This window comes from Salvia miltiorrhiza, chromosome 8, assembly GCF_028751815.1.
Source record: "Salvia miltiorrhiza cultivar Shanhuang (shh) chromosome 8, IMPLAD_Smil_shh, whole genome shotgun sequence".
NCBI lineage: Eukaryota > Viridiplantae > Streptophyta > Magnoliopsida > Lamiales > Lamiaceae > Salvia > Salvia miltiorrhiza.
In genome coordinates this window covers 27,615,190-27,685,888 of record NC_080394.1, presented here as the reverse complement: position 1 = coordinate 27,685,888, position 70,699 = coordinate 27,615,190, and the positions used below count along the sequence as shown (strand labels likewise).

Here is a 70,699-nt window from a genome sequence, read left to right as displayed (position 1 = left end):
GGGAGCTGTGGGGTTTGAACCCTGGACCTCACTGTTCGGAGACAGGAGTTCGCACCGTTTGGTGTCCCCTTTGGGACGACAGGGAATCTCATGTTAATATTTTTGGATGGAAATTTGCATGTGAAATGGCAGGGAATCTCATGTTACTCCCTTCGTCCACAAAAAGATGTCCTAAGGGAGGGTGACATAGGTTTTAAGAAAACTTGTGTTGTTTATTTAGTTAGTGGATAAAGTGGCCCACAAATTAAGTTAGTGAATAGGGGCCCACAAGTTAGTAAGTTGAGAAAGGGACCCACAAATTATTACTAAAAATATATTAGGACATCTTTTTATGAACAGACCAAAATAACCAATTAGGACATCTTTTCGTGGACAATGGGAGTAATAAATTTGGATGGACATTTGCATATAAAATGGCAGGAAAATTGTGATAGACTACCACGTGAAGAGTGTTAGAGACTCTTTATATTGACAAGTTGAAATGAAAATTCACGCAAATTACATAAGGCGAAATTACACATAAAATTCAAATTACACAAGGTAAAATTACATTAATTTATATTCCTTAAGACGAGTTGCATAAATTAACTACGAAACTGAAATAACATAGTACAATATTACACAAACTAAAATTACATAAATTATAATTACATAATTCAAAACTACTTAAATCAAACTTACATAAACTAATTTATTCACTTCGGAAATAAAATTGCAATGAGGTGTCTTTTCATCTCTTCCTCTTCTTGAGATAAATGATCATTCGCCAACAATGCGACCAACATTTTATTTTCCATCCTCAGAGAATTCATTTTAGCAGTCATTAACTCGTTTTCATGATCTGTACTAAGTCTTATTGCACGAATTTCTTCATACATTTCATTAGATTCAGAAGTTGTTGTCTTACCCTGTCCTTTCCTTTTAGCTTTGTCTCTACCTATAGGACGAGTCATAGTAGAACCGCCAATAGTTGGAGTTTTTAGATTGGAGGGGATAAATCATAAAGTAATCATCATCTTCAGAAGTCTTAGATCTTTTTGTACTGTCACCACTTTCTTGATCATCACCCACTTCATTGATCGCTAAGTTCCACTTCGGATGTTTAGTCATAACATCATTGAAAACAACAAAGTCTTGAAATTTGCTGCCACATGCTTTATAAATTGAGTGAGCTTCCATCTCTATATCTTCCTGGCTCATTCCACTCCTTTTTCTAGCATTTGCTTCTTTGCAAGCAGCAATCCACTTATTTGCATTTTCATTAAGTTGTTTAAAACGACCTTTCATTGATTCGATATTCATTGATATAAATAAATAAAAATACATAACTTGATAATTCTAAAAAAATGAAATTCGGTTCTAATTCAAAGTAAAATATCATTACTTTTTGAAGGTAATATTATTGTTTATAAATATAAATTAATTTATGTATTACGGCTTTAAATTATCACAATTTGCTTATTTTAAATGTAATTTTCACATATTATATACCAAAATAAAGTTCATTTCATGAGCTTTTATTCAAGATGTACATTACATATTTTATTTAACAAATAATTATTTGAAAATGAAAAAAAATGCATTTTATCTATAAAATAATATATATATATATATATATATATATATTTAAGTAATATAATCAACAACAAATTAATTCGGCAGTTCTAACTTTTTTCCTTACTTATCGGCAGCTTTTCTATTTTTTAGTGAAGTGATTGAATTTGAATTTTATTTTTTTTAACTACTCATTTGTAGGAATTGGTCGGCAGTTTTATAGTTAACGATTTTAACATAATTAATTTTCTCAATTCCAAAATTACCCTTCAAATTAAATTTATTGACATTTACTTTGCTTTATATATATATAAAGATATATATGAAACACCAGTTTTCTTTCCCGGCAAATTTTATCTCTCCTTATGCTACATATCTTTTTTCTCATTTTCTCTCTCTTACTTCTATCACACAATCACACGTTTGTTGTCGCTCCATTCTTAAATAAAATTTCTCTCTCTTCTATTATCTTTTTCATACTTTTATGATTTTGTAAAAACCTTCGAATTTGATTTATGCAAATATATTCGATATGTATCTTAAATGAAAGATCATGGCAAGATCTTTAATTTGGTGTGTTGGGAAATAGAAGAAATATCCTAACTAGGCTGTCTATTCGGGACGGGTCGGATACCCTACCCGAATTTTGCGGGTACCCGACCCCGATTTTTCTAGCAATCAAGTACCCGATCCCGACCCGCTGTCTACAGTCGGGTACCCTAATACCCGACGCGGGTATTAGGGTACCCGCATATACCCGAAAATCTGGGATCAACTATGAGCATCCTGGGAATCAGATCTCTTGCGCAAGCAGATAAATGGCTGGCAAGAGTGTGTGTACCTTCCATTAGCAATTTAGCATTAAGTGCATCACGATATGTGAAAGTCTTCCTTCCATTTACAACTATTTGCTAATGCTCTCCATATGATTCAATCTAGGTTCTGTGGAATACCTATGAATTAATTATTGAATTGACCAACTAATAATTTTGTAGAACATTATAAAGATTCAGAAAGAATTGCCACAGAGAAGTGCATAAACAATTACACCACAGCTCCATACGTCCACCTCAGGCCCCGCATATAATTTACTTGAAACACATATCAGACTCTTTGAATTGCTCATTTCTTAAACACTCAAAATCTCGGGGCTCAGGGGCTGGGCGACTGCAACTGATCAGCTGGTCCAGTGGCGCTGGGTGGGGTGACGGGACTCGACGGCGACAGATAGGGAACTAAGGCATATGGATTGAATTTGAGAATTAACACTTGGATTTTGGGGGAAGTCGGTTGAACCGAAATTGGGGAATGGGAATCCACTTTAGAATGATAATTTGCATAATTTAATAAATATATATGTATATAATATTAAATAAATAAATTACTAAAAAATCGGGTATTCGGGTATACCCGCATACCCGACGGGTATACCCGGTACCCGACATTTTCACCAACTTAATACTCGACCCCGTCCCGAACTCCCGATTTTATCGGGTAACGGGTACCCGATACCCGCTCGGGTGGCGGGTCGGGTCGGGTATACCCGCTTCCCGAATTGACACCCCTAATCCTAACCTTGTTTTGATTATCCCAAAATCCTTAGATTTTTTTCTAGACTAGACTCTTTTCGAACTCAAGTGTTTCATATATATATATATATATATATATATATATATATGAAACACCGGTTTTCTTTCCCGACTAAAAAAATGTGAACTGAAGCTTTGAAGACTGACCAACTGATGTTCACCTGAAGTTATTGCTACAATAAATGAAGGACTAGTACTGGAATGTACAAGCAATCTTTAGTCGAAACATTCTCTGAAGACTTGTTTAAGGATCAGAAGAATACAGCGGACTAAAGCTACAAAAAGACGGACTGAAGATGCATTCAAGTACACATAACTTAGACGAATAAAGACAAAGGATATCTTCTGGTACACGCAGCATTAAATGCAAAGGACAATGCATTACATGCTGAAATAGAAAATTTATTAAAGGGCAAAGGTGCAGATTGGTCCCTAAAGTCGACCCCCTAGAGCATTTACCCCCCCCCCATACTCGGTCAAGGTGTGTTGACCTCCCTGAACTCCCAAGAAAAAGGTGCAACTAAACCCACGAACCAAACGGCCGATAAACACCATTTCTTCCAGCTTTTCTGGCATAACTGGAGCAGATCTGCAGCGGCGGCGGCGTTCGAATTTTTTGGCGTGGTAATTAATCAAACACCTTTCCCCAAACTTGATCCCTGCTCTAATAGCTTCCCCCCCATTCGTCTCTGTGGTTTCCATGTCCTCGCCCTTGATTTCATTGGAAATATCGACCCTGATTCTCTCACTAATGAGTGTTACTGCCTTGCCGTTGCTATTGTGGCACACTGCCCTTCCCCGAATCATGCATTGCAGCTCTTGAAGGAGTTGATCTCTTCTCGTCCCTTGATGTGTCGAGAGATTTTTTATGGCTTAGTGGGTGCCCGCGAGAGGCTGAGCATTTCGAGCATGATTGTATTCGAATGCCGCCGCTGCTGTAGATCTGCTCTGATTACGTCGTGCATTTGGTTGGGGTGGGGCGCTCGTCGGAGGAGAAGCGGCGCTGGCAAGATTTCCCATTTCGACAGATGAATGTCGCCGGAAAATTGATGGAATCCAACAGGAGAAGATGACCATAAAATTAGAAAAAAAATGTTTAACGGTGTTAAACTGCCGTTAAACACGAGGGGTAAAATGCACCTTTTTATCGGGAGTTCAGGGAGGTCAACGCGCCTTGACCGAATATGGGGGGGTAAACGCTCTAGGGGGTCGAGTTCAGAGACCAATCTGCACATTCGCCCTTTATTGAAAAGAAAAAAGAGAAAAGAAAAACGAGCATTAAATACTGGGATATGGCAAATCGTCCTTCACCGAGCAGAGTTACTTCATCTATGTTACTTTACACTGTAACACCATCTCCCATGCCTGAAGACCATACCCATTTCAGTGAAAAGGGAGATAGATGACGAAGACCCTGAGCACAGATCAAATCAAGTCTTAACGGCAGTATTTGAAGAATGATCTCCTCCAACAGATCAATTCTACATCCCCAGCCTATAAATAGAGCTCAAGGAACAACCTTCAACCTCACTGATTCAAAGACTTACGTTGAAGCTCTGCTAAAATATCGAATCAGCCACTTACTTAGCAATCAAACTTGAATCGAATAAGAGAGTAAACACAGTTGTAAAAATTAGCTCACCTGATTTATAAACCCTATATTAGATGTGTCTAGGCAATCATATTCATACATCCTTAGCCTAGTCCTTTGATTACTCAATAACCTGTTCACAATAATCATAGTTGGAAGATTTTCAAATCACTTTTCAACCAAGTGAAAAGAGCGTTTGAGTGTTAGAGTTCTAGACAGTTGTCTGAACTTGAAGAGTTCTCAGCCCCCGCAAGCTAGACGAATGAAGTCTTAGCAAATCTGCAAGATTGAGAAAAGAGAAGATAAATCCAACCCAATGTGTTGGTACTGAAACAATTGTTTCAATTGATAGGTTTGATGTGCACCCGTAAGCACAAGCGTAATTGATTGTCAGTGTGATCTACTGACCGTGGACGTAGGAAAAGATTTTCCGAACCACGTTAAATTATCTGTGTCATTTACTTCTTTCAGTATTTCATATTCTATTTGTGCGCAAAGTTTCTATATTGAAACTGTTAACTTGAAAAGAGAAACCTTAAAATTGACAATCTGATTCACTAAAGGCTATTTACTTTAAATCGTTTCCGCTCACCAAGTGTTATCAGTCTAACTGACAAACCTTTGGGTAGTCAGTAAGATTTATAGCACTCACCCTGTTTTTCAACTGATTAGACTGGAGCCTTAACTGAACTATCAGTTTGTCGACTTGTTCTTCATACTGAAGTTTTCACTGAAACATTATCAGTATCAGTCTACACCTTCTTTCAACTGATATTGCTTCACACTGATCATATCACACTACTGACTTTAGTCAACAAAAGAAGTTTTATTTCAAAAATAGCCTACTAGTGTATCCCCCTCATACACTAGTTCATTGATCCTCCGGGACCCAACATGGTGTAAAAATCATTAAATATGAATTTGAAACAAATAAGTTATTAAAATTTAAAATTTTTGCAATGCACAAAAATATTTTTATATTTCATATTTATATAAAATTATATCAACTCAATTATCATATTTATAAAATATAATAAAAAATTAATTTTAACTAAATATATTTAAGTTGAATATTGAAAAAATAAAAAATAATAAGAAAGATTCACAATAATAAAAATTGATATTATAAAAAGGTAAAAAAGATATAAGTTTAAACAATGAAAATGACAATAAAAAATTAAATAGAAAATAAATGAAAAATAGATTTATTCAAAATGAGAGAGAATATATGTTTTAAAATTTTGATCTTTAAATAAATGTAACTTTTGCAATTTAAATAAAATATTTACATAAAATATATCAAATTAAAGCTCTTATTGTGATCTTTAATTTGACACACATATTAAATATTTTATAATTAGTCGAATTTCATCATTTTAAAATGAAATAAAACAAAAAAAAAGAAAAAAAAGAAAAAAATATAATTTACAAATAAACCTTCAATTTAAAAGAAATTCGTTCAATATAAAAGTCAAACATTTGGAGCATATTATAAAAATATTTACCCACTAAAACACGGATATATAGTGGACATATTCAGTTTAATAAAGGGGTAATGACACCAAATCCCATTAACTTTGGCCCGATTTTAAGATTTTCCACGAACTTCAATTTTTACCTTCAATTCCCTGAATTTAAACGCTTGTTCAAATTTTCCACACTTTTCATCTCCGGTGAGTACCGAATTGACATGGCACCTATGTGGTAATATCAGACTTATATGGCACCTACTTGGACTCAAATTTGACACTTGCAAAATAATAAACAAAAAAAAATAAAAAATTCCATCACCACCACCACCTATACCTATGCTCCACCGCCCACTTCACCACCTACCTCAGCTCCACCGCCGTCAACATCACCTCCATCAACGCCGTCGTCGTCGCCGCTGTCAACCACTTCACCACTGGTGCAGTTCGCACCAAAAAGGAGCACCATTGGAGAAGAGGTGGTGAACTCTGTGTAAATTTCGGAGATGGAGAAAAACCCTGGAGCTTCAGCCGCCCCAGCTCCGACGGGGTATCGCCTCACCTACTGTCAGTGGCAACTTCATCAACCACCTCAAAAGCTCAAGTTCCAATAAATTCATCCCTTGGAATAGGCATTTTTAAAAAGGGTTAATTTTTCGATTTTCAGATCAGAGTGATGTGCTGAATGGGGCCTTCGATTGGGGCCATCGAGTTCCAGAAACCTCATTTCTGCCTGCCATTAGGGCGTGAAGGGGCAGTTGGTTGTGGTCTCCGCAAACCGCCGCTGCTACTGTGCTTAACTTTCGGCGAGCTCGACTAAATCAAGAAGGGCGGCGAAGTCTGTGTTGCTCATCATTTGCTCCGATTCGCGGTAAGCGGCAGCAACAACTGTGCCTCGTCTTTACGCAACAACAACAGTTCAGTCACGTGTGCGGCGGTGACTGGCGGAAGGAAGGGTGTTAGTCGCGGCGGCGACCGTGTAGGAAGTCAGGGATTGAGAGAGAAAGTGGAGAGAGAGATAAAACACAGGACTAAACGACGTCGTTTTATCTCAACAAAACGACGTCGTTTTATTCATCGTCCGGGAATTCCACGTCATATTTCCGACAACTTAAAAAGTACCATGTCAGCTTGTAATTTGAGAATTTTTGAAAAGTGTGGGAAAATTGAACAAGTGTTTAAATTCAGGGAATTGAAGGTAAAAATTGAAGTTCATGGAAAAGCTTGAAATCGGGCCAAAGTTCATGGGTTTTGGTGTAATTAACCCTTTAATAAATTACTAGACAAAAAATAATATGAACTAATTCAGTTTATATTTTTATTATACTTTAACTTTATATGAAAATACTCTATAAAATATGACAAACTTCGTAAATATTGCGAAACGTACACAGTTTACCATATATTTTACTATAAGGACCTGTTTGTTTGGCATGGATTCTGTCCTAAGAAAGTAATCTGATTCCAAAATATTAAATTCCTTTGTTTGATTAAGTTTTTGTCAGACAAGGAAAGTAATAAGAATCATGAAAACAAGGAAAGTAGTGCAACTTTCCAGGATTCTTAGAGCATCCACGATGGGGGTGACCTGATAGAGGGGGGATCACATTGGGTCAAAGAGGCTGCAATGGGGTGACTTGATAGCTGACTTGATCTTTTTAGTTTTGATTTTTGTATTTTTCATTTAATTTTAATTGCACACATTTAAATAACACAATTTACTTCAAATTAAACTTCATTAATTTTTAAAATCCTAAAAATTACATTAAAAAAAACCTAAAGACACAATTTCAAATTACTTAATTAAAACCTAAGAACATAATTAAAATCTATCTAGTTTCCGCCGCCCCTTCGTCGAGTTAGGATCTCCGCCACCCGTTGCTTGTGCCATTCTAGCTGCTCCGGAGTCATGTCGGAAGTCTTCATGAATAAGATCTAATCGTCGTGGATCTCCTTCTTCAGATCGTTCTTCTTGGCGTACTCGCCGATCATTTTTTCCAACTTGTCGTCCGATCTATCCAACCTCTCTGTGTATTGCGGTGGAGGCTCCGAGCTTTGCGACGCCTTTCCCTCGCCGCTCTCGCCGCCGCCTTCGCCGCTTTGTTTCCAATTGGCCGAGAAGATGTGATCTCCTCGCCCGACGCCGAGGTGGTGAAGTCGCCCGTCTCCGACATCTTCGTCCTCTTGGAGGAATGGACGTCGCCCTCAAGGTACATGGACTTGAACCTTCGGTTGATTCGGAGCGTCCTCCATGCATTCCAGTAGTTGAAGGGGCCAGAAGTGGGGCTCCTACCTTGGAAGATGACTTGGGCCTTCTATTGGAGCATGTCGTCGGAATGGCAGGAAGGCCACTTCGCGCAAACCTTCACCCAAACATTCTCCCACAACTTCACCTCCGCAGTCACTCGGGCAAAGTGTCCCTTTATTTGGCGGGGTTTGAAGGCGACGCCGAGGATGGAGTTCACCCGCTCTAGAATTCGGCCCCAATAGGCCTCTCCATTTTGATCGACACCCCAGACGACATCGTTGGTCTCCTTTGCCCAAACACGGACAATAAGGTCCGTCTCCTAGAGGGTGTAGGAGTGCCGAACAGCTCTTCCTTTCTCCGGCATAGAAGCCAATGCCTTATCTTTGAAGGCCATAGCCTTCCGCCGTCCTCCTTTCTTGGGCTTCGACGCACTGTGGGCGGGCGGTGGCTCCTCTTCGCTGCTTGGACGAGGTTCCTCCTCCAAGTTGATGCCCACCAAATCGTGATGATAATTGTCTCCGCTAGAGAGGTCGGGAACCCAATTTGAGTCGTACCAATTGAGATTGTGTGGATCCATATTATTTTTGAGAAAATTTGATAGAGTAGATAGAAGAAAATTGGAGAAGATAGGAGAAGATGTGTGAAGAAGAAGAAGATAGGAGTATTTAAAGAAGAGAGAAAGAAAAAAAAATAAAAAAAAAGGAAAATGAAGGAACGTTCAAATGACCGATTTTCAAAAAAAAAAATATTTTTTTTACAAACAGTCAAATGATCGATTTTCAAATTTTCATTTTTTTAAAAAAAATAGACGCGTGCTCAGCACGCGCCTTCTCCAACGGGCATCAGGTCAGCCCAGATAGATCGGGGCACCCTCGAGGCAGGTGACGCTGCAGTGGGTGATCCGATAGCTGGGTGACTCGAGTCCCCCTCTATCGGATCCCGACTGTGGATGCTCTTATTCCTGACTTTTCTTAGGTATTCTTTTTCCTCATTGTCAGGATTCTTACTTACATATATATTCAATATTATTTGTATTATTTTATAAAATACAAATTACTTATTATTATTATTATTGATTAATTCGTTCATGAATTATTTTAAGAAAATCATAATTTAATTCTTAGATATTATAATTATTATTATTAGGGTTAATTCTCTCTAAATCCTTAAACTATAGTTATTTTCCGTTTTTTCCCTCAATCTTTGAACTTCCCACAGAAAATCATCAACTTTCAATTTTTCCTAATTATCCCATGTCGGGTTTTCCGGCCAAATCTGGTGTCGAAATTTTCCTATGTGGCGTTATTCTTGCCAAATCACCGTATACGTGGCATATCACCCCCCACCCCCACCCTCACACGTCACTCTCTCTCTCTCTCTCTCTCTCTCTCTCTCTCTCTTTCCCCTCTGCCCCCCGTCTGGCTCTCCCCCTCCCTCAACTCTCCGGCGGAGCAGCTGAAGACCAGCCGCTGCCCAGACCTCACAGAACTCCCTCTCCTCCGACTCCGACGAGGAGCCGCCATCGACCACCGCTGTCCCTCCTTGGCAACGGCGAAGAGCACCGCCACCGCCTCCCTCCGTCTCTCAATCAAACTCCCGGCGACAGCAACCATGGCCGCCGCCGTCCCCCAGACCAGCCCTCAACAAAACTCAGCCCATCTCTCTCTCGGAAACTTTCGGTGAGCAGCCTTGATAGCCGCCACCAAACTCTCTAGACCTCAAAATTGACTCCCTCCTGTCGAATCAGTCTGGCGAGCAGCCATGGACCTCCATCGGCTCTAGGCGACGCGAAGAGGTGACGAAACCCTAGCTGTCTGAAAACGTGGGTCAGAGAGAGTTAGAGAGGGAGAGCCAGACGGCGGTGGAGGAAGAGAGTTAGAGAGGGAGAGCCAGACGGCAGCCTGGACGATTGTGGCGGCGGTGGAGGAAGAGAGTTAGAGAGGGAGAGCCAGACGGCGGGTAGAGCAGGAAGGGGGATGGGAGGGAGAGAGAGTGACGTGTGAGGGGGAGGGTGAGGGTGGGGGTGGGGGTGATATGCCACGTATACAGTGATTTGGCAAGAATAACGTCACATAGGAAAATTCCGACACCGGATTTGGCCGGAAAACCCGACATGGGATAATTAGGAAAAATTGAAAGTTGATGATTTTCTGTGGGAAGTTCAAAGATTGAGGGAAAAACCGGAAAATGACTATAGTTTAAGGATTTAGAGAGAATTAACCCTTATTATTATTATTATTATTTAATTGATTAATTAGTTCATAATTTATTTTAAGTAAATTATAATTTAATTCTTAGAACTATGAATCATACTTTATTATGAAAATCTTAATTTAAGTTTTTTAAAACTATAAATCATACTTTATGTTGTACATTATTATTATTATTATTATTATTATTATTATTATTATTATTATTATTATTATTATTATGCAAGAAAAAAATTGAATTTAATTTTAGAATTATAAATTACATAATTAGCCTTAATAATGTACTTTGTTGTTACTATAAAATTAATTAGAGAAATTTATTATGAAGATTAAATTACAATTTAATTCTTATATACATTGATTAATTATATTTATTTAATGAATCTAGGGATGGCAACGGGCCGGATCTGGACCGGGTCTGGCCAATACCAGATCCAGATCCGTTTGCATATACCAGATCCAGATCCGGATCCAGATCCGCGGATCTGAAAATTTTGGATCCAGATCCAGATCCGTCAGATCCGCGGGTCCACGGGTCCAGATCCATGGATCTAGTGTTTTCAAATTAAATTCACAAAATCAACAACAATTAATATCCACAAATATATAGCAAACACATTACAAGGAGGAAGTTCTTATTTAATCCTCCCCCAATTGTGGCGAAGAAAACAAACACTAGATGTATATGGATAAACACAATTTATTCAACTGGTTTTCTCATTTTCATATTGAGATATTTCTTAAATTGATATTAATACTTATCATTAATTGATGTATAAAAATGTAAATAATACAAATTTAAATTTCTTCAGTATACACAAATTCATTCACGAGTTGGTTTTTCTTTCTGAGGAATTCATTCACCAATTAAAGGATTTAATAACTAAATAAACTCGAATAAATTTTTAGCAATGAAAATTCGAATAGCTCGACTCATTTATATTCCTACAATTGGAGGATCATGTTTACAGGATAATGCTGTTAATAGTAAAATCTGAATCAAGATTTCAAATCCATCAAAATAACTCAGAACAATGAGAAGATTTTACACATGAATGATCACTTCAATATTTCGATCTAAACGCAACCTGAAGAGATTCGTTGGACACAAACTAATTTTACGGACATCGATATTTGAGTTTTGAGATATTACAAGAACAAAAACAAACACAAATAGAAGTAATTTCAAAATTATGTCGTGTAATGAAACTTGAAATCACCCCATATTTACATAAGGGAGATACATTAAGGAGAGAGATGAGTTCAACCTGGCCAGATCTGGTATGGCTGAACGACGGCGGCGGTGGAGTGCGGCGAGCCGGACTGGAGTGACAGACATGGGCGGAGCTAGGGGTGGGGCAGGGGGGTCACTGACAGAGGCGGCGACGGCGGTGGAGTACGGCGAGCCGGACTGAAGTGACAGAGGCGGCGACGGCGGTGGAGTGCTGCACTGCCGCTGCTGCTGGCGGGCGAGCGAGCCGGACTGAACTGGAACTGGAGGCTGCACTGCCGCTGCTGCTGGCGGGCGAGCGAGCGCGGCGTGACGGCGGGCGATGGAGGGAGAGAAGCAGGGAGCGAGGCAGGGACGGCGAGCGAAGCAGGGAGGGCGAGCGAAGCAGAGATCGAGCGGCGAGCGTGACTCCAGCGGCGGGCGGGTGAATCGGAGAAGACGACCGGCGATGGAGGTGAGGCACGCCGAGTCGCCGACTAAGGGAGATGGGAGATGGGAGTGAGTCACTAGGGATGGCAGAGATGGAGGTGGTGCGGCGGGGGAGTGGAGTGAGAAGACCGAGAGGGAGAGGAGATGAATTAGGTTTTCAAAAGTTAATTCTATTTTTTTTTATTTTTTAATATATCTAATATTATTAATAAAATAAATATAAAAAATAAATAATATATTTTTAATTAAATCGGATCCACGGGTCGGATCTGGGTCGGATCCGGATCTCAAATGTCAAGATCCAGATCCAGATCCATTTTAGAAAATGAGATCCAGATCCGGATCCAGATCCGTGGATCCAGAAAATTGAGATCCAGATCCGTCAAATCGGATCTGGATCCATGGATCTGGACCGGGTCCAGGATCCACTGCCATCCCTAAATGAATCAAATCCATAATCTTAACAATTAGTTTTAGTATTTCCAAACACTGGATAATGAATCTATTGGAATTTATTTTCCAAGGAATCATGTTCATGAGAATAGCAATCCTAATTCACATTACTTTCCTGACAAACAAACATGCCCTAAATGTTTTATCTATAAGGAAATATTTATATTTATAATTTCTTTTATAAATATTATAATTATATATGTATAATACATTAATACTGTAATGAATATGAAAAACTGAAATTTTTGCTCCCTCAAATATTCGTATCGTATTCATCAATCAATATAATACATCTACTGTAGAGTTTCACAATCGAAATGTTGAAAAATGATTCTTCATGCTCATTCTAACTAAGAGTTCTCATTTGAATTTCGTCACATATCTAAATCCCCCCCCCCACAGACACACACACACACACACACATATATATATATATATATATATATATATATATATATATATATATGGAGAGGTTCAAAAAATAACCACTAAATAAAATAAGAACGGATAACCATTTTCAGCCATTCGATCATCAAGATCTACGGTGAATGCATCATCTTGTTGGATGAATGCAGATCCTTGATTCGAATCCTGAATGGAACAATTTTTATTTTTATTTTTTTTAATGCATTAATTTTAACAGCGAATGCATTAATTTTTATAGTGGATGCATTAGATTTGATGGTTCTCACATTCTCACAAATAATGTAGTTCTCTCTAGAACCACACCCTATATATATATATATATATATATATATATAAGTGAGATCATGTAGTATCCAATGCTTATAATAGATCCGTAGGTCCAAATCTTGACCACACATTTATGACATGTGGCGCATCAAGATGGTGACACGTGGCAAGACATTTCAAGGCAAAATCTGGAGAGGGGTAAAATTGGAATGTAATTTTCGGATTTAATAATTAAAAAAATATATATTTTTTTTAGATTTTCTTAAAATAGATATATTTTAAGTGCATATAGTTTCACACAAAGATGCATAAAGTTTTCACATGAAATGCATAACTTTGAACAGAAAAATGCATTTGATTTTTACAGTTTTGGTATTTTCACCACCCCACCCCACACCACCCCCAACCCACCCCACACCACCCCCTAACCCTCCCCATTACCACCCCCCCAAAATAGTCATGTTTCACATGCATATAAAATCAAACAAAAGTGCATAAAGATTTTACATAAAAATGCATTAAATTATACAAAGAATGCATTTCATTTTAATAAATCTGGTATTTTCGCCACCCCACCCCCACCCCCCACCCAATTTTTTTTTTAAATTGATTTTCTGACCACTGACCCCCCCACCCACCCCCCCTAATTTTTTTTTTCAAAACTAATTTTCTGATTGTTGAGTCGCTGACCCACCCACCCCCCCGCACCCCCACCCACCCACCCCCCACCAATTTTTTTTTTTATTTTTTTATTTCTCAAAAACTGATTTTCTGACCGCTGACCCCCCACCCACCCTCCAGCCCAAAAAAATTATATTTTTTCAAAAAATGTAATGCATTTTTGTGCGAAAGTATATGCATTTCTGTGCGAAAGTATATGCATGTAAAACATGTAATTTTTTTATGCACGTAAAAATCAATTTTTCAAAAAATTTTTTTGGGGGGTGGGTGGGTGGGTGGGGGGGGTCAGTGGTCAGAAAATCAGTTTTTGAGAATAAAAAAAATGGTGGGGGGTGGGGGGTAGGGGTGGGTCAGTGGTCAGAAAATCAATTTAAAAAAAAAATTGGGGGAGGGGGGCGCGTGGGGGGTGGGGGGTGGGTGGGGGTGGGGTTCAGGGGTGGGGTGGGGTTCAGGGGTGTGGGGAGTGGGGTGAAATCTTATGCATTTTTATATGAAACTTTATGCATTTTTATATGAAAGTTCATGCATTCTCGTATGAAACTTTATGCATCTAAAATATACCTATTTTGAGAAAATCTATTTTTTTTTTAATTTCAAAAATTAGATTCCAATTTTACCCCTCTCCAGATTTTGCCTTGAAATGCTTGGAAACTCCTTGCCACGTGTCACCATCTTGATGCGTCACATGTCATAAATGTGTGGTCTAGATTTGGATCTACGGATATATTATAAGCTTGGATACTACCGGAACCCAACCATATATATATATATATATATATATATATATATATATGGAGAGGTTCAAGAAATAACCATAAATAAAAAAAGAACGGAGAACCATTTTCGGCCATTCGATTATCAAGATCTACGGTGGATGTATCATCTTGTTGGATGAATGCAGATACTGAGTTCGAATCCTGAAATGAGCAATTTTTTTTTATTTTTTTGAGTGCATTAATTTTAACAGCGAATGCATTAATTTTTACAGTGAATGCATTAGATTTGATGGTTCTCACGTTCTCACAAATAATGTAGTTCTCTCTAGAACCACACCCTATATATATATATATATATATAGGGGAGGGCTAGAATAAAAATACTCTTAAGTGTATAAAATATAAATGATTTTCAGCCCTTAGATCATCAAGATCTACGGTTGATTCGTAATCATGTTGGATGAATTCGTGGTCCTGAGTTCGAATCCCAAAGGTAACAAAAATTTATTTTTCGCAATTCGCAACTCTTTTGGATAAATTCATACGTGTTCTACATAAAATTCGTACTTTAAGAAACGTTTATATTTTATACACTTAAGAGTGTTTTTATTCTAGCCCACCCCTACTATATATATATATATATATATATATATATATATAGAGAGAGAGAGAGAGAGAGAGAGAGAGAGAGAGAGAGAAAATGGTTCAACATAGAAGCTAAATATTGTGGAGAATAAATAATTCGTAAAATAAAAACGAACAGATCTATAATTTTAATGAACAGATCAATGTACCACATGAACAACAATTTGCCAAGGGTTCGAATCCTGCTGGTGGCGAGTTTTTCTTTATTTTTACTAAATACGACTGTTCATTACTTATGTTGATCTGTTCATAAAATAAATAGATTTGTTCATAATGAATAAAAAGATAATTCCCTATTGATTCGTAACCCTATATATATATATATATATATATATATATATATATATATATAGGGTGTGGTTCTAAAGAGAACTACATTATTTGTGAGAACGGGAGAACCATCAAATCTAATGCATTCACTATAAAAATTAATGCATTCGATGTTAAAATTAATGCACTAAAAAAATTAAAAAAAATTGCTCCCTTCAGGATTCGAACCTAGGATCTGCATTCATCCAACAAGATGATACATCCACCGTAGATCTTGATGATCGAATGACTGAAAATGGTTCTCCGTTCTTTTTTTATTTATGGTTCTTTCTTGAACATCTCCCTATATATATATATATATATATATATATATATATATAGGATAGAGTTCTATGGAGACCATAAAAAATTCGAAGAACGAAGACCAAATCTTGTACGTCGATCTTGGTATATCCAACGGTGATGATTCATCTGGTGAAGATTTGATATTTTCGTTAATTGTCATAGATATAGGCAATCAAATCTTTTATTTATAGAATATTAATTTGATGAAGAGTCTGTTACGTGAATAATGCATCCACAGAACCTAGTGTTCGTAGAAAATACTAATGAACATACTAATGTTCGTTGATATGTTCGTAAAAAATCAAATGAACATACTAATTTTCGCTGATATGTTCGTAAAAAATAAATGAACATACTAATGTTCGTCGATATTTTCGTAAAAAAATAAATGAACATAATAATGTTCGTCGATATTTTCGTAGGAAAACAAATGAACATAATAATGTTCACATATTATGTTTATTGACGGATCAGGTCCCAAAGCAGGAAGTTTTGAATTTTTCGGGATTTATTCAACGTGATCCCAAATTTCAGTGGATTTAATCAACCAATATTTAATTACATGAAAAATCAAATCAAGAAATTATAAGAACCGTTAGATTAAGCAAGATCAACGCACATGATTTGGTCTTTGTTCTCTATGTAGGGGAGTAGTCTCCATAGAAGCTTACCATATATATATATATGTATGTATAATTGTTATCGTTGTATTGGGAAAATACTAATTTTCTAAGTAAAACTACTGATTAATGATCTAATACTAATTTTCTAAGTAAAACTACTGATTAATGATCTTATCATATTAATTTTGTCTCAAAATTCAATGATCTCAATCCAATTGGAAAAAAAAAATGATATTATCCAATACTATAAACGACCAGAAAAAGTTGACATAATTCCATCTCAAGTGTCGCGCGGCCCATTTTAGCAACCACGATAACCATTATTTTTCGAGTATTCAAACAATAAACATACATAAGGTAAGAATTAATATTGAAGATAAGATTATCCAAGTTTGAATTTCTCATCATTTCTAACCAGGGGTGGTAATAACTAATAACAAAGTCTAATTTTCGGTTACTCGTAATCGAAATTCTTTAAATTTACTAATCGTAACCAAACTAAATAACAATTCGATTAATCAATTAACTGATATTAATCGAATTTCATAATTTAATTTAATTTAAAATTTATGACGATTAAGTTGAACAACACCAGCACTTCCCTTGCCTATGACTTTGATGGTGATCTCCGTCGAGAATTGAAGATCAAGCTCCTTAATCTGTGATGGCTAGCCCCACTTTAACGAGATATAAAGTTTGACACCGCACACGCATAGAAATAGGATAAGTAATTTAATTTGTTTTAAAATAAAATGTATTTTTATGTATTTTAATATTATCTATTAATCGATTTTAATCGAATTTCAATCGAGTCTATTACCGATAATCGAATTGAATTTATAAATTATGATTATTGATTAATCAAAATTCTAGCTTGATTATAATTACTCCCCTTGTCTCATTTTTTTTGAAGTCATAAATTTAATAAAGAAAGTAAAGGACCAAGGTTGACATTACGGCAAAAACCCACTGGCAAAAAACTGTCAAAAATGCGAATTTTTATAGCAATAAAAACGCGTTTTTTCCGAGAGGTTGTCTGACTAAATGCATCAATCTGCCACAGCATATAAATAAACGGACAAATACTCGCATGTTAATTCTTTTTTTTGCTCGTCTCGCATGTTAATTCTTGTTCGCATTATTGTTTGTCTCGAGTTTTTTCAGTAATTTAATCCAAGCATCACTTCGCATAATCTAGAGCTAGTGGAGGACTGGATGAAACCTGAGATTCATCAAGATCTCAACTTTTTCCGCAGTTTGACCCTTGATTTTGCAGCGAGTTCTTGTTGAAGAAAGTTGGGATGGATGGTCACTTTGTAAAAACTTTCTTGATGGGCCTTTCCCTTTAGCAGCCTTTCGGCAGTTGGGATTCTTGCTTTTGACTTTTCCGAGGTTTGATGCTCGTTTTCATTTCTGGGCTTCTCCTTTTATTGCTGGATTATGCTTGAAAAGTTAAGTGTGTGTGCTGCCGTCTACTGAGATGATTCGAGATCTGTGACCGTTGAATTGGTCTTTTTTTTGCTTTGACATTTTTCTTGTTGTCGTTGCTGGTTTAATTTTGATTACAGTGCTTGGCAATTTGGAGTGGAAATGGGAGTTTATTTTATTTTTATTATTATTTGTTTATCTTGCTTATGTTAATTTTGATCTTCAGGTAGATCTTGAATCTTGAATATCACTTTGGTAGATAGCATTTAACGTGGTGTAGGAGATTGTAACGGTAGAAAATTGAACTGAGTAAAATTGGAGTTAGGGTTTTGTTATTGGAGAGATGGGGAACACTTGTGTTGGACCGGGAATAACGAAAAACAACTTCATTCAATCTGTCTCCGCTGCCATGTGGCGGACCCCAGTCCCGGAGAGTACTAATGGCTCCTCTGTCAATGGGGGGAGTGTCAAGAACGAGGCTCAGGTGGAGCCGGAGTCGCCCATGCCAGTGCAAAACACGCCACCGGAGCAGGTGACAATGCCGAAGCCTGAGGTGAAGCAGGAGGAGAAGGTGAATGTTAAGAAACCGATGAAGAGGAATACTAGTGCAGGGCTTAGGACCGACTCCGTTTTGCAGAGGAAGACTGGAAATTTGAAGGAGTTTTTCACTATGGGGAAGAAATTAGGGCAGGGGCAGTTTGGGACAACGTTCCTGTGCGTGGAGAAGTCCACGGGGACTCAGTATGCATGCAAGTCGATAGCAAAGAGGAAGCTGCTGACGGATGAAGATGTGGAGGATGTTAGGAGGGAGATTCAGATAATGCACCATCTGGCCGGGCACCCGAATGTTATTTCCATTAAGGGGGCGTACGAGGATGCTGTTGCGGTCCATGTTGTCATGGAGCTGTGTGCCGGGGGTGAGCTTTTTGATAGGATCATACAGCGTGGGCATTATTCTGAGAGGAAAGCAGCTGAGCTCACGAGGACAATTGTTGGTGTGGTGGAAGCTTGCCATTCCTTGGGGGTGATGCATCGTGACCTTAAGCCGGAGAATTTCCTTCTGGTCGATCAGAAGGAGGATTCGCTTCTTAAAACAATTGATTTTGGGTTGTCAATGTTTTTCAAGCCAGGTATGTAGTTAAGTAATTTATGCAGTTTAAATTTAGATAGTTCTTGATTCATGCTCTTCCAAAGCAAATCCATATTAAGTGTGTGTGTGTGTTAATTTTTGAAGATAGAAAGTTATGTAATTGCTCCTTGCTTTATGCGACAAGTAAAACCTGTCTCTGTGGAAAATATCTATACACGAACATCTTGAATTGTACTTAATTCTATTTTGTTGCATATATATTTATTTCAAACAAATCCATTTCTTTTTCTAATTTAGGACTCTTGTGATTGTTAATCTAAAGTGAACCAAGTCTACGACTTTGAATTTAGGTCCTCTTCAATTTTACCAAGGGTTATGATCATTTTCCACAATAAAATGGATAATTATGGCTTAAATAACATTAGTGCAACATGAAAACTGTAATTACTTTACACTAAATAATTTTGGTTATCAAGATTAATTGTGATATCTTGTATTTTGGATTAATGTGTAATTGTAGTTTCCGTATAGATGTGATAAGTGTATTCAACAATCTATGACTTCTTGATCAAAGGACAAATACGACTTGGAACGGTTACAATGTTGTTTTTCATGTCATAATTATAAGGTATTTAAAATTTATTTTCTCGGCGGCTTCTTTACAAGAAACTATTAGAACATCGCAAGGAATTCGAAATCTACCCATCTGCAAAATTTAGCTCTGTTACCTTTCGTTCAGTGGACTGAGAAGGTGGCGGTTTTATGTTTTCAGGAGAGAAGTTTCACGACGTGGTAGGCAGTCCATATTATGTTGCTCCTGAAGTTCTTAGAAAGCGTTATGGTCCCGAAGCCGATGTTTGGAGTGCTGGAGTGATTGTCTACATTTTGCTCAGTGGAGTCCCTCCGTTCTGGGCTGGTGAGAACCGTCAAAACTCTTCATTTAAAATTGAGTTACGCCTCACCATTCCTCCAAAGGTTTATTTATTTATTTATTATTACTGTTTTTTTTTTTACTTTTGGATGACGTCAGAGTCTGAGCAAGGCATATTTGAGCAAGTCCTGCATGGTGATCTTGACTTCTCATCGGACCCTTGGCCGAGTATCTCTGATGATGCAAAAGATTTGGTTAGGAGAATGCTCATTCGAGATCCCAAACGGCGTTTAACTGCCCATGAAGTCCTCTGTGAGTATTTATCATGTAATTTACGAAGTTGAATTTTTTCTGTGACATGTAAGTATTATTTTTTCTTTAATAGCTTGACGACATTATCTTAATTTTGTTTGAATTATGTAGTTATAAATATTTTATACACATATTATGATTACATGGACATTTTGTTTGTTCTTTTCCTAGTTGGTAGCTTTCAAATTTCAAAATAAAGGACTGTGGTTATACATCAGTAATAATGATTTAAGTACCATTTATATCGCCTTTGATAATATCGGTGTTGAAAATTTGTGGCTTACCATATATCGGTTTATGGTACAATTGAGTTAAACTTAGTTTACATAAACAAGAAATTTAAGGAATCTATGAAATTAGAAGTATGTTCTCTTATCTTTCTTATAGCAGTCTATCATTATTGTTCATTTATGATTTCTTAACCATATTCATCTAGGCACGTTGTTATATTCGATATTTGCTTTGCATGAGTGTCCTGAGTAAACTAATTATTATGATTGAATGAGTTGATCGACAACTGCCTTGACGTTCTATTAATTATTATCGTAACTCATCTACTTTATCATATTATTCTTTTTTAAATATAAATTCAACTACTAAAAATTGCAACTTCTTTTTGCCCCTCAAAAATTTTCCAGGCAATGATTCCATATATTCGCAGCTATACGAGCTCTCAACAACTTTTTAGTAGCTTGCAAAATATCCGCGTGAGTTGAAATTTAACTTGACTTCTCTGCTCATACGATTCGTGAATTTTTGTCAGGCCATCCTTGGGTTCAAGTGGATGGTGTGGCGCCTGACAAGCCTCTTGACTCTGCAGTTCTGAGTCGCTTGAAACAATTTTCTGCGATGAACAGGCTAAAAAAAATGGCCCTTAGAGTAAGTCCCTCGGTTTTCTCAATCTCCATACCGGATCTATTGATGTGGATCCATATAATATATGGGTTAAACTTTTCCTGCTGCTTCTTTCTCTTTGATCAAAATTGCATATTTTTGTGCAGGTGATTGCAGAGTCCATGTCCGAAGACGAAATCGCTGGGCTAAGAGAGTTGTTCAAGATGATAGACACGGATAATAGCGGTCAGATAACTTTCGAAGAGCTCAAAGCTGGACTGACGAGAGTCGGTGCCAACCTAAAGGAGTCCGAGATTTATGATCTAATGCAAGCAGTAATTATCCGAATACCTCTTTTTTAATGCATTCGACTATAATAGGTGGATTTGCCCTATTTCCTTTTTATGTATCTAAGCTATCACCCGAGTAAGCGACCCTTTGTATCTAAATGGAATGTTATCTCTTTAATAATTTTGATTTGGGATTATTTGAATTTCTGATTCGAGTCTCCGAATCTACAGGCTGATGTCGACAACAGTGGGACAATCGACTATGGAGAGTTCATAGCTGCAACTCTGCATCTCAACAAGATCGAGAAGCAGGACCACCTATTCGCTGCATTCCAGTATTTTGATAAAGATGGGAGTGGCTACATCACCCACGATGAGCTTCAACAAGCTTGCCTAGAGTTTGGCCTAGACGACACCAGCCTCGAAGAGATGATCCAAGAAGTTGATCAAGACAATGTGAGTCCACACACTTTTGATTTTTATTTAACATAGAAAGCTATTGTTGGAGCTGAGCATGATCTGAATTGTTGGTCGCGACTCCTTTTCAGGATGGCCGTATTGATTACAACGAGTTTGTGACGATGATGCAAAAGGGACATCCTGCCGGTGGTGGTGGCAAACGAGGCCTCGAGAATAGCTTCAGCTTAAATTTTAGAGAAGCGCTTAAACTTACATAGAGAGACTCTTTTTTCCCTTTACGTTTCATCTTTCCCTCTACAAATCGAGTTTCGTGGCGTATGCTGAAACTTTTTCGAGGATTTGAACGTTGTCTTCTTCGTCTTTATATTGTATACGGTATTTTTCTAACTGCATGAAGATGATAGCAAGCTTCAAACTCTTCTTCTGCAGAAAGGCACTATGAGATGTTTGGTTGGGTGCTTTTACACGGGCGTTTCTGCCAACATTTTGTCAATGTATGTCTCTCTCTCTCTCTCTCTCTCTCTCTCTCTATGTATACATATATGTATATATGTGGTTTCTTGCTTCAGTGACTCATGGCATGTGAGCAGCTAAAAATCACAGTGAAATGTGGCCATGTTATTTCAATTGGTCTACCTAATGATAAGTATGTATCTATGTTTATATTTGCTTGGATAAATGTTTACATAGAGACAACGGGAATGGTGATTTACCATATTTATTGTTTAATTAATAGCTTGAAAATCATTTATGAATCAAGAATAAATTGGGTAGATCTTTGAAAGGAGGCGTTTTATCACTTAAAGGAGATCATATTTTTATATCTTATTTAGTTTGAATGATGGTAATATATTTACCCACTCTTCATAAGTAGATATAAAATTATACCATATTTTCTTTGGTATAAAATTATCTATTTCTCAAGGAACAAATGTGTTGCTCGAAAATTTACACCATCGGCCAAAAAAATTTATTACGTTAAAATAAACGAGGTATAAAGTGGCTCCTTATACCTCAAAGCAAATATACCATAGGGTGTGTTGGCTTTTTATCCTTTTAAATGGAGGGATAATATAATGAGGTGTAAATTTATTATTTAAAGCGGGGACCACATTTTTCATATCTTGTTTGGTTTGAAATACAATATATTTATCCACTCTTTATAAGGTGGTATAAAATTACGTCATTCTTTCTTAGGTATAAAAGTATTTCTTTCTCAAGGAATAAAGAGCTGCCCGAAAAATGATACAACCTGTCTAAATTTTTTCATACATTAAAGCAAATGAGATATAAGATGGTAAATGTAATTTATTCATTCTTTATACCTCAAAGCAAACACACCCCAATTTAGGGACGCGTGAATGAATCGAAAGTTGGTCTGTACTTGGCAAGCGTGGGCGCCGGGAAAGCATCAAACGGACAACACCACAAAGCACACCACCTAAATTAATCAAAATATGAGCTAAAGCCATAAAATTTTAACAGCATGCAATTGAGCAAGGATATATACAAAAAAAGACCAAACAACTAAATGAGTTGAGTTTGGATTTGGCTATACTTGACTTGTAATCTAACTTGTGAGCACACTGGTTCTAAAAAAAAGAGAGAGAAAAGAAGACTGTGAAAATACTAATTTGAAAATATAAACGTGCAAACTTGGTACAACTTACATATATATATTTTTTCCAATCTTTAATTATCTTCATTCGATATATATATTATTCCACCTGTCCACTAATTCGTGTCCTAGGGGGAGAGGCACGACTTAAAAAAAGTGATTTATTTGTTAAGGAAATACTTAGTTACTAAAAATGAACAGGACACGAATTGATGGACGGGTCAAAATGAAAGTTAGGACATGAATTGGTGGACGTGGGGAGTACATAAAATGAATTTTAACGAGGATATTATATTTTTGTAAATATTTTTAGAGAAACAACAAATGTTTCTATGTAATTATAAAATTTGTTTATTTTTTATTACTATAATACATTTCAAAGCATTCAATAAATAAGTTTTAAATTTAGTAATAAATAAATTAAATTCGAGCTTCATAATATTTTCAACTCGGTAAAGTTACTCTTTAGTGCAAATTTACAATAGTTCCAGGGTAAGTGGACAACAGGATACACAAAATCCCCAATTTCTTCCAAAGTATCTTCCTTGTTGTAACACCCCGATTTTTCCATGAGATAACATTAGATTATTTTTAGAATATTTGGTAGAATTTAAAAAAATTAGGATTTATTTGAGCCTAGAATAAATTATATCTTAGCATAATGTGTCGTTACTCATTTGTCATTATATTAAAAATTTGCATTTACATTTCTTTAAGCATTTTCACAGCATTAGCTCAACTGCATTATACTGTCATATTATTTTATTTTATTTTTTCTAAATTTAAAGATATATTTTACCTAAAAGAATTTATTTAGAATTTGTGAAATAAAAATACTTATATATAATAGATATATAAATATATATTCTTTTAAAATTGATTATATATAGTGTATACATATATATATATATATATATATATATATATATATCTTAAGCTGATTGAATATATATTATATACGTGTATATATATATATATATATAGCTATACTAAATAACCTTTAAGTTAATAAATATTTACATTATATATAATAGTACGTAGTGTGTATATATATAAATATATCTACCATGCATGGAATGCATGGAACTAATTTAATAATTTTTAAAAGTGCTAAATATATACTTAGGTGTGTGCATGTGAATGCATGGAATATATAAATAAAATAAATACATGGCTATAGTTAGTATTTAGCAAATAGCTACGTGTATAAATTCTAAATCATAACTAAATTGCTTCTACATACACCTAGCCTCATGATTCAGCAAACCTACATATATACGTGCAAGTAAACTATTTATGGTAAGCAAAGCTATCAACCTATATTATAAACCTAGGAAACCTATAATTGGAGGCCTATAAATAGCCGATCAGTGGATTAAGAGAAAGCATAGCCAAGATATGTACTATAGTAGAGTAGTAAGGAATTGATCGAGTAGAAGGACTCTGAGAAGTTAACAAAAAGCATCGTAAAATTAAGGTGAGTTCTATTTTCCAAAATATATTTGAGTTATTAAGCTCTGATGTTGTTATATAAAATGTGGTATGTCCATGAAATATTTTAACCTTCTCCCACTGTTTAATGCTCTTATGTTAACAATTGTGGCTTTTAATAGGTCTGACACACCTATTAAAAGTTGTGCGCACTGTCTTAAGGCAGTGGATTGATCCCCACGAGCCTTATAGACGAAAGGAGGATTTTGGGTTCGCCCTTAATCCGGCTAGATGGTGTAGCTGACGTGGGTTCGTCCCGGGGTCCCATCTAGTTAATGAATGAATGAATGATTACTTCCCAGGGGTCGCCCAGGGACTACGAATGAAATGATAAGGGTAACAGTGGTGCTACGGTATGGCGCGCGCAAATGAATGAAAATGTTTTGTGATTATAGAAGTTAAATGTTTTATTTTAAAACCATCTATAATTCACGTATGTGCATGGACTATCATATGAAAATGATCATTCAAAAATGCATGACCCACTGGGTACACTAGTACTCAGCCCACAAATCTTTTCAATCTTTTCAGGTTAGTAAGATGGTGGAGATGGAAGCAGTTGTGGCGGGTTGGCTGCAATATGTTGAAATAGCTAGCTATTATATTTAAAAAAATATGTCATATATTTTGAGTATGTAAAATGTTAGTTAAAAATTATATATATGATATTATTATTATGCAATAATTTATTTATCGCTCGATGGAGAGTGCATGTAGTCGGCCCCTCTTGGACGCTTGACCAAAGCCCTCATGATCATGTTGTGCTATGCCAATTTCATGAGTGAGCTAGTCGGTCAACTCCTTTTGGCGAGCTAGACTCGGTTACCCCATCATTTACCGCTTTATTAAGATTGTAATTAAATGTCCGACTGCTTAGCCGCACGTATTTGTAGACTGGTTCTAAACCACCAGCGTGCTGAGCCAAGCTTTCCGACTTGAATATTAAATATGTTATAATACTTAGTTTAATTGTTAAAAATTATATATGATATTATTATTATGCAATAATTTATTTATCGCTCGATGGAGAGTGCATGTAGTCGGCCCCTCTTGGACGCTTGACCAAAGCCCTCATGATCATGTTGTGCTATGCCAATTTCATGAGTGAGCTAGTCGGTCAACTCCTTTTGGCGAGCTAGACTCGGTTACCCCATCATTTACCGCTTTATTAAGATTGTAATTAAATGTCCGACTGCTTAGCCGCACGTATTTGTAGACTGGTTCTAAACCACCAGCGTGCTGAGCCAAGCTTTCCGACTTGAATATTAAATATGTTATAATACTTAGTTTAATTATCTAACAACGATTACTATACATTAATATTCTTTAAGAATATTAACAAAAAGAGATGAACGTATATATTATTATATTATTATTAAATATTTACAATTATTATTATTATTATCCCCTTTCTTTCCCGCTTCTTAAATCCAACCCCTAGTCACGTTTCGGCATTCGTGCCTTCCTTCGGGAATTGGGGCGTGACACTTGTTCATCGAGAAATTTAAATATTCTGGTATAATTGGATAACAACATTTTGTTTGATTGACATGGAATTAAAGTTTTTTTTTGATAAATTACATAAGTGAATAAAGAAGTTCAAAGACCGCTACATGTCGGAATTGCCCTTCCCAAAATTTTCATAATTTTCCTTACACAAATTCTCCCGTCAAACCGCATGTATATGTGAGACGGGTCGGATCAGGGCTAGGGAGAGGGTTTGGGCGGATCTTGGCCCGGGTCCCGGGTTTGGGTCGGATAATTCAAAGTAATTATTATTGTGATGATACTAATCAACATGAAGAAAAGTAATGCTTTTGAAATATTACATTTCTTTATATCAATAATTACTTTTTATTACAATAATGATTACTTGACGAAAGTAAGTATACTGCCGCCGCGCCCTTCACTCCACCCCCGTGCCCTCCGCTGCTCTACCAGTCAGAACTAGTTGAAGAGAACGTCTTCAAATCTTTGACAGTTGGCTTTGAAAATCTTCCCTTTTGATACAACAAAAGACTGTGTCAGGATTATATATTTCCGTACACTGATGATGTAGACGTCTCTGCAAAATCCTTGTACTTGGATGTACTTTCTTTGGGAAAAGCAAGATACTCATTCAATGTTAAATGTGCCGCAAATGTCTTTTATACTTTGTCACCTCTTGGCAGTTGACTCCGCTTTTCCTTCTCCTAATTTTAGGATTTACATGACATATCTGGATTGTTTGAGCCCAACATTTAGTCAGATGTCATCAGCTCATCCCCTATTCAGCTGATCTCCTAGTTCTTGAAGAACAATTTCGTTCTTCAACTAACCTTGAAGACTATCCAACTGATCCATCAGCTCGCTCACTAAACTAGTATCAAGTGAAAAAAAAAAAAGCAAACGCGCCTTAATATATGAGTTGCAGTCTACAAAATAGAGCTTTGACATATCATCAGTTTCAAACTTTAAAGGGGTCTGGATTTAATTGAAGCATCGTAACTTTCCCAATAGTTTGTTTGTACAAAATTGGAATGAGTTGAAGGTGGGATATGAGAATATTTGTAGATTAAAATGAGATTTTTTTTTTGAATTTAAATTTGAAAGAAAAAATCTCCGATTTTGAGTGGTTAATTACCGATTTCGTACGGTTAATCGCCACCCTTACATCCTTACAAGATCGATGGTTAACCGGGGTTCCGCTCGTTGGTTCACGATTTACAAATTTTGGGCTCATAACCGGTCCTAACTTTCAACAATTCCGATTTCGGCCCAATCCGTGGTCAATGTTTGAGGTCCAAACTATTGACCGTCGCCGGAAGAGCCGACTTTAATTAATTTGGACATCTCTATCTCAAATGTTTGAATACTCCCTCCATTCCCCGATTTCAAGTCCATTTTACTATTTTAATACGTCACCCAATTTCATGCTCTTTCCCATACTCAACACAAAAAAAATTATTTTAAATAGTATACATACCTCCGTCCTGTAAAAATAGTCTTAGGAGAGGATGCCATGTGTTTTAATAAAATTGGTTATATTATGAGTGGAGAATGATCCAACTATAAAGATAGTGTTGATAATGATAATTAATTATATTGTGAATGAAAATATGATTTTTTCGTGTGATAGAATAAATAATAAATTAATATATATGGAGGATAATTTATTGTGAGATAATGTTCATTAATAGAAGATGATTATTTTTTATGAACAATTAAAAAAAGAAAGTTAGGACTATTTTAATAGGAGGGTGGGAGTAATATTTTAAATTTCGATCTTTATTAGATGGAATTTGGACAACCAAAATAAAGCTAGCACGAGCCGCATAAACTCACGCTTGCTTCCTGAAGGAATTTCATACGCATTTAATTATTCGGTGCCCATTATTTTTCTTTTTCGTTTTGTTTTTTATTATCGAGCATCGCTTTCTCTGGCTACTCCCCAAAATAAAACCCTAGCTTTCGCCCCTAACACCTAAATTTCAAAATCGGACGAGAATGTCGACAGCGGAAGAAGGCGAAGCAGCCGCTAACGCCACCACATCTTCGTACGGTGGGGGAGGAGCCGGAGGGAAGTTCCGGAAGAAGCCTTTTCGCCAACAGGCGACTCCTTACGACCGACCCCCCACCGCCCTTCGTGGTAACAACACTAATAGCGACGATAGTAGCAGCTGGTGGACGAAGCTATTGGAGCCCGCCTCTAAGGCCATATCATATGGCGCGGACCGCTTCTTCGGTTCTGTCTTTCGTAGGCGCCTCCCTCCTCCGCCCCCTCCTCAGCCACCAGGTTATATGCTTATTCTAGTTTCTCAGAATGTGTAAGTGGCTTTCTTTTTCGGTTTCATTGGTCAAGTTTGTCGCATTTGTGCAGCTTCTTTCACGTTCTTTCAATTTACTCATGTCGGTTGTTCGTATTTGTTGGACATCGAATTCGGACTAAATTTCCAAATTTGGAATTGAATTGTGTATTTACTTTTGTATCTAATGCTGTAAACTAGTTTATTTGCTGGATTGTTTTGTGTGTTTATAAGACGGTTTATTTTGTTTGCTTGATGATTTAATTACTGTAGAACTGAAGATATCTTCTTTGACCATCCTCCAACTTGTAATTGTTCTTTCAGTCCTTTCCTTGTTGTTTGTACGTACCTTAACACCAGGTGTAAAGCTGTATATAGAGTAGCATTATCACGAGATTGTGTGTCTTTATGCTTCTTTGGCGTTTACAGATGGACTTTATTGCAGTTGTTACTGGGTTGTAGTGTCAAATTTTTATATTTACGGTTATGTGCTAGCTATCATATATTCTTGTTGCAATAGCATTTATTAGCATGAGCACTGGACCATTTGAGCTATGACATTTCACAGTTTATGTGTTTTCTGATGTACTTGACCACTTCTTTGAATTCTTTCTTGACATTTTGGTCTGATGGTTTAGCAGAGTCAAATGTTCAAGAGAGTGGCGGGGATCAAGGGACAGGTTTTAATGTAAGTTTTTTTTGCTTGAATTTCATTCTCAGTTTTATCTTGTGCGAATATATGTTTTAAGTTGCTCCTTTGAGTTGATAACTATCGATAAACATGTTGTTCATTTCATCATGTGGTTTAATCTCCGTGTTATGCACAGAAAAGTTTCAACCTGTAACTGTTAATGAATATATTTGGAGAGCAGTAATGGTGCGACTTCAGGAAAATTGATGAATTTCTCTGAGTTTAAAATAGTTTGTATCTTTTGTGGATTAGCACTTATAATGTGTCAGTTTTCAATTTGTACTTTTAGGGGCGGGTTTGATGTTGCGTTTTATTTTTTTTAGTTGGTGTCTTAGTGAGGTATTCTGTAATTCTAAAGTACATTTATGCTGACCGGATTAAATTTCTCTTAACATATGGAAACAGTTAAATTTGTGTTTTTGAAGTGCTACGCTTCACATGTAAATGTTTGTTGAATATATACAATATTACTCAGCTCTGCATAAAATATATTGGGAAATTTGGCATCAGTCACATTGGATGTATGAAATCATTTAAAAAAAAATTCATTGCATAAATGTTTAGTTATTTATAGGTGTTAACATAAGGCTGGTTGCATTTTTTCAATTATTTTGAGTGATCTGCAGGTTAAATTTATAGGAGCAAGATGATATATTTCTTTATGTAGTAGATCAAAAGACTTGTATCTGCAGATCTCAAATATAAGAGTTGACTTTCTAAGGAAAATGGCCTCTCAGTGTTGTTTATAGTGAGGTTAATGAATGCAGTTCTTTTAGTATTCTAGGCTGATGAAGTTCCACAAAGTTACAAACCTTTCTATTCAACTTCTGGTAAATAAGTACTACAATTTTGTTGATAGGTTTAAGTTTAATCTTTTTGACATCGTATCCAGTCTTGTGCCTCTTATGCGAAATGTTTACATAATACTAATGGCTGGTGCTTTGTCAAATTCAACTGTATTTTCCATTATGAGTTTAGTATATTCTGTATAAGGCTAGTCTTTGAAAATCTGCAACAATTGATTGATACTTTCACTTCATTTGTTGAAGAGTCAGAGAGGTGAACAAGAGCCCAAAAGTGGTCAGTGCAGTCAGCCAATAAATAGTTCTAGCAGCAATGGCGTCACTGAGCTTGAGCATTTGTTGAAGCAAAAGACCTTCACTAGGTAAAGTTCTTGGGAGGAACAGCCTCCGTTTCTGCTTCCACGATTTAAATATTTTGATACAGGAGCTTTCAGTTCTAGGGTAGTTCAGTGACAATTTTTAAAAGTATCATCTGCCAAGCTGCTCTTTCAGAATATGCTCATGCATGCCTGTTTCTATACATCAGTAATCATGGCATTTTCTCTTCTCTCAGGCATTTGGTCTTTCCAATGTGTACTTTATTTGGGAAACTTATATCTTATTTTACTGTTCATCTTGCGGCATCATTGTGTTCCTTGGACATCACCGAAAGTAATTTTGACAGTCAATATCAAGTACTGTAATTGACCAATTTGATGTTTTTTTCTTGTGTGTGTGTATGTATCTTATTTTACTATTCATTTTGTGACACCAGACACCATTGTGTTCCTTGGACCTTGGTTTTAAAAAGCGTGCATAGGCGCGGGCTTTAGGCTGGGCGCAGGGTTGGGGCGTTTTGTAGTGCGAAGCGCACGCACCTACAAGAGGTGCATGGAAGCACATATAAGCGCAGTGAGGCGCGCCTAGGCGCAAATCCTCCAGGCGTGTGCCTTCCGTATTTTTTGAGGATTTGAATTGCTTTTTCAGGCGGCGCAGTCTAATTAAAAGGCTGTGTTAAGCCGCAACTTTTTATTAGAAGGGGCTCAGCCGCAACTTTTACTTTGCCATTAAGTAATACTCCCTCCGTCCCACTTCAAATGTCCCACTTTCCATAATGGGGTGTCCCACTCCAAATGTCCCATACCTTTTTTGGCAATACACTCTCTCTCTATACTTAATATTTAAACAATTTCCACCAACCCACTTTATCTACTTTATACCCATTTCTTAATCTCCGTGCCCAAAAGTAAGGGGACATTTGGAGCGGGACGGAGGGAGTACTATATGGAGGTAATTTATTTATTACCCATTTAGCCACATATATTATTAATTTATTACCCATTCAGCCACAACTTTTAATAAAAAGGGGCCGAACTGCAACTTTTTCACAAATACACAAAGTATTTGCCTCGTAAGTAATATATGGAGGTATAAACCCATAATGTATATATATATTTTTTATTTTTATATGGTGTTATTTATTGTTCCAAATTAAGTATTTGTATTTTTTATGTATTTGTGTTTTAAGTATGTATTTTAAGTAGAAAATATATTATAGATAAATATGTTAGAATTTTTATATTTTAGGTGCGCCTCGCCTACGAAAAGCCCGCGCCTGAGCTTAAAGCCTTGCGCCTAGGCTCTGGGGCATGTTTGCGCCTCGTGCGCCTTGGGTTTTTTTAAACCCAGACTTGGACATCACTGAAAGTAATTTTGACAGCTGATATCAAGTACTGCAATTGACCTATTTGATGGTTTTTCTTTTTTCATTATACGGAACAGTAATATCCCTATTTAACATCTAAGTAGTAACTTTCGTGTCGTTTGATTTGTTATTCTATTTTTCTGTGGTTGCTATATATTCCTATGACTGATTAATACAAGAAGGTGAGTTTCATCAAATATTGGATGTAGTAAATGCTCGATTTTTCATTACCTTAATTACTTTCTCAGTGACTTTTAAGTTGGTTTATGCAGGGCTGAGATTGCCCATCTGGCAGAACTTTTGCAATCACGAGCTGCAGAAGTGTCTCCTGGGGATGCAAGCCGAATCAATGTAGTGTCTGCTTTGGATTCTGGCAGGCAAAAAGAATTTGCAAGCGGCATATCGGAAGGAAACATAAATGATGGGATCAGATCTTCTGCCTTAATGCTTACTCCTATTCACAATTCAAAAGTAAGATAAACTGTGTTACACATAGTCATGCACACATTTATTGTGGTCCTCCCAATTTTCAAGAGCTGAATTAAATATTACTTATTAAAATCTCCAGGTGCTTGAGAATGATATTGCTTCTCCTGCTGAACTTGCTAAGGCTTACATGGGAAGTAGGCCTTCACAAGTTTCTCCATCCTTGTTGGGACTGCGCAACCAACTTGGTAAGGAGGGCACAGGGTTGCTTGCTGATACAGTGAATTCCTCTAAGTCGCCTATTATGTCACTTGCTAAGAGAAGTTCTGTCAGCATGAGTGCTTCAGAAAATGGTTTTATAACCCCACGATCTCGAGGCAGGTCAGCTAACTACACCATGGCTCGCACCCCATATTCCAGAGTTCATCCAACTTCCACACTGAAGGTTCACCTACACTATTTTTCATTTTTTTTTTTGGGTAAAATAATCTATTTACTCTCTAAGGCTTCTAAGGCTTGTTCTTTCATCTTGTTCAACTCATTTCAGGGAAGTGTAATCAACAGTAGTGGTTTTGCTGGGCCTTCAACATCATCTGCATCTCTTTCTCTACTGGAGAATGATGGAAATTTTGACTCTCGGCTGGGAGTAAGTGTGGACAGCGACTTCTTTCTAATTTGAAGATTGGATTTTTACTATTTTTGTATTATATCTTTACCTGTTCTCATGCTACCTATTATGCTTGCCAGACCTTAAAGCGTAGAAGTTCAGCCTTGGATGATGAAATTGGCTCTGTTGGTCCTATGCGCAGAATCAGACAGAAACCCAATTTATTGGCATCTAAATTTCATCACACTACTCATGGAGTGGGAGTTGGCTCTCATGCAAAGCAGAAGCCTCAAATGAATGGGGAAGAAAGAAATAAGGTCTTGAAAAATAGTGGAGAAAATGAGACTGAGAGTGTCCCAAGTACCAGTTATGCTCATGTTCCTTCCAAGTCTAAAGAAGTTGCTGCAAAAATATTGCAGCAACTTGAAAAGATCAGCCCAAAGGAAAAATCGCCAGAGTCAAAGTTACCAGCAATGCAGGAGAACTCACCTTCAAAGTTGATCTTAAGTAGGTTCCCCGGACGGGCTCTTGGGAGCATGGATGATGTGGGTTCTTCAAAGTTGATATTGAATGTACATGATGATCTTAAGTCTGGGAATCAGACCAATGACACACTGCCTGATGTTCACGAGTCTTCTCCCCAAAAGCATGGGAAAGCAGAAAGGAATAACCCCAATGGTTCCTTTATTCCTTCTGGCAGATGGACTCCGGTACTGAACAATGATTCTGCAGTGTCTTTGAAAGCTTCTACTCCTGGCCTTGGAGCTGGTGCTTCTGTTGTGAAGAATGGAGCACCCCAACCTCAAAAGAAGAGAGCTTTTAGGATGAGTGCAGAAGAGGTACGCATTGTTTAGTTTCGGTTATGTGGATGCATATATCATATATTACTCCCTCCTATTCATAATACTCCCTCCGTCCGCCAAAAGTGGACCACTTTTACTATATCGGGCGTTTGCAAAGAGTATACCACTTTTCTTTTATAGAAATGGTCCCACCATCCGCAAAAAGTATCTCATAAAAAGTTTTAACAGTATAAAAAAATCGTCTTACAAGTTAAAAGTTCATGGGTGTGAGAAGATGGGAAAATTTAGAAGTTGAAAATTATGCTTCTCTGAATAACAGACCCAGTTTTGCGCCTGCTGAGCTGTTTTTTTATGGTTTAAAGTGTTGGGCTTTTAAAGTCTAGTAAAATTATTAGTGTGTATTAAATAATTATTCTGAATTCCATAAAAAACAAACAAAGAGATCTATGTGACTCTTCCTATGACCTCTCTCCGCCTCGGCGCAACGAGGCGCCCATACATCGAAAACCCAGAGAGGCAGGAGTCAGGACGGCTTGGGGCCGTATGGCGCCGCTTCCTCAGGCGGCCGCCTCGAGCGATTTTCGCAACACTTTTTTATGTTTTTCATAGATAATGATAAATTATCATTAATTATGGTTAATTTATGTATAAATTCTTTTTAATAATATGTGTGCAAAAAATAGGACTTATATTATGAATCGGAGGGATTATATGTATATTTATTTATCGTGTCCACATTTAAATTATAAAGTATTTGTCAACAATTGCATTATTAACAAGTATTAAAGCTGGTGCAGTATATTTTATTTTCTAAAGTTTGTAACCTTCAGGCTCTATTGATGGTTAGAATTGGTCTTTCTTTTCACTAAACATCTTTCGGTACAATCAAGTAACTAATTTTATAGTTCTCTCTTATATATCAATCATGGGATCTTGCTAATGTGCTCATTGTGGTGGCATTTTCTAGGATCCCTTGGAGCTTGCTGATGTAGAGTGCAATGGACTTGCATCTAGATCTTTATCTGAGACAAATGGACCTTTTGAGTACTCGCACACCAAACTTGCTAGAGAATCCAACACCACTTTCCAGTCTGAAGATAAGTCCTCTATGGGCCTTACATCCGGGGCATTTACATTTGGAAAAGGGACTAGTGTCATTGCCATCCCTGCATCAGCAGAAGGAACAAGAGCTGCTTCACCGTCTCAAATTTTTCCTTCATCAGATCCTGCATTGGATAAACCTAAGGAAGCGAATAGTTCTCATTTGTTCAGCTTCAGCTCTAAAGCTGCTAATAATTCTCCTTCATTGCCATCCGAATCTACCATAATGGCTCAATCTGAACCTGAAAGATCCAGCAGGTTAATTTTTTTGTTTGATTTACGTCAAATGTTAAGTTTTTGTGATTTTCTTCATCTCAATATTTTAACTGCGTGTACAGCTTGGCTGATATCTCGACATCAGTTGTCTCTGAAGTCAGAACTCCCAATTCGGAGACAGGATTTCATATGAAGCCTGTAAAGGCGGTAGATGCTAATGGAAAATGTGATGATGGTTCTTCTGCGGCATTAAATGGGCCACTTGTTTCAGGATCTTCTCCAGTCTCATTTCCTGCAGCTTGTTCTAGTGATATGCATCGGACATCCATGGGTAGTGCTCCTCTGTTTACCTCTTCGACCAGCACTACTAACTTTCTCCCCACAGGCAGCAGCACCAACGCAGCAATTCCCTCTAGTGGCAACATTTTTGGTGGGGCAGCGAAATCTTCAAGTTCAGGTGGACCTGTTTTCAAATTTGGTTCCGCCGTAGATCCACCTACGGTGTCAGCAGCACCAACAGCTAGCATCTCCGAAAGAGCAGACCAGAGACCCAAAATAAATCCAAGTTCTGTCAGCTCAAGTAGCGCATATTCTACTGTTGCAGCAGCAGCAGCCAGCTCTGGCAATAGCATCTTCAAGTTTGGTTCTTTCAGTAATTCAACTGGAAACAGTCTTCAGACTTCCATCTTTGCTAGTGCCACTAAATCTCCACTTTTTGGTGCTGGTACCATCTCACAAGGCACATTGGCCGAGTCAGTTCCGGCTGCATCAGTTCCAGCACTTGATATGAATACTGCCTCTTCTCTTGGTTCAATGCCCACTCCGAGCTTCAGTTCTGGTTTTAGTTCTTCAACTTCCACATCAGAGACCACCTCTCTTGTCCCTGCTGGTGGGCCAACATCGAGTTTACTCAAATTTGGTGCGACTGCGGCTGCTGTTAGCTCCAGTGCTAGTGCTGCTACTAGCGCATTTGGTTTTGGTTCAAGTTCATTTTCTTCAACCGCTACAGCCTGTTCCAGTGGTGGTTCCACAACACCAGTATTTGGTTTTGTTGGTACCTCAGCTTCTTCTGCACCAATTAATACAACTAGCTCTTTCAGCAGTGGCTCATCTGGTATATTCAATTTTGATGGGAGTTCTTCGGCTTCCTCCTCCACATCCAACTCAGTTAGCTCCATCAGTGCGCCTTCCAATGTCTTTGGTGGTTGGCAAAGCCAGAAATCCCCATTATTTGGTTCTCCATCCCCATCCGCGGGATTTTCTTTCTCTGCTTCTGCAAATGCTGCGCTACCCATGGCTTTCAATTCATCCACTGGTGCCTCATCTGGCCCTGTTTTCTCATTCAATACTGCATCTGCTTCCCCATCTCTGCCTAATACTCAGCCTGTGTTCGGTAATTCGCCAATTGGTGGTGGTTTTGCAGCCTCTCCTGGGAATAACGATCAGATGAATGCAGAAGACAGCATGGCCGAGGATCCAGTGCCTTCATCTGCACCTACTCCTGTATTTGGTCAACCAGCCGTCTCCCCTTCCCCATTTGGATCGGTGGCTCCATCACAAAACAACCCCTTTGTGTTCAACGGCCAGCAAAATCAAGTCCCTCTACAGAGCCCATCTCTCTTCCAGGCATCAGGCAGTCTAGAATTCAACGCTGGAGGCAGCTTCTCGTTGGGCAGCACAGGAGGCGAAAAGTCAGGTAGGAAGATTGTTAAAGTTAGTAGAACCAAGAATCGAAAGAAGTGAAGATGTACAATGGTATTAATGGGATGCCTGTTGGTGTGAGGTTAGTAGTTGGAACGTTATTATATCCAGAGCCAATATAATGAGTCTTTCTACATGGTGCTGCTTTATTATGATATTTTTTTTTTCTTCTTAGTAGTTTAGCAAAATTTTGATAGGCAAATAGTTGTCAATTTTGGACAGTTTGTCTGGTGTTGATGTGAAGAAGGATTCGGTTGTACGAATAGTGGTGGTAATACTTCATGTGATGAGCCGTGTAATTGTGTACTTGACTTGGCTTCTTGTGTGTACCATAATGGAAAAATCTTCATTCTCATACTCCAACTTAAACTCCTTCCTACTCCCTTTCTTTTTGCGGACGTGATTTATATTAGTGCACAGTAAAAATGGAATATGTTCCCCTGCAAAAAAGAAAAGTGCACATATCAACTTTGTTTGTGAATCATGTATTTGCATACGCACGGGGTAAATTGTTAGTTTTTATAAAATCTATATATTATATAAAAATGTAGTATAATGGCTATTTTTTTCCATCAAAATTTCTCTCTCCTCACTTTTTTTTTTGATTCTTTTATAAAAATCGTCAATTTTGATTAATAAAAAAATATTAAACATGGATGTAAATTAAAGATAACGAAACGATCTTTAATTTGGCATAAAAATAAATTTGAAACGAATAAGTTATTATCAATTAAAGTTTATAATTTTTTTTTCTCTCTCATATTTTATCACTCCTTTCTCTTTTCTATTTCTTTTAATTATACAGTTCTTTCTCCTTCATTCATTTTTCATATTTTCTATTTATTTTTTTATTATAACAATTTAATGCAATTAAAAAGATGAAACTTATATTTATTCATTTTAGAACTCTTTAGGTTAAACATAATTTTTTAAGTGAATTATATATATAAATATATATATATATATATATATATATATATATATTAAAATAGATTTTCAAATACGATTTAGATTTATTAAAATTTCAGTATATTTTTATATGGATTTTTAAATTTATTTATATTAACATATTTATTATTATTATTATTATTTCTTAATTTAATTTAATATTAGATTGACAAATACTTATCTATTAAGCAAAAAAAAAAAATGATTAATTGAAGAATCATACATGATTCTCTTTAAAATATAAAATAAAAGTAAATTGAAGAGTTTAATTTTGTCATAGTATGTCTATTCAAATTTACTTAAATCATATACTCCACATTTTATTTTTGAAAATGAATGACACGTTCAACCCTTGATTTTTTCTGCTAACCCATTGATAAAAAAATATTTGTCTGTAAAATACACAAATAAAATTTTTGATGCATATAAAAATAATTGTTGTTATGTTTATTCAAATTACATGGCATATATGCACTTACGACTCACCGATGAAACCATTTTTCTGATAAAGTTTTTCTTATTAAAATCGAAACACCAACTAAAATAATGCAACATCATTATTTAATATTATAAACTTAAACTTAATAAACTTACCATTTTTATTATGAAAACAAATCCTGTCTATTCACAAAATCAATTCTTTGGATGTTGTATAGGAACTTTATTTTAGAATTTGTATTCAAACAAAATGACCACATAAATATGATTAAATATGTAGTCCAAAAATATACTATTAAACTATATCCAAACAATATAGTTTTGAACATCTTAGAATATTATATGATATATAACTATACTCATGGGGAAGGCTAAAATAAAAATCAAAGTTAGACTATAAAATAGGAACCATTTTCAGCCATTGGATCATCAAGATCTACGGTTAATTCATCACCTTGTTGGAATAATTCATGGTCCTGAGTTCGAATCCCATAGGTAGCAAAAAAATTAATTTTCATAATTCATACATTTACACAGCGAATTCATGGGTATTCTACATATAATTCATACATTTTAATTAGTTTATAGTTTATAGTCTAAAAGGAGTTTTCTGAATAGCCCTCCCCCTATACTCATTATCATTTATACTTACTTTTGATGGTGAATTTATATATTTATACACATTATCAATGAAAATCAATTAATTGGTAATTGAAAATACAAAATTGAAAATTTATATATTTTCGAATTCATGTTTTTTTATTGAAATTATGTTGTGGATAATTTTAATTTTTTATTTAGATTAATATTTACATTTATTTATATTTATATTATATATATTTAATATGCATATTTATTTATTTAAAAAATCGTTCAGTTTCGATACTGATCGTGCATCGCACGAGTGGGCGTGTGCTAGTTAATTAATTATATACTCCCTCCGTCCCGACTTTTGGTATCCAGTTGAGAACGGCACAGGTTTTAATAAAGTGATTGATGTGTTGTGAGTGGAATAAGGGTCCCACATTTTATGTGAGAGTTAAAATAATTAAAGTGGAGTAAGGGCCCCACCTACTTTTACCAAAAATAGAAATGGATAATAAAATGCGGGACGACCAAAAAAAAAAGTTGGATTCTAAAAGCTGGGACGGAGGGAGTATTAATTAATATTGTATTGGGTTAAAATACAAAGAAAAAATTAGTGTTATACTAAAAAATGCATAATCTTTAATTAATTAAATAATTTTATTTTTTTATTGTACTATTACAAATAGTGGTGGTCTGATGAAATAATAATAATAATAATAATAATAATAATAATAATAATAATAATAATAATAATAATAATAATAATAATTGAAAGAATTTAGTGTTTCAAATTTCAAATTACCACAAGTAACACTGTGAATTCGTAGAGTAATGTTAAAAGGAATGTTGATAACATAATCTTAATAAAATTCAAGCTAACATGCAGCGAAAAATAAAGAACACACATGAATACTTTTTTCACGGATTATATAAATACAACCCGTGAGTGCCTCAAGGCTAAATTTACTATGATCATCAACAATATACAGTACAAATTTAGATATCTCTGGTAATCTATCTTTATAGATTAGCTACCTAAGATAAATCTACCTATGTACACTCTGCACTAAAATGTCGAATCAATACAAAAAGCCAAAACAGCCGAATAACAAATGTTACTCGAACAAAGCAGTTTGCTACGCTCCAATGTACTCGATATTCAATCCTTGTCCTTGACCTCCCGTCATTACAAAGTAAGCCTTTACAGATTGGCTACCTAAGACTCCAACTGAAAATTTAAAATGCTCTATTCCTTAAGTTATATATGAAAAATGTCCTCTTTTATAAACAGAAGCTTGCTATGCCCTATTCTTTAAATACCCTTGATGTTGATAGGTTTGTTTGGTTATTTGAGAAAGTCTTACACATTTGATCGATTTGACATCTATCAGTCAAGAGTACATGTGACCGGGGGGTGGCTAGATTATCTGTATCTGACCGCTCGGGTGGTCAGATAATCTAGCCACCGACCGGTCATATGTACTCTTGACTGATAACTGTCAAATCGTTGACTGATAGCTGTCAATTCGATCAAATGTGTAAAACTTTCACAAAAAATCAAACATACCCATCAACATCAAAGGGTAAAATAGGTTCTTCACTTAATTTGGGCATAAAATGCTTAAGTTTATAAAGTAGGGTATTTTTAACATACAACTTAAGAAATAGGGCATTTTTGCCTATTAACACTAAGACTCACCCGTCAAAGCATGACTTGAAGAACTGGTGTCATGTTTGCAGCAAGACAAAGTGATGAGTTGGTTGTGAGCGAATGTTAGGTCGGTGAAAATACAGTCTCAAAACGTGAGAATGAGAGAAACTTCTTGCTGCATTTATATACCTTCATGTCATGGTTATTTTGCCCCACTTCACACTTCTAGAAGCTTCATATGTTTGGAGTACAAAAGGAGACAGCTTCTATGTTTGGTGTAGAGATGCGAACGGTATGCCGTTTCTGAAGCAAAATAAAAGAGAAGCTTCAGTCAGGTACACCTGTAATATTCACATCAACTCGCAGAGGTGTGATACATAAATATAAAAAAAGCTTGATGTTGAGAAGGTTAAGTCATTGTCTGTGACGTCCGAGGACGAAGTGCGAAGTGATCGCCGGTGCAAAAGAGGCATGGACAAGGAGCGGCTCCGATTAAGACTTCCAAGCGGAGGGGCACATGGATGAACCGAAACACACCCGAACGAGAGGAATTATGAGAATATGCAGGTATGAGACTGCATATTCGAGGAGAGCTTAAATGATTTGATAGGCGCTACTCATATCAACAAGATGCATCTTCTTTTCTAGTGCCCACGTGGAAGAAACTCCAAGGTTAAGCGTGCTTGGCTTAGAGCAATTCCAGGATGGGTGACCCCCTGAGAAGTTTCTCAGGGAGCGTGCGAGTGAGGACAAAACACGCTAGAAAAGACTCGTGTTGGTTTGTGGGGACAGCCGTCAAGTCTGGAGCCGGGCTGTTACATTGTCTATTCTAGAGAGGTCTACAATACGTAAAATGGCTGTCAAACTTTAAGTTAGCAAGAGCTTATTTGGGCAGTGTATAAAAAGAAAGGAACTACGACCACATACAAGTGCAATCAAACCACTCTTGACTGATGCGAGCAAGATAACAAGGATGAAGTATTGCTTAAGTAATGTTGTGCATGATGCAGCAATCGCAAGGTACAATTATCAAAGCATGCAAAACGTTGTTCATATAGACAAGAAATGGTTCTATATGACCAAGACGTCGGACAGATATTACCTACTCCCTGAAGAAACAAACCCGTATAGAGCAACAAAGTCTAAACGTTTCATCACAAAAGTGATGTTTATGTGTGTTATCACTAGGCCACAATTTTTAACAGATGGGCATGAGTTATTCGATGGAAAGATTGGAATATTTCCATTTACTACAGTCGAGCCAACCAAGAGAAAATCGAAAAATAGAGCAAATGGTATCTTAGAAGGGAAGCCAATTCAGTCAATAACTAAAGAAGTCATCAAAGAATGCATAATTAAACAGGTAATGCTCATATAACATCCTTTTATTTCAACTATCAGACCATAAACAACTTCATCATATAGTTAGACCACATTATTTCAGGTTATACCAGCAATAAAAGAGAAATGGCCAAAATCATATTAGATTAAGCATATCATCATACAACAAGATAATGCAAAACCACATTTCAATAAAGATGATCCAGATTTTATAGCTGCTGCCAACAGTGATGGATTCAAAATTAACCTAGTTTGCCAACCAGCCAACTCGCCTGACTATACAATCATTGGAGGATGACAAGATGGAAACAACTGTTGAAGACATAGTGCTGAATGTGTTGACATCTTTCCAAGAGCTTTCATCAGTTACACTAAACAATGTCTTCTTGACATTGCAAGGGTGTTTAACTGAGATTATGCAAGTTAAAGGAAGCAATGACTACAAGATTCCACACATAAACAAATCAAGACTCTTGAGGATAGAAATGCTGCCAGAATGCATAGAAGTTGATGAAGGACTTATCAAATACTGCCTAACTCACGTGATGCAGGCACAAATTATGACATTGGGGACCTTATGTATCATTTTGGATTTGGCTATGGGTTAATATTGTTTTTTATTTGTTTTTTTTTTGTTTTTGTTTTTGTGTGTTTACAATAGAAACAACTCAATAGGGGTTGTTTATGATGTAAACATAGGGCTTTAGTCTCAGCTTTTATTTTGTAAAAAATGAAGCATCATAGACTGTGTATAAAACCTCCAACTACTAGGGATTTACTCACCTAGTGGTGACTTTGCTTACATTTCATCATACATCACAGAATATAGATCACATTATCAAAGAAAATAATCAAACACCCAATACATCAACATATATGAAGGCACCAGGCGGCTTTAAACCATTATGCACCCAATACATCAACATATATGAAAGCACCAGGCGGCCTTGAGCCATAAAAACCCAATACATCAACATATATGAGGCACCAGACAGCTTTAAACCATTATGTACCCAATACATCAACATATATGAAGGCACCAGGCGGCCTTGAGCCATAAAAACCCAATACATCAACATATATGAGGCACCATGCGGCCATATACCATAAAACAATCAAACATCCAATGCATCTCATCAATAATTTCTCAGACAATATGAAATAGAAGCATCACGAAAATTCAAAATCAAATACGGGCATAACTACTCATCATATCAACATAATTAACACCAACAACCAAAGTGCATGTGAAACCCACTGTAAACCAACAAAAAAGCTGCAAAAGGAAACTTCTCACCAAAGTGAAGAAGGCAGGAAACAAGTGCCTCATCATGTCCATGGATGTGAGTGTCAGCTCTGTAACCGGCGTATGCTCTGTTTCTTGGACTGTCGTCCACCCTTCCGTCTCTGGTTTCTCGCCGAAGTCCACGTTCGACCACGAGACCACATAGATCCTCATACCCAAGAGAATCGGGAGTCAGAGGCGGCAAATGAATACTAATCGAAGCCCATTCGATTAGGGTTTGCTCGGAAGAGGGCACTGGTGAGAGGGGGAACAAGTTTCTGCTGAGAGAGGCGATGTACACTGGAGATGTTGGCCTGTCAGAGGAGATCTCCTCCTTCATCACAGCAGACGGCGGCAGTGTCGAATCGGCGGCAGACACAGACATCGACGAAGCTTCGATTAGGGTTTCCCGGGAAGAGGGCACCGATGAGAGGGGGAACAAAACACCGCTCAGTGAGGCGACGTACATCGGAGAATCCGGCGTGTCGTAGGAGATCTCCTCCTTCATCACAGCGGACGGCGGTGGTGTTGAATCAACGGCGGACACAGACATCGACGAAGCTTCGATTAGGGTTTCTTGGGAAGAGGGCACTGGTGAGAGGGGGAACAGAACACCTCTTAGAGAGGCAACGTATAACAGAGATGCCGATGTGTCGGAGGAGATGTAGTCCTTCATCACCGCGGACGGCGTATCTATGGAATTGACGGCGGATGGTGGCGAAAGGCGATTGCATACCTCGCGAAACGGAAAAGGGTTTGGTTCCGACACCACATCAACGAAGAGTGGTGAAAAATCGGAGGGCATGGTGTCAAATTTCCACGACGAAAAGCCATAAACTTGGGGGAAAATTTTCATGGTAGGGGGAATCGGAGGGGAGAGGCGGACCAAAGAGAGAGAGAATGTAAGAGGAGAAATAATTGTGGCTAACCCTAGGTAGAAATAAGTGGACGAGGTTTAACTTAAAAAAGAGATTAACGTATTGTTATGGGCTTAATCAAACTCTAATTTTTACTATTTTGGGTTTGGGCCACTTATAATGGGATAAATCAAAGAGGAAATGTGACCACTAGGGGTGAGCAAAACCGGACCAAAACCGACGAACCGGACCGAACCGGTTGGTTTTTTCGGTCCGGGCCGGTTTTGGTCCAGTGATTGGTCCGGTCCGGTCCCATTTTACTGGACCGAATTATTGTCGATTCGGTTTCGGTCCGGAGGAGGTGAAAACCGGACCGAACCGAATATATATATATTAAATATATATTTAATATTTTTATTAATATTATTAATATTTTAATTATTTCTAATATTCTGAAAATATAGTAGAAACCCTAATTTCCTAAACTGAACTTCCCCTTCGTCTCTCTCAGTTCTCCAGTCCACCTTTTCTCTCCTAAATTGCGCCGACCCCCCCACTGTCGCGGCGTCGCCGCCATTGTCGCCGGCTCGCGGCCCTCCGTCTACCGCCAACGGCCCAACCGCCCAGCAGTTCGCCATCTCCAATCTCCTCCACTCTCCAGCCGCCAGCAATTCACCATCTCCTCCGGACCTCCACTCTCCAATCTCGCTCCCAGCAGTTCGCCATCTCCTCCACTCTCCAATCGCTCACCTCACCCTCACCCCGAAGTCGCCAGCGCCCAGCAGTTCGCAGCGCCCGCCGCCCAGCGACTCCCCTCCGGCCGCGACTCCCCCGCCGGCCGCTCCAGTCTCCCGTCGCCTCACCAAAATCATTTCTTCAGGTAAGATTTCAGTTTGTGCATATTGTGATTTCTGAATTCTGATATTGTTGATTAGAGCTAGGGCAGATTTTGAAACATGCTTTAATCTTTATGATTTCAGATTTTGAAACATGCTTTAATCTTTATGATTTCAGATTTTGAAACATGCTTTAATTTTTTCGGTTTTGGACCGGACCGGACCGAGAACCGACGGCGGTTTTGGTCCGGTCCCGGTTCGGTCCCAGTGTTTAGGTTGGTCCGATTCGGTCCTACAAATCTTAAGAATTCGGTCCTCGGTTTTGTCGGTCCGGTCCGGACCGACTGCTCACCCCTAGTGACCACTTATATTGAGATGGATGGATGGAGTATAATTTTGGTATTTTTGATTTAAATTTACGAGACAAACTGAGTAACAATTATAAAAAAATCATCAAGATAAATACGAGTTGAAGTGGATCTCGAAGTGGAGCTTATTACTTTAATCGAATAATCAAACTGAACTCGAATTAAACTTAAGCTTAATGGAGTATTTCGAGCTGAAGCTCAATTTAATGGTGGAATGCAAACTCGTCGAATAATCATTTCACGATTCGTAGAGAGCCCTACTTTGAGTCATATATACGCCGTCGAAACTCGAAACCTTAAACCTCTTGCAGGATTTAAAGCAGCTGAGCATTCGAGAGAAACAACAAAACCTCGAAACGCGATGACGTGGAGGAGGGCTCTATTGTGCGCGGGTGGCGTCGCGCACCAACTACTGACACAGCCCTCGCGCACGATAGCTTCGCGGCCGTTTTCGTCGACGGCGTCGTACACCGTCAATTCAGTTATTCTCCGCTCCCTCAAAGACCACTACATTGAAGTCACCAAGATGACTCCACCTCCGGTAAACATTTTTTCTCTCTTTTTTGCGTTTGTATTCGTCCAAATTCATGGGGAATGAACTTTTTAGGGATGTTGGAGGGCTTATGACGAATTATACATTTTATGTGTTCCGATTACTGAACTTTAGGGTTGAATTTGACGTTCTTGGTAACAATAACTATCTATTGGCTGGGAACTATCATCTTCAACCTATGCAGACGTGTTTGGTTTCAACTGTATGCCACTTTTCATTTCAATTCACTCACTCAGAAATAAAGCCAAACATATCCTTGTATATGCAGTGCCTTTTTCAAATTCATTTTCGAATAAGTTCTCCGGTAACAGTTCCTCCTCTTGGATTTGTTTCTTCTTCTGTATTATTAGGGGTATCACTTATCAGGCTGTGATTCAATCATTGAAGTCTATCTTTGTGCATATTATGTGTACTGCAGCGCAAGTCACGTTACAGCAAACTCAGATTCCTGTTAGCTAAGGGTTATGAAGTGTATTGGTAATGGGCATTGGCATGTCCACGGATTACATTTCTTGGCGTATAATAGTAGCTGGCTTTCATATTGAGTTTCTCTGTTGTGACATTATCTAGATCTTTATTTAGTCTATGTTTAGGACATTACAGCTCGATTAAAGATTTCTGAAATGTCTGAGTGTGTATGAACAGTTGTATGTATTTTATCACTTGCCTTGAAAGTAGATATCTTTGATGCTTGAAAGCAGATGAATCTGAAACTTTGAGTGACATAATATAATCTATTGGTGTGACGTTGGATTTTATTGCTTTGGTGCTTGGAGTTCCTCAAAAGTCGGTGCGACCGTTTCTTTTTCTACAATCCTAGACTGCTGATATTTGTTTGTGTTCTTATGGAAAAGTTCTTCATGAAATGATGTTTACCTGTAGATACCTTTTAGCTTTACTTATTCTAGTTAGATTTCCATATTTCTCAGAAAATTAGCCCACCTTCTCCATATGAAGTTGTGAAGGGGGCACTTAACAATGGGGGTCCTGTTCTAAGGCGGATGTTTAATGATGAGGTGATCAATGTATCAGTTATGAGAATGGTCGACATTGTTCCAGGAGGTTCTGCTGATGATTATGGTGGTGATAACATTAATCAATTATTTGTTCATGTTGACATTTCTAAGCCAGGGCAGCAAGAGTCTTTGCATTTCCTTTGTGGAATGTATCCGGATGCTCTTGGGATTCATTCCGTTTCAATGAGACCAAAAGCAGATTCTGGAGGGTTCCTTGTGGTCCCATCTAAATATAATGGCCCAGTCTTTGAGTAAGTGAATTTTTCTGCCTGTTAGTTTCAGGATTCATGCGGTAGATCTATTGTGATGTTAGTAACGAGATTTTCTTGTTTATTTTTTGACCATCAGCTACTTAAATTTGAACTGTAAGCAAACTCCCAAAGATAAGAATCAGAAGATTAATTGTAGACGACTTTAGGATAGCTGGATAGGATAACACAAATTTGTCACTTGGTAGCTTACAGACTTTTAAGTTTACTAATGTCTTTGAGTAACTATCTGGAAATTTTTCGTTTCTAACAATTAATTCTCTGAGATCTTAATTGCATTTCACAAGTAATTTTATGGAATTAGTTTTATTTTCCTTTAGAAAATAACTGCAACCATGCCTTCTCCATGTGTATGGGTCCATACTAAAAGCTATGACAAAATTTTCCCCAAGTTACTCCATATTAGAGCAATAAGAGCAATGATGTGACTTCACTAAATTGAGACCATCTTCTGTTAAGTGTAATAGAGTAATATATATTAATTAATGTTTTTTCTCCCGCACAGAGGTTGTATCTCTTTCCAGCAAGGCTTTTGTATTTCCTTGATTTTTCCAATTTTTTGGGGTTATCTATAACGATAGCTGATAATAAGGACTTTCGTAGAATAATGATAAATATCAATAGTCATCTCTGTATTGGTGATTTTGTAGTTAAAATTAGACAGATATCCAGAAGTGCCGGCGTTTTTTTGGAAAACATTTGGACACTGAAAATACCGTGTGTGTGTGTGTGTATGTTTTTTTTTCTCTGTTTTTTTACTGATACAAATATTTCCAGTGATGTTTCCATCAATATTCTTTCATATATCATTTTTTTCAACATTGTTTTCTAGTAATCATGCCAATGCTACCCTGTTGTTATTCATCACTTATTTATAGCATTCAATTTTCCACCACTCTGAGTCTATCGAACATTATAACTATTTTAGCTTTGGCTTGAGGCGTTAACCACTCTACCATTAGACCAACACACGCACACACTGGACTTGGGTTTTCCGTATTGTGTATTGGATTGGAAGAGGCTGTGGTAGGGTGGTAATCAAGTCGGCAGTTTAGTTCCATTTAAAATGTTAGGATTAATTGCCTTTAGATTATCGAACTTTTATCAAACTCTGATTTTGCATACAAACGTGGTAATTATTGAACTATTAATTTAATCTAATTTTGCTACCAATCAGGATTCCATCCAAAGTTGTTGCTCACATAGCTAGCCACTAGCCGAATAATTGACGTTGTCTCATAAGAAACAACGTTTCTACCAACCGATTGTCACGTGAGAACGATTATGTCATGTCAATTATTTGGCTAGTCATGTCAACAGTAATTTTGGCCGGAATTCTGATTGGTTGCAAAATCAGATTAGATCAATAGTTCGGTATTTATCATGCCAAACTTTGAAGTTTGTATGCAAAACTATAATTTAACGAAAGTTCAGTTATTTATAAGCCTAATATTAACCCAAAATGTTAATACACTCTGAATTGTCTGATGAGACAAATACTATTTTAAGATACTTGAATTTTTATATTGCAAATCGCTTTTTATACAATTGATCGTTTTACATTTTAATATGTTAGAAGTTCATTTGCCCTTTTCATGATCGTGTCAACTGATGAATGTATCTCTTTGAACAATTGACAGAGATGTAAATGAAAAGATTCGAGATGCTCTCCATAGTTATATTGAAGAGCGTGGAATAAACGAGAGCCTGTTTCCATTTCTGCAAGCTTGGCTCTATGTGAAGGATCACCGCAATCTCATGCGTTGGTTCAAAGCTGTTGGGACTTTTGTCAATGAGAGTCACCAAGGAACCCTACAGGCCTAAGGAATTTCTTAATGGTCTTCTCAACTTCTGCAAACGTCATTGATAGAAGATTTTGCTTCTTGAAACTACACCAAATCTGAAAATTAAAATATTCCCGGTAAGCTAGCACTTTATCTACTGAAGTAGACCTAGTTACTGTCACTTTGGCTATCGACTTCATTTTGATTTTAAGGTATCTTTGCTCTCTGTGAATTGGCATATAGTTTTTAGCATTCACGCAACTGTTCTGATTTCTGTGATAATGGTTGCTGTGTATAGCACATTCTGTTTCATAAGTTGGAACTGTTAGTGCTGACTTTTTAAAATTTTCTTTGATTTCCAATTTAGATTTTTGATTATTTACTAATAATGTGAGAAAATACAGTTGACAGTTTTGAGTTTGGGTTGATTGCAGCTTAGAATAACACATTTACTAATCAATACTGCAAATTTCCCACGATTTTTAAAACGTTGTAATTGCAATGTCACTTTTCAGTTTTTAGCTATTAACATTTCCAAATGTTTCATTAGTAATGCTATGTCGTTTCCTCCGTAAAACAACACCGTTTTAGTGTACACTGTTGTTTTACCGAGGAAAAGATTGAGATGATAAAGTGTTGCTTTTAGTGTTATTTTTTTAAAATAGTTTGAAATTGACCTTATAGTGTCCTTTTATTTCGATTTTTTTATATTATTATTATTATAAAAGAGTTTCACTAGTGACATAAGGCTTGGTAGCTATTATGTGTCTCATAAAAATTAGTGATATTTGATGATGTAGCTAGCTAATCACTAATAGTTACATTTTCAAATGCCACTAATTTTTGTGACACAAATATTAGCTACCAAGCCTCTTGTCACTAGTAGAATTTTTTTTTTGTAGTGATTATTTTTGTTAGCTTGAGTCAAAATGTCTGGTTAACATTGGATCAGTAGTGTAGAACTGTAGATGTACAAAATCATTTTGGATATTATAAATTTTATCTGAAAAATCACTGTAAAGTTAAAGTGTGAAGTAATTTTTAAGAATAACTCTAATTTCCATGGAGTTCGCTTTCAAGTAAATTGTAGTGGTCCGTTTGTGGATAGATGTTGTTTGAGGTCGTAGTCTATTCGGTTGAGTTTAATATGGGGATTAAGGCCTATCATATCTCAAAGATCTTATGGGTTTCGACCTATTAAAAGAAATTTATTAGAAAAATAGTATTATTCTATTAAATAAAAAACGGTGGATTCACCAAAATGTATCTTTAATTGGATTGAAAGCTCGCGATCATTATGGATGAGATCCCTATCTCCTATTTTTGGGCCCATTTTTTTAAATGTGTAACACGTTATTTTTCACTTCACTGAGTTTTGTAGTTTATAACAATATTAGAACTCAATATACTCTCTCTCAAGCGTTCATAAAGTATCGAGGCACTATCCCTTTAATTATTTATTATTTATTCATTTAATTGATTTTTAATTAATTAATTAAATTCCGTAGCAATTTAATTTGATTTATTTTAAATTCTAGTTAAGGATGTATAAATTCTAGGAGCATTTGGGTTTAATTAACCGCACGCAAGTTTCGTATTTCGCCGTGCAGGCTAATGTATAAAGTTTCTTGCACGATTTCGAAAAGAAAAAAAAGAAGATGATTGGAGTCTTGTATGTATATATATTGGTTACATAAATAAATTAATGCTTGGGCAAGTGTAGTAGCAAAGCGCTCATTAGAATTTAAAATCTCATTTTTCTAGAATGTAATGTCATGATGAAAATGATGTGTAGTTTTTTCATGAGGAATCTCATTTTTTCTAGAATATAATGTGATGATGAAAATGATTTGTATTTACACATCCATATCCTTTTGGTCATGAGGAAGTCAACCGTGCTTCACATGGGCAATTTCTCATCATCTCCGATTCTCTTTCCCCTTTGCAAGGTGTGGAAAAACATAAAGAGGGCATTTTCCCATTTTTATTAATTTCCAAATATTAGCACGCATCTCTACTTTTGGATAAATCTAATAAAAATACAGCTTCTTCTCTAGTCGAGAGAGAGCAAGCAACACCAAGGTTAATCTTATTAATTATACTTGCATCATACTTTACTAAAAGGGTGTTTGGTTGAGCTTCTAAGCTCTTTAAAATAAACTTATAAGCTGTAAAAATAAGTTTTAAGAGCTTATAAGCTCTCCAAAAAATAAGTTTTATATCTTATTTTCTCATTATCTTATAAGCAATATTTATTTTACAAAAATAATTTAATTATAATTTTTATTATATATCATTCTAATTTCATTTGATTTTTCTTCGATTTTCTCTGTCAAAAAAGATTTCCTCTCTGTAGTTTATAAGTTAAATAAACATTTTTTTACAACTTATAAGCTCTTAATGTATTATAAACTCTTGAAACATTCAAATATTTACAAGTTTTTTAAAATAAGTTTAGCGATGTTGAGTAAGCTTCATATTTAATCCAACAGATCAATCAATTAAATGGACGAACTAAATTCAACTGGAGGCCCTTCGATCGACATCTCCACCAGTGCTCCTAAAAGAATTTCAATTTGTTTGTGGTTTAAGGTTGTTAAAGAAGAACTTTGAGGGTTGGAGGCCCTTTGATCGACATCTCCACCAGTGGTTTAGGGTGCTAATATCCATAGTCCCAAAAGATTGTTGGATCTACCCTCAACAATTACTAAACCTTTATTTATTTCAAATTGAATACAATATTTAAGTTTTGTATAGAAAATGATGTGCCAAATATTTAATAAGTTGACTTAAATAGTATTTTACTCCCTCCGTCCACTAATTCAGAACCTAAGTAGCAAAACACGGGTTTTAAGAAAAAATGTATTTTTATTAGTTGAGTGGAGAAAGGGACCCACACTTAATGTATTGTTTATTAGTTGAGTGGAGAAAAAGTGTATTGTTTTGGGACCCACCAATTAAATATAAATAAAAACTTACTAAAAATGGATAGACCTTGAGTTGGTGGACGTCCCAAAAAGGAATGAAAGCCTTGAATTAGTGGATGGAGGGAGTAATTGTCATGTGAAGTGAAATTATTAGACAAATTATATTGAAACTTTAAATGATGTACAAAATATAAGCTTAATATTCATTTTGAAATAAATTAATATTTAGTAATTTAATTTGATACAAATATCATAGTTTAGTCATTAACCGTAGCTCGGCACGAAAACTATTAACATAAAATTACATTTTATTCTGACTTCAATATTGGAGTTGAGAGCACTTTCAAAAAAATTAACATTGAAAAGGAAAAATTAACATGGAGGCACAAATCATTCACTTCAAAGTTTAAAGTGAGAAATGCAAAAGAAATACTATAATTAAATGACAAAAGTCATTGCCAAAAAATGTCAACTAGCAAGACATTGTGGCCCGAGATAAACAGGCATGAAGGAAAAAGTCAGCCAAGTATAGAGATAATGGAGTGGTCAATTTACTAATTTTTTTAGTCAAAAAGGCCATTTGATTTTAGGTCCCTTTAATGTCTACAATGGACACCAATAACACGAGTCATGAGGGCCACTTATTGTTTGATATATTATATGATGATAACAAAGTTGAAGTTTTTTAAATTTTATTAATAGTATCTATTAAAATGTTGTTAAGGCCTAATATTGAATTACTTTTGCAAAACTGATAAAGATAGTCAAGGTTGGAATATACAAAAACACAATTAACTGATATTCAAATTTAAAAATAAATAAAAATAAATAAAAGATCTGTTATTGTAGAATATCATGAACGGCAACTTCTTAATAACATATACGATGTGTACCGATGAAATAAAATACACAATAATGTAGAGAATGTGATAAAGAAAATGAATTAAATGCTAAAAAAATTATAAACTTTAGCATGATTTTGATTTTCTACACGTCTTATATATAAATTATTAATAGCACCAGTTTTCGAAATTTGTAGTAATATAAATATATTCAAATTTTTCTGACAAACAAAAGAAAACATGGCGTGATTCTTTTAGAATATAGTGTATTACTTGCCACATATATAGAACTCATAGAATGACGTCATATACTTATCGAAGCTGAAATACATTGATCGTGTTTATTTTGCTAAACTATTAGTATTATTATTACACCAAAGTGTAACATGTGTCTTAAACCAAATTCGATTCTTGAATTTTCTTAAGCAATTAACCTAAATTTTTTAATAGATCTTTATATTATATCGAATTATCCAGATACAATGGATATGCGCTATATAATATATATTTTCTAATTAGGAATTGATGGTCCTAACTTTCATGGATCCTAACAAAAGTTTAGGAGAAAATGAAAAGCAAATCCATGACATTATTATATCAAAATAAGGAGAGTGTAAAGTGGGAAAACTTTGTTCTTGTGGTCGGTTTGGTATTTCTATATTGCATTAATTTGGTATTCAAGAAAAAAGAACTTTAACATGTGGCTCAAATTTGTTGCTTTGGAGGTGCATCACTGTATGTGCACTTCCTCTGGATTTTTGGGGTCTCGTTTTAATTATTAGGTCATTGAATAACTTATTAGTGCAATAGGTCACCCCATTAGATTATTATACTCTTCTATAATAGTTTACAAACATTTCTTTTTAAATATGAATTTGGGGCCATTGGAGGTTGATCTTAGTTTGCACAAATGTCATCTTTAAGCTAGATGACAAAAAAATGCTAATAAATAATGTGGTAAATACAAATTGAGAGAATTCTCCTACCTATTGATACCACACTTACGTACCACGTTTTAAAATATTATTTTAATAAAAGTTTATTATTAATACAAAACTAATTATGATGTAATCAACCCTAATAGTCATTAACTATTACTAACTAAAAACTAAAAAATAATTACCTCGATTCAGATTTACCTGGAATTGAGATTATGTTTCCAATAAATATAGCTAGGAAAGGATGAACAAGTGATATAATTACTCAATACCCATAACAATGAATCAATATAAATCTACAGTTGAGACCTAGTTCAATTTTTAACAACGAATTCATTTTCGACGATTTAAAAACACTCGTGGCACCCTCCCCAAAATACATGGAAAGACTAATAGGTTGAAAGATAAAGGATAGTGAGCCTATACATCAGTGCCACATGTGTTTTTAAATCGCCGGAGATGAATTCGTTGTTAAAATTGAACAGGGTCCTAAAATTGGCGTATAAAAATAAATTTTTAAAAGTTCATTTTAAAAATAGATTTTGACTAAAGTTCATGAATTTACATACATTTAACTATTTTTTTATTTGTCCGTTATATCCTTTCAAAATACTTTTAAGTCCCCAACAATATTTTCTTCTTCTTTGTAATTTATTATAAATTTAATAAGAACAATTTGTTTAACAAATTATGTAAATGGTATTTTATTAATTTACAAGGACGAAATATCAAATCTATAAAGTACTTTGGAAATATAAATACTTGTTTTTTCACATATAAAATTCTAAGTGAATGCAATGAGATATAATTTTGCCAAATTAAGGTTTAGCTTCAAAATTGAGTAAGAAATATACGTTTTCCTTTCATTTCACATTTTTAAAAGAGTTGCAGAAAACCATAATATTATCTGTTTAGTGATAAAATCGAAATCCATGTTCTATTTTAGGAATATCTAATTCCACACTCTTTCATTGCTTAGAAGAGTGGGAAGTGTATTAGTGAGAGGAGGTTGCAAGTAATTAAAGATTTCATACCATATCTTAGATCAACACTCCAAATTTCTTTTTTGAGTTTGGTTTTGTAAGCATAACCAAGAAATTTGAACAAGCTTAATGTGAATTCGTATATTGATAAGTCAACAAATAAAATCGATTAATAATGATGCTTATAACCAAGTAAAAGGAGTTGCAAAGTTTCTAAATTTAGAAATAAGGTCATCTTTGTTGAAATCCAATTTCATGGAATGAGTCCAATCACAACGATTGAAATTTGATGTAACATCAAACAAATGCTTAGGTTGGAGTCAAGTTACACAAACTCATGAACCCAATCCTATATTATCCTTATAGAGCAACAAGAGAAGTGAGTATTGTATTGTGTGAATAGTGAGAGGCTCTTATAAATTTATATGTTTATGCATCTCGTGACGTGATTATGAAATATGTAATACGTTATGAGATCACGACACACAATATTGTGATATGATCATATTATGTATTTTCTTTGTTTTTATTTAAGTGCCCATTTTGATTATTTTTTTTCAATAAGTGTTATATTTCAAAATTTGAGAGTATATAAAAATGATACTCTTTCCATTTTACCCTTATTTAATATTTTTCGTAATTTGGTGACACGTGTATGAAATTTTCATGGTACTTAATAAGGTTAAAAATCCTATTTTCTCGGTGACGTAGCGCAAGCGTAGAACACGGATAAATTGAGAAGAAAACTCAAAGTTTTTGTAATTATTCCAACTCCCCAAAATAAGTGGCTAGAATAAGTATATATAATAAGCTAAAAGTTAAACCCTAAATAAAGCCCATGCAAGGGTCCAACTTAAACAACTCAAAACAATACTAAAAGTCTAATAAGTAAATGACGTAAATAAAAATAAACTTTGGGCTGGAACACACAATCAAAAGAATCCATGAAAGCAACTGCAAGTACGTCGGCATCATTCTCCCCCACCAAAGAGCGAGGCGACCTCGACTCAGAACCATCATCATTATCACCAAGGTAAGGAACAAGATGTTTCACATTAAAAACATCTAACGTACGAACATGAGAGGGGAGCTTTAAACGGTAGGCATTAGGATTAATTTTCTCAATAATCTCGATCGGACCAATCTTGCGGGCAGCAAGCTTGTTGTACTCGTGGGCAGGGTAACGATCCTTGGTGAGGACAGCATAGACAAAATCTCCAACCTGAAACTCAACATGTCGACGACGACGATCCGCTGCAGCTTTGTAGGCAGCGTTAGCCTCTAAGAGTTGAGCATGCGTGGCTGCATGGGTGCTGCGCAGAGACTCAATGAGATAAGCAGCGTGGGCCTCAATACGAATAGGAGACGACAAAGAGAGGAGATCCACCGGACCACGAGGAAGAACCACATAAACAACTTGGAAAGGGCACTACCCGGTGCAACGATTAATAGCAGCATTATGAGCAAATTCTACATGGGGAAGACGAGAATCCCATGAACGTAGATTTTCACCAACAAGACAGCGTAAGAGATTGCCCAATGAACGATTAACAACCTCAGTTTGGCCATCCGTCTGAGGATGATAAGCACTACTAAAGTCTATTATAGTGTTAGCCATACGCCACAAACTTCGCCAAAAGAAACTTAAAAAACGAGTATCTCTATCCGAAACAATAGAGGAGGACAGCCCATGCAAACGGTAAATCTCCCGAAAAAATAATTGTGCAACTTGCAAAGCATTAGAAGTTTTCTTACACGGAATGAAATGGACCATCTTGGAAAATCGGTCAACCACGACAAAAATAGAATCGTGACCACGTTGGGTGCGAGGCAGACCCAACACAAAATCCATGCTAATCGCACTCCAAGGCCAAATCCATGCTAATCGCACTCCAAGGCACCTCCGGGACAGGTAACAGCCAATAAAGACCAGCATTAGAAGCGGTGCTTTTAGACAATTGGCAGACACGGCAACGAGAGACGAAACATTGTACATTGCGCCGAAGAGAAGGCAAAAAATAAGCACGTTGCAGCAGCTCGAGAGAATGGTCACGCCCAAATCAGTCACAAGCTTGAGACCAATGTTATCGATGGCGGCTGGCGGTCCATGGCAGTCCGGCTTGAAAACCGCCATAAGGATATGGCGGGTGCCATGGCGGGTTATGGCGGACGCATGTCGGACGCATGGCGGGTGCCAAATGCAAATTATGAAATTAAAACATGCAAAAATCCAAGAAAAATCATAGAAAACTTGATATCCTAAGTTTAAAGATAACATATTCCTAAGTTCAAAGTTCAAACATAACAAAATGCAATAATAACTAATAAGTTCAAGTCTTCAACTTCAAGCATAGAACATAGATAGATAGATAATAATGTCTAATAGGAAATAAAATGCTAGTCCTCCTCATCAACATCCACGTAGTCATCTTCTTCATCATCATCCAAAGGAGCAAACCCTTCTTCCTCTTCTCCTTCGGATTCCTCATCAATGTCATTCTCATCAACCTCATCCTCATCATCAAGTTCTTCATCCTCAAGCACCCTCTCTAACTCTTTCCCTTTTGATCTTGAAGATGTGGAAGTCATTGTGTTTTTCTTAGATCTAACACTTGTAGCTCTATAACTAGCACCAACACCACTAGATTACTGCTTTCTTTTCCCTGCGATGGCACGTCTAGTATAAGTAGCCAACTCCCCAGCCCCCGAAGCCTCATAAACAGTGTCCCAATTAAGTGAATCACTCTCAAAAACCAAATCATTCCTTGCATCATTTTCATCATCCACCTCTCCAACTAACCACTCATTGCACTCATCAATATCATTGAGTGAAATTAGATCAATTTCATGTATATGATTATACCTCTCAACCAACTTTTGATTATACTTGACATAAACCAAATCATGCAACTTCTTATGCTCAAGCCTATTTCTCTTTTTTGAATGGATCTGCCACATTAAACATAATAATGCATTATTTTTTCTAAAGATTGATCATCTTAAATAAATCATAAAAGCATACTACACTAGATATAAGCTTGCCTGCTCAAATACACTCCAATTGCGCTCACATCCGGATGCACTACAAGTTAGGCCTAAGATTTTAATAGCAAGTTGTTGCAAATTTGGAGCCGAGTGGCCATACATCCTCCACCATTGAGCTACAATAACAAATATTATATTATTAAAATTCATAATGAATAATTATAAAATATATAATCTAAATCAAGAAATAATATCTCACCGGGAGGAATTTTCTTGCGTCGTCGTTCAGCAAAGTCACTACCAAATAGACCACCACAAGACTTGTAGCTTGCCATCTCTACAAGAATCTTATCTTGAACATCTTTGCTTGGCACCAACCTTTCAATGGTATCATACAATCCTCTAGTGACCTCCATATCAAATTCCAACTGCTTGTTGTCATATAATATGTCTGGATTCAAGAAGTGACCAGCTGCATGCAAAGGCCTATGGAGTTGGCAGTCCCACCTATTGTCAATGATGGCGAACACTTATTTGTATCGGCTTTCATTGTTTTGAAAAGACTTTGCTATTGCTTCTTTTGCCTTCTTCATTGCTTCATAAATGTACCCCATTGCCGGTTTCTTTTCACCATCAACAAGTTGAAGGACTCGTACAGGAGGAGTCATGACCTTGAGAGTGTACACAATATTATTCCAAAACGAAGGCATGAGTTCAATTTTTGTTGCCTGTTTCCCCTTAGCTTCCTTAGACAACTTATTTTGTGTCCATTCTTCAGAAGTGAACATCTTTCATAGATTCGCCTTTTCTTTGTGAATCCTTCCTAATGATAGAAAGGATGTGGCGAAACTAGTCACTGCAGGCCTCACCAATTCCATTTTGTTTGTGAATCGCCTCAACAAACTCAAGGTACTAGTGTGATTGTAGATGAAACCAACAAACTTCACTCATCTTTGAATGATGGTCTTTATTTGAGGAAGCTTGCCGATATCTTCAAGCATCAAATCAATACAGTGGGCTGCACAAGGAGTCCAGTACAGATGACGCCTCTTCTCCATTGACATCTTGCCAGCAGCCACATAGTTGCTCCCATTATCCGTCAATACATGGACAAGATTCTCTTCCCCAATTTCTTCGACCAACTAATCAAGCAACTCAAATAATTTCTCCCATGTCTTCACAAAGGCCGAACCATCAATTGACTTCACAAACACTGTCCCAGAAGGTGAATTAACTAAGAAGTTAATTATAGTCCTTTGCTTCCTATCTGTCCATCCATCTGACATAATGGAACAACCATGTCTGCCCCATTCTTCTTTATTCTTCTCCAGCAAGCTGTTAGTATATTCTAATTCTTTGTTTAAGAGTGGAATCCTTATGCTGTGATAGGTAGGAGCAGGTAAATTTCTTCTGTAAGCACCAATTGCTTCAATCATATTTTGAAAGGCATCCAACTTAACCAAGTTGAATGATAGGCCGACTTGGTACCAAAAACGGGCTATGTATTGATGGACTCGAGCCACAACTTCTTTGTCAATTGCCCCTCTTATGTTTGTTTGCTTCCCCTTCTCCTTTGAACTTGTTGTCTTCGTCAAAAACATCTCTATAGAACCTTTCTTTATAGGTTGAGAGGTTCCACAAGAACGGGAAGAAGAAAGAGTTGGAGTTGCAGATTCATCCTCCTCATCATCGAATCCAAATCCAAGATCAATGTCTTTTGGATTGGTTCCTTTCTTTTCATTCTCTTTAGCTTGATAATACTCCAACAACTCCGTTCGAACACTTGGTGGGGCTAGCTTACACGGTGCCACCTTGCCCCTCTTTCCAATTTAGTGCTCCTTCCTTTAGTGATACCGAAATTCATAATCTTGTTGCAATATAGGCACTTTACTTTGTTCGTGCCTGGCCCGACAGCCACACAGCGCTTCCAACCCGGGTCATTACTCTTAACAACAGTATTGGGGACTGAAGAAGCTTCACCCGACATTATCAACCTAAAAACGAAACAATTGCAGATTGCAAATAAAAAAAATGCCAACTAAATCATATTTTTACACTAAGTATAAAGTATCCTAATGTTATAAACTGAAAAATTTCAGAAAATATGAAATAATCGAAATAATCTATTGTTTAAATGAAATAAACTGCTGTAAAAATTAGAAAACAACTAAAAAATGAAAAATAACAAAAAAAATTAAAAAAAGGACCTACCTGAGGTCGCCGGAGCAGTGGTCGCCGGTCCGAAATCAGAGGAGGCGGCGCAGAGCAGTTTGAATTTGGGAGGCTACTAACGTTAAAACCCTAGTTCTAAACCTAATTTAACTAAGTCAAAGGGTCAAAGGGTCGGGTCAACGGGTTGACCCGCCCGTAAAGCGGGTCATGGGCCTAATATCCGCCATATCCCGCCATGGCCGCCATGACACCATGGATATGGCGGCCGCCATGGCAAAAATGCCATGCCATAAGAATTTCATGGTGGGCTGCTCAAAAACCGCCACCGCCATCCGCCATGGCGCCGCCATAGCGGAAATTTGACAACACTGGTTGAGACGGAGACTACACTCGGGAATACACAAATGAGTGCCCTTGAAAAGAAAACCATCAAACAACACAAAATCACCCACTTCACCGGTACGCACATACAAAAGAATAGGACCAAAATATGGATCAGTGTGGTAAAATTTAGGTAAGAGCTCAAAACCAAGTACGGAGACACGCATGTCCCGAAGAACAAGAGCACGACGGCTCAAGGCATCAGCCACACGATTAGAAGCACCCGAGCGATGCTTCAAAATAAAAGTGAATTGTTGTAAATATCCTGCCCACGAGGCATGTCAGGCAGATAAATTATCCTGAGTAGCGAGATGACACAAAGCTTCATGGTCGGAATAAAGAATAAACTCTTGTTGAAACAAATAGTGATGTCAATGGCGAACAACACGTACCACCGCATAAAACTCAACGTCATACGTGCTATAGCGAGAACGTGTGCCTGATAATTTCTCGCTAAAGAAAGCAACAGGACGAGCAGACTAGCTGAGCACTGCACTTATACCAACTTTAGAAGCATCACAAGATAGTTCAAAAGGTTGATCAAAATAGGGGAGAAGAAGCACCAATGCGGTAGTTAAGCGTTGTTTGACCAAATGGAATGTAGATTCACCCTCTGGCGTCCAAGAGAAGGGTTTGCGAGCAATACAATCAGTGATAGGAGCCATAATACTGCTGAAGTGAGCAATAAAATGACTATAAAAAGACGCCAAACCATGAAAACTCCGTGCTTCGGTGACCGTTGACGGCGAAGGCTATTCATAAATGACAGTGACCTTAGAGATATCCACTTGAATGCCTTGAGAGGAAATCACATAACCCAAAAATAAGATGGATTTCGCACAAAATAAACAATTCTGAGGAGCCGCATAGAACTTCTCTGAACGAAGAATAATGAGACCAGCTCAGAGGTAAGCAAAGTGATCCTCCAGAGAACGGCTATAGACCAGAATGTCGTCAAAATAAACGACAACACAAGTGCCAATGAGAGAACGCAACGTCTGATTCATAATACGCATAAAAGTGCTCGGCGCATTAGATAAACCAAAAGGCATCACCAACCACTCGAACAAGCGTTCTCGAGTCTTAAATGCAGTTTTCCACTCGTCACCTGGCCGAATCCGAATCTGGTGATATCCACTATGAAGATTGAGCTTACTGAAAATGGATGCTCCAATTAATTGATCGAACAGATCATCAAAACAAGGAATGCATGGGAAAACGATAGCGTACTGTAATTTTAAAACTAGCACGAATATCAACATACATACGCCACGTGGAATCTTTCTTAGGAATTAATAATGCTGGGACAGCACACGAGCTTAAGCTTTCACGAACAACTCCACATGATAAAAGTTTTTCGACTTGCTGACGAAGCTCGGCATGCTCAATTGGGCTCATACGGTAGTGCGGGCGGTTTGGGAGATATGCACTAGGAATTAAGTCTATCTGATGTTGAATGTCGTGGAGAGGCGGTAAACCAGACAACAATTCATCGGGAAAGACATCAGAAAATTCATGCAAGAGTCGTTCAAGCTCAGGCGATGATGAGGCAGATGGCGTAGCATGTTCGAGGCCTACCGAAATGAGAACATAAGGCGTCTACTACGAGTTCACGACAGAGTTCGGTGTGAGCTATGAGTAAGATAAAGGCGTTGGGCGATGGGAAACGGGGTAACGAGAAATGGAGCACAATTTTGGCACCATCAAAGATAAAGCTATAAGTATTGAGACGGCCGTCATGAGTGACTGAGCGATTAAACTGCCATGGCCGACCGAGTAATAAGTCGCAGGCATCCATGGGAATAACATCACACCATATAGAATCTTTGTACTTCGAGCCCACAGATAACAATATCAATGCTTGACGATCGACAGTAATAGAATTCCCACTCTGAATCCATGCAAGCGTGTATGAAGAGGGGTGCAGTTCTGTCTGCAAATTAAGTTTTGTCACTGCCTCTACTGCCACAACATTTTTGCAGGGCCCTGAATCGATGATAAAATGACAAACTTTGCCATGGATGGTGCATGTGGAGTCAAATATGTGAGAACGTTGTGGATTCAAGTTGTTGTCTCGAGAAGAAAGATAGGAATGACGAACCACCAGGAGAGGGCCCGTGTCGTCGGTGACGTTCTCTTCGGGCAAAAGCTCGTGAGGAGCTGTGTCAAAAACTGCTGGACCATCATAATCACAAGGTAGCTCGTCATGAAAGATGGCATGATGGCCACGAGTACGGGGGCAAGCAACACGTTGATGCCCGATTTCACCGCAAGCATAACAACGATCTAATCGAGGGGCAATAACAGCTAGGGGACGCGAGGTCCTTGGAGTCGTGGAGCTTTTTGCGGGAGCTGTAGAGCAAGGCACGCTAGGAGTGATGTGGGAGGAGCGTTGATTGGCCTATTGCTCCAAAAGAATAGCACGCTGATGTGCTTCCAAGACAGAAATAAGAGCAAAAAGATTTAAAGTATCCTGTTACGACTGTTTCAAACCACTAACATATCGAGAAACCAATTGAGCCGGAGAATCACGAATATCAATTCACGATAATAATTGGTAGAATTCGTCTGTATAAGCATCAACAGAACGAGAATTTTGACGGAGAGTATGGAGACATTGATAAAGTGTGTTTTCATAATTAAAAGGTAGAAACTCATGTTGTAGATGTTTGCGAAATTTCGACCAGGAAGTGATGCGAGGCTTTCTTTGCCGCTGACGTCTCATCTTCAATTGCTGCCACCAGGACAAGGCACGGCCCCGAAAATGAGTGACGACAAGGGAAACACGGTGATGGTCAGGGATTGCCGTGAAAACCAATAACTCCTCCACAAAATTGAGCCAATCCAAAAACTCGGACTGGTCAAGACTACCGTTGAATTCAGGCAAATCGAGTTCGAAGCTAGACTCCCAACGTCGACTTTCGTCCCTATGATCCAAGGGTGCGAAAGGATTGACGTTCGAAAGAGTATCTGAAGCATCATCGTCCGAGAGATCGTTGAGGGAGATCTCAGATGGAGGACGTCATTGATAGCCACCACCATCGGGAGTGCGCTCATGATTTGCGGGGTGCCATGGGCATGGCAATGCGGTGGTAATAACCAGGCACAATTCCTCAAAACCGGTCGTGAGAGCTTGAACTTGCCGACCCAAGTTGGCAATATTGGCATCATGGCGCGCATCGGCCGTGTTAACAGGCTGACGACGAGGCGGCATAGCAATGATTCGTGACTGGTCTCTGAATACCAACTGACGTAGCGCAAGCGTAGAACACGGATAAATTGAGAAGAAAACTCAAAGTTTTTGTAATTATTTTAACTCCCCAAAATAAGCGGTTGGAAGAAGTATATATAATAAGCTAAAAGCTAAACCCTAAATAAAGCCCATGCAAGGGTCCAACTTAAACAACTCAAAATAATACCTAAAGTCTAATAAGTAAATGACGTAAATAAAAATAAATTAAACTTTGGGCTGGAACACACGATCAAAAGAATCCATGAAAGCAAGTGCAAGTACGTCGGCATCACTCGGTAAGTTTAATTTGATGGTGTATGAGACAATTAAAAAAGTAGAGGGAGTTTAATACAATAGTATCATGAATAATCATATGAGGTAAACAAACTACTGCATATAAATATTTTCTTTTGAGTTACAACTCACATGCATATTAGATGACTCGAACCTCCGATGTACTAATTGGAGCATAAATGTTTGCCGGAGCCAATTAGGACAATGGAGGACAATTGTAACCCCCTTTTCCCTCCCACCTAAAAAAATAATTTTTATTTTTTATTATTATATATAAAAATAAAAAATTATTGACATCTTTTTTATTAGTATCCCCGTCTCATAATTTTTTTTTATATATATAAAACTTCTTGAAATAAATAGACATGTCACTTATTCTCCAATGTTGTCTATCAAATTGGTGTTGATTATTCCAATTACTACTCAAGTGCAGAGATATTATTTTTCGAAATGACTCATGCCAAGAATAAGACAATAAGTTATGAAATAGCATGGGTAATCAATTTTTAAATCATTGTTTAGTCACTTTTGTTGAGAGATATGTATTTCTACAAAAATTTTATGATGATATTGTCAATTGCTTTCAACAAACGAAGATGAAGACTCATCGAAAAATAAATTAGATATTCATGTAACTAATTTGTTTTGTATTTTAGTATTTATGACACAAAATTGAACAATATTGCAAAATGTACTAGTTTTAATGTTAAATATTTTTTATTATTTATATAATTAGTTGTTGCACCCCAAATTCAAGGTTTTGGATTCGTTATTACGGCAAGTAAATACAAAAAATAAAGGTGCATGCCATTCATTTGCTAAGGATATAGATATCCTAAATACCCGATTTACTAAAATAATTAAGAACACTTTTCTATGAATAAAGACCATTTAATTTTCTTTCTTAACTACAGACTACAGTAGTGTCAGTCACACTCACAATCTCCAATGTATTAAGGATAGTGGGATCCTCAACCGTTAATTAAATCGAACGCAACTAACACCAAAAACGTTAAAGTTCTTGAATTCGAGTCTACCATAACACGATTCTTAAATTTTTTTTATTTAGTTAATAATTTATATAAAAAAAATGCATCAAATTTTGCTATCAGATTTTTTTTTTCGATATCCCTCAATGTGAACACATTCACTTTGTGACTGCCAACAAATTTGTCAAATAGAAAAATATTGATTTATTTAATTTGTTTTTGTAATAAAATCTTTTAGTTATTTTACTGTATTATTGATTTTATAGTTTTTTTATATTTATTTTAAAAAATTACCAAAAAAGTAACTATTAAATTAAATAAATCAACCTTTTCCTATTAATTAATTGGCAGTTGAATTTGTCATCACGAGCACAGAACAACGCCGTCCGGGGCCGTTCCACGCTTATGAAGAACAAACCTATATATAAGTTAACAAAATACTTTGTTTCATGAAGATAACAATAACTAAACGACAATATCTGAATAATCTATGGGAAAAAGTTAATAGAGATGGCAAAACATCAATAGAGACGTAATTTGAAAAATTATTTAATTAATAATCGTTGATTACAGAAGTTAATTACATAAATGCAATCAGCAACACCATGAGATTATTGTCTGGATTTTACATAAGTTTCTCTTTGCTTTGCTGTTTTTCTTCTTTACATTTCTAATAGACAAATACTTTTTCTTACCGATGTTTTTCTAATAAATTTTCTTTGAAAAAGTTTTAATTAGACTCGACTCTTCGTTACTGTCTTTATGCTATTAATGGACGTTGTTAGATTTTTCTTTTTCTCAATCTCTTCGATAAAATTTTAATTCAGCATATTTGAAGTATTTTAAGAGATAATTTTTTTAAATAAATACAAAACTATATTTTAACCCTTAAATACTTTTTTATGATAATTAGCAGAAAGAATGTACGTTGTACGTGTAATTAATGTTATTTTATTTGATAATTTATTACTATTTTAAAAAATCTATTAATTCAATACTTTTATTAGATAATTTATTGGATGAATATATTCATTTATAAGCATTATCAATAGCTATAGAAATATATCGCATAGATTTAGTGTAATATCTAATAAATTAATATATTTTTATAAATATATAATATGTAAAATAATTTTAAAATAAAATATATAATAGAGGTAAAATAGGTCATCCAGTTGTGCCTTAAGATGTCTTAGACTCTTTTTCTATTATATTAGTATAGTATAGATTAATGCGCGTTAAAAAACTAGAAACTAACCGTCAAAACCAAAATTTCCTACAATGTACACTACCTAATTAGTCAAGCAAAAAGTCATCCAATTCGAATTATATTTTCAATCACGAAAAAAAAAAGTAATAGGACAAACAAACAAACGAAATAAAGAAAAAACAAGATTATTATATCAGTATCTCACCCCCAATCATATCTGAAGTTTATCACTCTGAGGTTTATCAATAGTGATGATCTGATGACCCAATATTGTTACCTAATATTGCAATAATTTTTCCATTTCACAATTCTTTTATCATTAGTATAATTTATAATTCGGTATTGTGTAGGACAAATTAATATGATTTGGTTGAATATAGTGTGACATAATGTTGCATTTCAAGGTAGATGCTGTAATCAATATGGGTGGCACACTGCCCATGCCTCTTTCATCACCATTTTGCACCACAAATTTTGCTCTTTTTGCAAGTGGGTTTCATTCAATTCTTTGATTAGACATTTTGAGAAAAGTAAAATAAATAGTATTAAGACAAGGAGGTCCATGAAATTTTTATAACCCTATGCATCTATATATCTCCACTACGTCCGCTAACAATTGCCTACGCACTCAAAGAATGTGTTACACACCAACTGTATTACAAGCATATACTAAAATTTATGAATACATAATACGATAACTTAGATTAGTCAATAAGAAAACAGATCTATGAATCATGTTTTTCTTTTTCTTTTTCTTTTTCTTTTTATACAACTGGTATCTATTTTCACGAGTCTCTGTAAACAACTCACACCATCTATTTAAAAGATTAATTTTGTTCTTTTTTTCCCCTCCGAGGGATAATACTCTTGTTGAAATAAATAGTTAATTAATATCATAATTACGTTAGTAATTAATGGAATTAAATGATATTTTTGGAATCTACATGTTGAGTAGATTAATTTGGTATATTTAATTAGTTGTTCAAATCTATTAAGAATTGAATGAGTAATTAATGCCCAAAAATAGCCATTTGTAAATAGAAATATGGTGTGTTGTCCCACATTGGAAAAACAAGAAAGTTGTAAGCTATTTATAAAGTATTATCTACCATAAAGGAACAATCAAGTGTGCTCTTCTATGGTGGACCATATGGTGCACCCAAGTGAGTTTTGACATCCAGAGAGATTTATTCTAGTTTAGTTCACATACTTAGTCTCGAGTATGAAGCTGCATCGTCATTTTATTTTCTACACTTTCAAATAACAACTCTTTCTGTCCTATAAGAATGTATTACTTTTTCTATTTTCATCTTTCCGATAAGAATGTATCACATCTATTTTGAAATATGATCTCATACATGATCTACCACACATTATCGTATTTTTAAAAAAGTAGTGGGTATCTTTCTCCATTCAACACATTATTTACCAAATATTCCCTCCGTCCACGAAAAAATTTGCTACTTTTCATTTTTAAGACGTCCACAAAAAAACTTTCTACCTATTTTTAGACTATACTTCACTACTTATAAATATCTCATTTACCCTTACTTTTCACATTTTCACCACTTCCAATACTAATTAAAACGCATTTCCATCATCCTTAATACATTCAACAACATTTTCTCTATTCTCAATACACTCATCAATCTTTTTCTTAAAATTCGTACTACTCTCTCTAATGAAGTTTTTTCGTGGACGGAGTGAGTATATTTTTTAAAACTTATGTCATTCTCCAAGTGATACATTCTTATAGGACGATAAAAGTATGTTTCTCTTTTAGTTAATTATAGTTTTATGGTAAAAACTTTGAGCAAATTTTATATAGTGAAATACTCCCTCCGTCCCAGCTTTTTGTATCCACTTTTAGTAGTATTTACAACTAAAAGTGGATACAAAAAGCTGGGACAGAGGGAGTACAATTTAGTTGATAAAACGCTTCGCCACTGATCATTAAATCAAATGTTCAAGTCAAAACTAAATGGAAATTACTATTTGCCATCTCTAAAATGAGAACGAGATTTAAAAAAAAAAACACTTTCAATAAATTTCAATATGTATCCTCAATTTTGATTAATTTTTTGTATGTCCTAAAATTTGAGAAGTTGTTTAATTATGGTTCGTTTAAAGAATTTTGACATCGAAAATGCCACAATCACGCCGAAGTTGTGGCAGTGATTATTATTTCCCGAAATTACATCTAAAACGATGACCAGTCGCCACAAAACCAGATCCTATTATATTCTAAACTAATATTTTTTTTAAAGATAGGCATCTCATCACCATCTGATCACCGATGTGGTCAGACTCATGCATGCAAGTTTGCGTATTTCACTAACGAAAACGTCTTCTTCGGAAAAATTCATCCTCATTACTCAATCAAAATTATCGAGTAATATGTCAAAATCTTCATCTTGATAATGCCTAGGTGACATTAAATGAACTAATCGTGTTCTAAACTGACCCGAAATTAGTTGCAACCTCGACACTATCTTTGGTCAATTTTCGGGCGGATTCCAATTACACTCGAACAATACCTACCGTTAAAAGTTCTCTTTAGTATAAAGTACACATGTTGTGATTTTGTGATGATTGATAATGATTTCTAGTGTAATTTCGATAAAAATTAATTAGTATTATAGCCTGACTCGAGTCGATTTGACGGATGACGAGCCGGTTGATGCAGGTGAGGGGCGACTCGAGCTCTCATCCACACGCATCACTTTAAACAGAAAAAAATCTAATGAATATGAGTCAGTTGAATGAGACACGTCAATGCATGACATTGATTCATAAATATAAATGATTTCGAATGCGGATGAGTCAGCAAATTGACTCATTGGATACTCTTATTCCTCAAATCTATATTTACCAAATCAATTTGCGTGAATATTTGGAATTAATTCTCACCTCACATAATCTGCCTGTCCAAAATACCTACACGTACCAAATCAATTTGTTATATAATTATAGTGAAACATCATTAGTAGACCATGGAACCGAGATGACTTCAGATTTTGATTTCCCAAATATCCCCGTAGATAATAATAATAATAATAATAATAATAATAATAATAATAATAATAATAATAATAATAAAGTACCTATTTATTGCCAAAACAGAAAATAAAGTAATTATTTACCACAATACTTATACGTTGGCGCAGCAGAGAACTACACTCGATCAAGGTTTTTATGTGTAAGGATTTTATCTACCAATAAAGAATCCAATTAAGATTTTAATCAAATTGACAGGTCTCTTTCATCTGATTGCGTTGAAATGATTTATTAAAACATCGATTCGAGTTCAGATTTCATATATACACACACATATTTGTTCTATTGGAGTATTTAATTTCTTATATTTATTTCATTAATAGAGTCAACTGTAGAGAATATTAACTACTATATATGTGAAATGCATTAAATAAATATGAAAGATGATATGCTATATTGTGACGCGTGAATCTCATAATTATTTTCCTTCGAAAGTGGGAAACATCAACTTGGAAATGTCACAATCTTTATACAATGAACTGTAGAAAATAATATTTTATTGTATTGTACTAGTAGTATCTTTTACTAGTTCTTTCTTAATTTTATTTTATGTTTTATGCTTTTACCTAATTAACTGTGACGATAAATTCTCATTTATAGATAACAATCATAATTCTTATGAAAGTGTGATGACCATATTCCGAATAATAACCCAAATTTAGTGCTTAAATGTAATACTTCTTCGAAATATTAATATGAGTCGGCTCCATGAATTAGTATATATATACTCCCTTCTTTCCAAAATATAATACTCCTACAGTCTCACCTTCACAACTCACTTTACCTTTTCACACATATTACTTAAAAAAAATACAAATTAGATGTACTTATTTAATTTTATTATTATTTATTCTATGTTTGACTATATTTAAACAAAATTATTTTAATAAAAAATAAATTTAATATTAATTTAATTTAAAAGTGGACTATATATTAGAATATCTCAAAAAAGAATAAGGAACTATGAAGGTGGAACGGAGGGAGTATGTTTTAAGCTTTTGCACTAGAATTAAGAAAAAATAATGAACACTAAATTTTAAGAACTCATTCTCTTTTCTCGCATCCTAAATTTAATGTCTCTCTTTATTTTTACTTGTTCCAATAAACTTAAATGAATAATTGATAGTCTATTTATTTTAAAAGAGTAAGGAGAAAAGATAAATAAATTTAATTATGGGGTTATTGTCGAAAAATATCAAAAGTTTGCCAATCACGACCTTCTTTTTGGCTAAAAAAATATGTGAATTTAAGATTGATTCTGAATCGTTCTACGGCTGGCAATTTCGCCCAAATCCAATCTGAATAATTCATTGATTAGAGGGGTTTAAGCAAAGCTGTAAACCAATAATAGGGTGGAATAAGAAAATTTTGTCCAAATTTAATAGTGGCACGACTTGCTATTTCTCACTGCAACATCAAATTTGATTTGGGAGAAATTGTTCGTTGTGGGACGACTAATAATCAATCTTAAATTCATGTATTTTTATAGTAAAAAACAAGGGATCATGGTATAAACCAAAAATTTGACAAATTTTTAGTATTTTTCGGCAATAACCCCTTTAATTTTATCTGAACGAGGGAGTTGGAAAGTGGAAAATTTAATAAGAGAGAGAGAGAGAAAATTAATCTTGATTGAAGAGAAAATTAATCTTGATTGAAGAGAAAATCTTATATTGTGAAACAAAATAAAAAACTTAAAAACATTTATATTATGAAATGAGGGAGTATAAAATTTACATGTATCACACACACATAGGAAATGGTTCAAATAAGAACCCTTAATTATTAAGAAAATGGAGACCTATTTTCAACCATTCAATCATGAAGATTTACAGTG

General features: G+C 36.1%; 4 protein-coding genes and 1 long non-coding RNA gene across 12 annotated transcripts; 4 read left to right on the top strand and 1 right to left on the bottom strand.

Moving 5' to 3' along the window:
• The first annotated feature begins 17,727 nt into the window (after positions 1-17,727).
• Positions 17,728-22,485, top strand: LOC130997414 (calcium-dependent protein kinase 1-like). Of its 2 annotated transcripts, XM_057922718.1 has the most exons (8): positions 17,728-18,139; positions 18,402-19,305; positions 20,038-20,181; positions 20,296-20,448; positions 21,212-21,327; positions 21,450-21,617; positions 21,804-22,028; positions 22,121-22,485. In XM_057922718.1, the coding sequence occupies exons 2-8, from the start codon at positions 18,519-18,521 to the stop codon at positions 22,247-22,249; spliced, it is 1,722 nt and encodes a 573-aa protein (XP_057778701.1). In that variant the 5' UTR covers positions 17,728-18,139; positions 18,402-18,518; the 3' UTR covers positions 22,250-22,485. The 2 variants fall into 2 exon arrangements, with proteins under 2 accessions (XP_057778701.1, XP_057778700.1); XM_057922717.1 differs by having other exon boundaries at positions 17,779-18,139; positions 20,038-20,448.
• Positions 22,486-24,677: 2,192 nt separating this feature from the next.
• LOC130997415 (uncharacterized) lies at positions 24,678-25,822 on the top strand. Its single transcript, XR_009093077.1, has 2 exons — positions 24,678-25,087; positions 25,633-25,822. It is a non-coding gene; the product is annotated as an uncharacterized LOC130997415 (long non-coding RNA).
• A 2,572-nt stretch (positions 25,823-28,394) lies between these two features.
• Positions 28,395-37,273, top strand: LOC130997413 (nuclear pore complex protein NUP1). Of its 7 annotated transcripts, none has more exons than XM_057922715.1 (10): positions 28,435-28,876; positions 29,528-29,574; positions 30,627-30,742; positions 32,337-32,535; positions 32,633-32,935; positions 33,038-33,136; positions 33,238-33,936; positions 34,868-35,259; positions 35,340-36,532; positions 36,641-37,273. In XM_057922715.1, the coding sequence occupies exons 1-10, from the start codon at positions 28,588-28,590 to the stop codon at positions 36,958-36,960; spliced, it is 3,657 nt and encodes a 1,218-aa protein (XP_057778698.1). In that variant the 5' UTR covers positions 28,435-28,587; the 3' UTR covers positions 36,961-37,273. The 7 variants fall into 7 exon arrangements, with proteins under 7 accessions (XP_057778693.1, XP_057778696.1, XP_057778698.1 ...); XM_057922716.1 differs by having other exon boundaries at positions 28,462-28,876; positions 30,633-30,742; XM_057922714.1 differs by having other exon boundaries at positions 28,462-28,876; positions 29,525-29,574.
• Positions 37,274-45,303: 8,030 nt separating this feature from the next.
• Positions 45,304-49,197, top strand: LOC130997412 (uncharacterized). Its single transcript, XM_057922708.1, has 3 exons — positions 45,304-45,771; positions 46,713-47,050; positions 48,709-49,197. Exons 1-3 carry the CDS (start codon positions 45,445-45,447, stop codon positions 48,890-48,892), a joined length of 849 nt encoding a protein of 282 aa, XP_057778691.1. The 5' UTR covers positions 45,304-45,444; the 3' UTR covers positions 48,893-49,197.
• Positions 49,198-56,939: 7,742 nt separating this feature from the next.
• Positions 56,940-58,315, bottom strand: LOC130998269 (uncharacterized). The gene is made up of 5 exons (XM_057923700.1): positions 58,092-58,315; positions 57,787-58,034; positions 57,585-57,703; positions 57,193-57,491; positions 56,940-57,111 (listed from the first exon to the last, which is right to left on the bottom strand). The coding sequence occupies exons 1-5, from the start codon at positions 58,313-58,315 to the stop codon at positions 56,940-56,942; spliced, it is 1,062 nt and encodes a 353-aa protein (XP_057779683.1).
• Between the last annotated feature and the right edge of the window lie 12,384 nt (positions 58,316-70,699).

Excerpts from the sequence above, each read along its gene's own strand:
- LOC130997414 (XM_057922717.1), top strand. The coding sequence starts at position 18,519 with ATGGGGAACACTTGTGTTGGACCGGGAATAACGAAAAACAACTTCATT. Across the intron at positions 21,328-21,449 it reads TAAAAAAAATGGCCCTTAGA|GTGATTGCAGAGTCCATGTC; the intron begins GTAAGTCCCTCG and ends ATTTTTGTGCAG. Across the intron at positions 22,029-22,120 it reads AAGAAGTTGATCAAGACAAT|GATGGCCGTATTGATTACAA; the intron begins GTGAGTCCACAC and ends ACTCCTTTTCAG.
- LOC130997413 (XM_057922709.1), top strand. The coding sequence starts at position 28,588 with ATGTCGACAGCGGAAGAAGGCGAAGCAGCCGCTAACGCCACCACATCT. Across the intron at positions 30,743-32,336 it reads AAGCAAAAGACCTTCACTAG|GGCTGAGATTGCCCATCTGG; the intron begins GTAAAGTTCTTG and ends TGGTTTATGCAG. Across the intron at positions 32,536-32,632 it reads CTCCTATTCACAATTCAAAA|GTGCTTGAGAATGATATTGC; the intron begins GTAAGATAAACT and ends TAAAATCTCCAG.
- LOC130997412 (XM_057922708.1), top strand. The coding sequence starts at position 45,445 with ATGCAAACTCGTCGAATAATCATTTCACGATTCGTAGAGAGCCCTACT. Across the intron at positions 45,772-46,712 it reads CCAAGATGACTCCACCTCCG|AAAATTAGCCCACCTTCTCC; the intron begins GTAAACATTTTT and ends CATATTTCTCAG. Across the intron at positions 47,051-48,708 it reads TATAATGGCCCAGTCTTTGA|AGATGTAAATGAAAAGATTC; the intron begins GTAAGTGAATTT and ends AACAATTGACAG.
- LOC130998269 (XM_057923700.1), bottom strand. The coding sequence starts at position 58,315 with ATGTTCACTTCTGAAGAATGGACACAAAATAAGTTGTCTAAGGAAGCT. Across the intron at positions 57,704-57,786 it reads ACGCAAGAAAATTCCTCCCG|CTCAATGGTGGAGGATGTAT; the intron begins GTGAGATATTAT and ends TTGTTATTGTAG. Across the intron at positions 57,112-57,192 it reads ATCGCAGGGAAAAGAAAGCA|ATCAAAAGGGAAAGAGTTAG; the intron begins GTAATCTAGTGG and ends CACATCTTCAAG.